The sequence below is a fragment of the Protopterus annectens genome, chromosome 10.part0, assembly GCF_019279795.1.
Source record: "Protopterus annectens isolate FY-2018-M chromosome 10.part0, PAN1.0, whole genome shotgun sequence".
NCBI classification, from domain to species: Eukaryota; Metazoa; Chordata; order Ceratodontiformes; family Protopteridae; genus Protopterus; species Protopterus annectens.
Window position 1 is genome coordinate 836,140,405 of NC_056744.1, and position 72,089 is coordinate 836,212,493.

A 72,089-nucleotide genomic window follows, 5' to 3' on the forward strand; every position below is an offset into this window, starting at 1 on the left:
ATATCACATGTAAACAAATATCATGATGGAGGATAATATAACAGTAGTGTGGAATCTTGGGATGCTGAAGTCAGAATTCTGCTGTAATAGACTTTGATGAGGTTATACTTGAAATGCCATGTTGACTCTTGGAGACTGTTTAGGGAAAAAAAGAAATTAGGCTTGGGAGAAAGTTCAGATAATAGTTATCCAAATGGTAAGGGAAATGGATCTGCTGCCATATAAAGGGAGGTTAAAATCTCTTGGATACAGAAAAGGTGACATTATACAGATAATGATGGAAAAGGTGAGAATGGACTTCAACATAAGAGGAAGGATGAGAGAACGATGGTATGACTGGATAGGACTAGATTTCGAACGGATATGAGCAAGCATTTTTTCAAAGAGGTGGTGTTGGGATAAAAGAATAAATACATACATGAGACTGAGATATGTGAGACAACAGAAAGCATTAAATTAGCATGGAATAGATAGAATAAAAGTGAATATGAAATGGGGGCATCTACAAAGGAATAGATGCAGCATTTGAGCACAATAGATAAATCTGTTTGTATTCTTCTGTTGCCATAATCATGCACTCATAATGTATTTCTGAGAGCCTCCATGTGCCTGAGAATATATGATTTACTCATCCTAAACAACTGGGTATTAAAAAGATAATCTGTCCAGATGCAGCCATCACAAATACCACCTTATTAAGGGGTACATCTGTATTGCATAAAATGAGCACAGACCATTTTATCTGAAGAAAATGTAATGATCTGCCCTCACTCTGATCTGTATTTGCTTTATAATTTTCTTCCACAGCCACCATTATCTAATAGTGAAGCATTTACCAGCAATAAGACTGCCTTTGAAGCAAACCATTTCTTTCTGCAGTGACTCAAATAACTGGCAGGGGACAATGAGGACTGCTGCTACAGAGCCAATGCACCCAAATATGACTTTAATGAATTTCAGCTCTTACTATCTTAAATCAAAACATCATCCCCTTTAACTAAATGTGCCTGCTAAATTAAGCACCCCACCAGGTACCCAGTTTGCAATACTCATTCTTACTGTGCTTATGTGTTTGTGCATATGTGTGTATGTATGTGTGTGTGTGTGTGTGTGTGTGTGTGTGTGTGTGTGTGTGTGTGTGTGTGTGTGTGTGCGTGCGCGCATGGGTGTGTGCGTGCATGTGCGTGTGGGTACAATAGCAAATTGCTAAAGAAATGTGTGTTTATAGGGAAAGAATGGGCAGTTTTGATTCTAGAAGACTTGTTCAATTTAAGTGAGTTACTCCTACATAATACCCGTTTACAAAACACATTTCACTGGAGTGAATCCCTACCACTTAAAATAAGTCTTTTAGGATCTGGCATTTGTACTAGATGTATTTCAATATGTTTAAAATGTACAGTTTTAAATATGTTATAATGTTGCTGTGGTGTTAATTTATATATCTATATATCTATATATATAAATATATATGTGTGTGTGTGTGTGTGTGTGTGTGTGTGTGTGTGTGTGTGTGTGTGTGTGTGTGTGTGTGTGTGTGCATGCATGCGTGTGTGTGTGTGTGTGTGTGTGTGTGTGTGTGTGTGTGTGTGTGTGTGTGTGTGTGTGTGTGTGTGTGTGTGTGTTTGTGTGTGTTGGTGCATGGTTAAACATCTAAAATCAACAAAAACAGCATTTTTGCAAGGCGTGCAAGAACCTCATCCTTCATCTCTAAATATATTAATTATGTTGCCACACATAGCCTTGGGATTATGGAGATACTTCCTTACTTTAGACCACAAAAACTGCAAACACAGAATAGGCAAATACAACAGTCCAGTCCAGGAATAAACAAATTGAATATGTTCTAGCTCCTCAGCATATACTGCCTTCAATGGAATAAAAACACATATAAATCACTTCTTTTATACATTTTATGTTACAATTAAACAATTAATTAATCAATCTAATTAAAACTTTCCAATTACAGGAAATATTCATACCATCAGGATTTAAAGTGCCAAACTTTAAAGTAAGTAAAGCTTCCTTATATAGAACCTTACTTTTAACATCATAGTAACTACTTTTGTCTATATGCTCTAAAACAGTGCCCTGTAAACCTTCTGGATTCCCATTATGATATTTTAAAAAATGTTGTGCAACTGGGCTTTCATATTTACAATTTGTATATCTCTAACGTTCTTGTAAATGAGACTTGAAAGCCCTCTTGCTTTCCCCTATATAAAACTTGTTGCATGGGCACTTCAATGCATATATAACACATTCAGAAGTACAGCCAAAGTTTGATAAAAACTTTAAATTTTCGTCCATTAATATATTGAAAACTCAATGTAACATACTGACAAGAAATGCATTTTCCACAGGGAGTGGTACCTAAAACATATAAACTATTTGGTTTGCTAACACTTGGGATTTGAAATTTATTATGTACTAATTTGTCTTTTATACTACATCCCTTTTTAAAAGAAAATGTTGGTTTAGTGCATAAATCAGCAAATTCCTTGAATTTCAAAAGATACCCCCAATATTGCTTAATAATTGGGACTACCCTATCACTCAACAAATCATATGCCATAACCACATACATTTGCTTTTGTTCCTTAGGGGATTGTATATTTTTTGTATTGGCACTTCTATTATTATCTGTCTTATTTGTCACCTTAACCCTATCAAGTGCTTTCCTTACAAGATGTTCCTTATAACCCCTATTTATAAACATTGTTAGGATTCTGTTCTAACCTATTTTCAGATCTTTATCAGTATTGCACAAACGTTTTATTCTCATAAATTCCCCATAAGGTAATGACTTTAGTAGATGTGGAGGATGGAAACTGGAACCATGGAGAAACCATGCATACTTCCTTACTTTAACTGTTCCACAAGCTTGCCTATTTCATTTGACAGGTTTTGACAAAACACATAAATAATTGGAAAAGACTTGAAGAGTCAAACTGCAGCAGGCCACCTGTTTCTGTACATTTTTAGGACAGGGTGTTTTCTATAGATATTTGTTTTTTGTACCTCTTTATTTATTTATTATTTATTTATTTATTTCCAGTTTGATTACCAGAGAAGTCCACTTGGCCTAAATGACCCATTTTCAGTGGAGGCCTGGGAAGAAAAGCTCCAAGATACATTATACAGTTTAGAATACAACGATACAAAAGTTTAAAACATACAATATATAGTACAGTTACAAATAAATACATTCAATGACATGCATAGTCAACAAAATTCATTGTGGGTGGTCTTATGGGTTATGAAGTTTCAGTTGAGCAAACACTCATGTATTAGGTGTGAAAATATTTTACTTACATACATTTAAGTAAATGTGGATGAACTTTACATGCACACTTTTAAAGTATGACGTTATTTACAATATTTACAAAGCTGAGTCGTGTGATAAGTAGCTATGAGAGATGAAGAGAGCTTTGATACACTCATAGGAAAATAGCTGTGGGAGATTATAGAGAGCTTAGGAACCTGAGAGAGAACCCCTTGGGGTCATATACTTGGAATGATTAAGTGGGGTGAAGGCAGGTACATTTCCATTTCATGGACAGGTGTTTGAAAGCCGGGTTTTGAAGTTTTCTGAGTTTGGTATGGTTCTTAAGAGAGGAATGAAGAGAATTCCATTTTTTGCCTAGTGAGATAGAGAGGAGAAGTTGGCCAGCTGGACATTTGGGTTTGTGAATAGCAATTAGGTTTTGATGTTCAGATTTGAGAGTTCTGTTGGGGGTGTAAGAGGAAAGGATTTTTGTTAGAGCCGGACATTTTGTGGGGGGAAATACAAATTTGTGTGCAGTGGTGAGTTGGAGGAAGTCTAGTTTGGGAGTTCAAGCCAATTTAGGGATCGTAGGGTAAGGCAATGATGGGTAGAAGTTTTGGATTTGGTGGCAAATTTAGAGATTTTATTGTAGCAGATTTCTAGTTTGGAGGTGATAGAGGAGGACAGGTTAGTTAGGAGAGGGGCTCCATATAATAAGGAAGTAAGTAGATAAGTAGTGGCCAGAGTATGTCTAGTAGAGTAGGAGAGAAAGCGATTGTTCCTGTACAGCATACCTAGCTTTTGGTAGGTTTTCTTAATATTTTGTTGAATATGGATATCAAACTTGAGTTGTTCATCAATAGTAATGCCAAGTAGTTTAGCAGAAGGAACCACTTCTATAGGTGAGTTGGTTTGACTAAGGACTTTGAAAGCATTTTTGTTGTGGGAGGGAACAGTAGAAGTTTTGATTTATTTGCATTGAGAGAGAGGTGGTTTTGGCGCATCCAGTTTTCGGTTGTTGAGAAAGCAGTTTGGCTTTTAGTCAACAATTCAGAGAGGTTTGAGGCAGAGCAGACTAAGGTTGAATCATCTGCGTATTGAATGATTTTGGTATCAGGAATAGCAGTGTGAAAGTTATTGATGAATATGTTAAAAAGCACAGGCCCAAGGATGGATCCCTGTGGTACGCCAGTTGGGGTAGGTAAGAAGGAGGAGATGGAGTTCTTCCATTTGACTGCCTGAGATCTGTCTGATAGGTAACTGGAGAACCAGGATAAAGTGTTTGGTGAGAGATGGAGGCTTGAGAGATGATAGAGGAGGTGTTTATGGGAAACAGTATTGAATGCTTTAGACAGAGTGAGCAAAACAGTAGAAACAAAGTGTCCTGAATCTCGGGCTTGACTGACAGTTTCAAGGAAAGAGAGTAGAGTGGTTATAGTGCTATAGCCTGGGCGGAAGCCATGTTGGGTAGGTGTAAGAAGATTGTTTTGGGTCAAGAAAGACATAACTTGAAGATGGATGCACTTTTCTAGGATTTTGGAGATTGGTGAGAGCAGAGCAATAGGGCGGACGTTTGAGATGCTGGTGTTTAGCGCCTATATTATAACATCAAATTTTATAAAGTTCGAATGTTATAATATCGAACCAGTTTTGTCTAATGCTGAAAACAGCGAAGGTGCAGGACACCGAATTCGGTGGGCCTTTGATATGGCTTTGCTGTTTTCAGCGTTCGATATGTTGGAACATTACGGTTCGGGTTCAGGTAAGTGTGCTATTGTGTGTAGGTTAGGGGCGGGTTAGGTGAGTTAGGGTTAGGGAGCGGGTCAGGTAAGTGTGCGGTTGTGTGGACGTTAGGGTTAGGGCATGGGTCAGGTAAGTGTGCGATTGTGTGTAGGTTAGGGGGCGGGTTAGGTGAGTTAGGGTTAGGGCATGGGTCACGTAAGTGTGCTGCTGTTGTGTGCAGGTTAGGGTTAGGGGGCAGGTTAGGTGAGTTAGGGTTAGGGCGCAGGTGAGGTGAGTGTGCGATAGTGAAGGATCTTAGAGTTAGGGTTGGGTTAAGGTAAGTGGATAGCTAGTAGTGTATGTAAAGTTTAGTTTAGGTTTAGGTGTAGAATTTTAAGTGTATGTGTGTGGATTGCTGTTTTTTGTGTGTGTTTGTGTTGTATGTATGTTTCTCGGAATAGCGTTTTTTTTCCCTAGGAAAAAAATTGCTATTCTGACTGTTTGATGTTTGCAGATTTTGGTGTTTAGGGTTCAATATTATAACATTCGATGTTTACGAACTTCAATGTTATAATATAGACCCGGTGTTTATGCCTCCTTTATGAAGAGGAAGAATATAAGCTGAGGGTCAGAGTTTGGGGACATATGATTCCTTTATATATCTGTTAATTATGATGCTGATTGGGAGAGCTATACCAATCAGCAGCACATTTTAGGAAGGAGGAGGGAATATTGTCAGGAGCATTAAAGCAAGGTTTAAGTTTGGACAGAAGTCTTTTTATAAAGTTAGTAGAGACAATTTTGAGCTCGAACATAAGGGGAGGGTTATTAGGGGAGTTAGACGAGGAAGAGTGAGGGGCAGGTGGGTTATTGTTGGGAAAAGTTTTGATCAGGTCAGAAATAGTTTCTATGAAAAATAAGTTAAATTCAAAGCCTAGTTCAAGGTCAGATTTGCTTGGGTCAGGACATGGGTTATTCTTGGATCCTGGATTGAGGAATAAGTTTATTGATTTCCAGAATTGCTTGGGGTTTTTATTGTTATTGGACTGGACCTAATATTGTAGGATTTTTTGTCCTTGGTAATTAGCTGTTTTGCAAGGTTACGGAGCTGTTTATACTGGAGCAAGGCATTGGGCAGTTTATTGTTTTGGTAAAGCTTCCATAGTGTGTCCCTTTGGTGCATAATTTGTTCTGTATCTTTAGATAGCCAAGGAACTGTATTAGTTTTTATCCTTTTGTATCTTTGAGGGGCTAGGGAGTTTAGAGTGTCTAGGAAGACAAAGTTGAAGTAGTCTACAGCATTGTCAAGAGGCAGGGTGTTTAGAATTTGCAAGTTCATTTGTTTGAGAATGTTTGAGAAAGTTATGGGGTTAAAGCTACTGAGGTTGCGAGTGAGAATGTTGATGTTAGTGTGGGGAAGAGCTAGTTGAGCGATGATTGAAAGCTGGGAGGTGGTCGCTAATGGTGTCAGGAATTGTGCCAGAGTTGGTTATTTTATTTGGATCAGAGACTAGGATCCAATCTGTAGTGGATCCAGGGGGATTTACTTTGTTAGGTCGGGTGATGGAGAGGATTATCTGAGTAAATTTATAGAGGTTGATGGATAGGGAGGGAAAGGGGCTATTGACTTTATTCCAGTCAATATTTACATCTCCTATAATGTATGTTTCATAGTTAATTTCAGTAGATGCCCATAGGAGAATATTTCCGAGGGTAGAGATATTGTTACCAGGTGAGATATATAGGGCTATGATGCAGATATTCTTGTGTTTTCTCCCTCTGTTTCTTTTTTAGGGAGTTCCAGTTCTTTCTTGGCTTGGGAAATTTATTTCAGTATTCTATGTTTCTTCCTTGTTTTCAGCAGACATTTTGTGTGATTGTTTGAAAACTAGGTTAGTGTAATTTACATTTCGTATGGGCTTGTATTTTATAGTTAGGTTTGAATATTTGGTTTCTGTTTTAATAGGGATTTGTTGTTGTAGTGGTTTACATGAGATATGCACATTTCTAAAATTTCTTAGTTATTAATTAGGAAGATTTGTATATTTTTATTATAGGTACATGACTTTTCTGTGTGCAGAGCTTAGGTGAACTGATACCATTTAGTGGCATGGCCTTTTTTTTGTAGGTTCAACTAATTCATTTTATAGACGGTATATGTTGATGAACAAAACCAGAAATTCCTTTAACTGGCATGTCAGGCCTGTAAGTCCATTGGAAATATGTATAGCAAAGTACGATAACAAACATAAAACACACATAGTGGTGTTGTCCTCTTATATCAGTTATCCAGACAAGATGATTTAGAGTGGTGTTGTTGTGTTATATTAATTGCCCAATCAAAATGATTTTCAAACAGACCAGACCTCTTTTAGGATAAGTAAGTACAACTGATGTAAACATAGAAGAAGCTTGTGGACCTGTTTGACTGCAGACGATAAGTAGAGTAACAACTTTTCCCAGTTTGGTAGAGTAACAGATTTTCCCAGTTTGGTAGAGTAACAGCTTTTCCCAGTTTGGTAGAGTAACAGCTCTTCCCAGTTTTTAATATCTCCATCAACAGTTTTCCTCAGCATGGATTTCAATATTCTATTAAAACTTTGTACTACTATATCAGTCTGAAGATCATGGTCTGATGTCTTCATCTGTTTGTCTATAACTCACTGACATAACTGATGCAGTTCTAGTGACATGAAGGGACTTCCTTGATCAGTGAGTAAGCCACTCTAGAGAATAACAGTATCACCTGCCTGGCAAATGCCTTAACATTAACGTTGTGTAATGTCTCTGCTTCTGGAAATTTGGCAGAGTAGTCCATTACAACTAGAATGTACTGATGACTATTGCTTGATTATTGACTTATTATTATTATTATTATTATTATTATTATTATTATTATTATTATTATTATTATTATTGACTAATGGCCTCACAGTGTCCATAACAATGCATTTCAATGGTATTTTTATGATAGGCATTGGGATCAAGGGACTTATATGTCCAGGATGGGATGCAATTTTTTCCACTCTGGACAAGAAGTACAGAAGTTTTTCATGTCTTTCATTACTTCTAGTGAATAAAATCTGCCTAATACCGTTGCCTTAAATTTGTCCATCCCCAGGTGACCTCCTAAATGAGAGTATGTGCTAGCTTTATTACTACTGTACTGTAAAGTTTTGGCACTAACAACTGATGCAGAAATGTATTCCATTTCTTTAAATAAAAGGTAACCTTTTAGTTCAAAATATGGTAAGAAGTAGTAAGAACATTTTTTCACTATCTTTCCCTACAACATTGCTTATGTTTTTTTCCTCTGTCTTGCCCTTCTTATAGCATCATCACTCAACTGCACCTTTTTAAAGTAAGGTGGCTTAGTAAGTCCACAAACCCAGGGTTACTTTCATCAGTGACTTGCCTCAAGGTGGAAGGTGTAGCAACTTCCTCCAAAACAGTGGTACTGCAGCTTCTTCTATATCTTCCCATGCAAATGGTAGTGCTAAACAAAAACCACCTTCTGATTTACTTTCTCTGTTATCAGCACGGGTCTCTTGAGTGCACTGTTTTCTTGAAGGTTGCTTTCCTTCTTCCTAGGTGTAAGTGGAAACCATCCTTACATTTTCTTTTCCCTCCCTGAATTGTTCCTCCATTACAAAGAGTATGTAAGAACAAAATTTGTTGTCAGTTTTACTTTTTCTTGGTTTGCTGGTTTCTGTTGCTTGCTGTCTGCCTTCATTTGCATTCCCTGCTTTATACTAACATAAGTAGGTGCAGAACTCTACATTTTCCTGCATATCTCACTTTCTGTACTCAGTATATTCTAAAGGTTTTCACAAAAGTGCTCTCATTTTTCTCTTTCTGTATTCTTTTATTTATGCACCAATATTTCTTGTAAGTTTCTCTGCATACTTCTGTCTTGAACGGATTTCCACGTCAGAGTTTATTATTAGTTCATCTTCAGTTCCTGTACTGACATCTATTACAGTTTTGGACATCTGCTGCTCTGTCATTGGAACATGCTTCTAATTATGGACAGGATCCTTTTTACTGTCTAACCACAACCAAATTCCATCTCCTTTTGCAGTTATTATGCCAATTCCCACGGTGGTGGTGCTGCGGTAGCATTGTCGCCTCATGGTAAGACGCTGTCTGGTTCGATTCTCAGCTAGAGCATTTTCTGCGTGGAGACATGCATGAATGGGTGTACCTTCGTTGAAGATTGTGCATCAGGGCTGGTAACTCGGCACGTAAACATCAACTACCAATCATTAGCATACTGAAGTTCCACTGTGGCGACCCCTAACCGGGAAAAGCTGAAAGGCACAACATGCCAATTCCCCTACCTAGTCCTGATTCTGAATCTCTGTATGCAGTGACTACCTTGCTCTCCCCTAGTCTTATACCAAATGGGTGTATCATGCTGCTGTTCTGCCTCTTTCGTACTATGTGTATTGGCAACACACATTGTGTGACTGGGTGTTTCCTCCTCCCACATTTCTTGTAGTGGTTTAAAATAGGGAAATCTTTTTCCAGTTATTGTACCATGAGTTAAATTGTAGCTTGCATCCCCAGAATGAAAAGTTTCCCAAAATGTGTAGGGGGATCCTATTTCTGTCACTATGAATGCATATTATTTCCATGATTTGGTTGTTAATAACATTAAACTTACACTCCAGAGTTTGCTCGACAAGGGAATTCATGCTTTAGGAGCCTAAGAGAACTCAGACTTTCCATTATTCTACAAATACATTATATTTTGCGAGCTTGGCCATAACACAGGAACATAAAGCTGACTCAGTCATCATAGCTGTAGTTTTATCGAATTCCATAGGAACTACTTCATGCAAAGTAAGTTTTGGACTTTTTACATTTCTATCAAAAGTATAATAAGGCTAAGAAAAAGATAAAAATACACATTCTAAATGAAAATTTTACAGCTGTGTTCACCAAGGAAAGAGAGGGTGGACTGCTTTTCTGGAATGTAGGTTAAGAGTAGTGTAGAATGGAGAGATAGGTAATGACTGACAAAACTGTAATAGTAGCTGAAGGGAGATAAAGCACAGAGATCAGCTAGGATACATCTTAGTATAGTAAATATGGCTGATGTGATTTAAGCTAAACCTCTGATAAAACTATTAATAGGTCTCTTAGGGAGGGGGTTAGTCCTGGAAGATTGTGGAGAAGCACTGGTGTGTCCATCCATAAAGGCAGAATAAGGAGTGATGAAAGCAATTCACAGAGAACTATAAGCCAATAAGCCTAACTTCACTGATCAGAGAAACAAAGGAACGGTCCTGATTGTAAGTCTTATGGAGAATATGGAACAACATGGGCTACTCAGCAAATTCTAGTATGGATTCAGAATAAAATAAAGCTTGTCAGACTAACTTGATCCAGTCATAGTACTAATCCTACATCCAAGTAGGCAGAAAGAGACAACCTGTCAATATGATCTGTATGGACATCAGTAAAGTCTTTGACTCATCCCAGATTGCAGACTCATTGAAAAGGTAAAGCAGAAGCAGTGGTAGAAAGCTCTGTGACTGAATACACAAGTGGTTAGATAAAAGATGGTTAGATGGCTGAGTATGACTGTCTGAGATGCACTCACAGAAGGAAAGAATGTGAGAAGTGATGTCCCACAGCCACCTATTTAACATCCAAGTCTGTTATTATGGTCACTTTTAACCTCATGCATAGCAAGACAATTGGAAAAAACTTTCTGCTGATGACATTAAGCCTGGGAGGATACTATCAAATTAGAGGAACAGGCCTGGAAGGGGACATAAATAAGCCACAACCGTGGTGTATAGGAGATGGTAGCCTCACTTTGTTCCTTCCAAGTGCATGGTGTTGGACCTTTTTAATGTTAACCGAGAAGCAGAATATGTACTCAGGGAAATCAGACTGAAAAGTTTAAAGCAGTTGAAGAACTTGAGGTAATTGTTTTATAAACTGTATACTATCAGAAAAAGGGTGAAAGGATGATGCAAAATGCAAACTAAATGCTGAAGGGTATAACTTGGGAATGTGATCCAATGGTGAGACCCCTGCAGGAGCAGAATGTCTGTTCTGGAGACTTCTAATGAAAAGAAAGGTCAGTGCTAACATAGAGTACATAGAAAGGCAAATGCAATGGTAACAGGAATGGAGTATATGAAATTTGAGTAGAGGTATAGGAAACTAGCCAACTTTTCTCTGGAAAAAGAGACATAGAGACATGACATGAAATGAGTATATACAAGGCACTAAAAAGCAAAAATAAGGGACTCACAATGGAAAAGAAAGACAGACAGGAAAGAAGAAACATAACATGTAGATCAAAGGAAAATGTTCAGTTTAGATTTGAGAATATTTTATTCACAGCGAGGGTGTTGTTCAGGTGGAATCAGTTGGTGGACTGGATGGTACAATCCAAGACATTTAAGGCCTTTAAAAGATCCTGGTACTTGTGGAAAAAATGGATTGTATAAGTCTTAAACATGGACTATAAGTTGTACATGCTCCTTTGGTTTGCCAGACTGAATCATTACCTTCATCATCCATCTCTTATAACAAAAGTAGTACCAATTTCTCCCTTGTATGCAATCCAGAGACAGTATCAGCAGATTTGTGCTGACATGAAATCGGATTTCAGTATATACCAAGTCACCACTTGTAGCCATAGGACTACATGTTGAAAAGGTGTTCAGTGAACCAAATGGGTTGTGTCTTTTTACTATTCTCTCGGCATCCATTTTTTGGTCAGCATTATTTTCTTGACTGTAGTCTGTTTAAATGGACACATCCACACATTTTAACTTGCTGATTTCCTTTTACAAGCTTTTAAACTCATGCACACACACACATACACTAAACAGGAGTACTCCATGTCTCCTCTTATGTTTGCTTCCATCATAGAATCTTTGGATATTATTTTTTAGAGAATAGATTCAAGCTACACTTCTACCCAACAGTTCCTATATACTCATTGTATCTTATAATTGGAAATATTTATTTTTAACTGAGAAGAGTGCAACACGTATTCTGCTGCATGGTATTTTGAAGTGTGGCATATGTAAATATTGTAAATACATCAAACTGGGTCCATTTGTCAACCTTACCCACATTGACAAGATAATTGTTTTTTAAGGTCATTATAACTGCAATATAAGGAATGTAGTGTATTTAGAGAGAAGCATCAGCTGTGATGGCTTTATGAAAGTTACAGACACAAGGAAGCTGTCACAGTGTCACAGTACCTTTTGGAAAATTTACATGCCATTGAAACTAAAATATAAATAATGTATTATATAACACACCATAAGTTGTGCTAATTGTAAAAGATTTGTAGTTTCAATTGTAAGCGTTTTTGGGTTTGATTAAAAGGGAGGAGATCTGAACAGTTGGAAAACATAGGTAGGCATTAAGCTAGCTGCCCTTATGGGCCATTTTAAGCTTAGCCACTATTCCTTTCAAAGGTGTGAATCAAACCTTGTGCTTGGAAGGTAAAATCAAAAACTTAACCATTATACCAACTAACAGGTTGGTGTGATAGATTAACTTATTAGCCAATTACAACTCTGGTTCAAATGAGATTATTATTTTATAAAGTGTATTAAACATGAAATAATTGAAAATATCTCATTTCATTGATTTAAAGTTGGATTATGTCAAATTGTAAGCTTTAATTTTAACTGCAACTATGGTAACATTTCTATTTTGATACAGTCTTTATCCACATAAATATGAAAGCTCAATTTTATTAAAAGTGTCATCTTGATTTTCTGTGTGGCAATTATTTTTGTTTTAGTTATTTGATGTTTTATTCCCCATCCAAAGATTTGCTGTCGTTTTTGTGACCTTGTCTTTTACAGAAATTAAAATAGAATGGAAAATTACAAGAACACAGACTGGTGGCACTTATTCCCAAATCCTTCTCTCAATGAAGTCAGCAATGTGTTGATAGTTTTTAGTTGCGCTGTTCATAATGTGAAGCAACTTTACAATTCACAATGGCCATCTACTAACTTGTACAGCTCCTATTCAAGTTGATGCCGCGGACGCTATTGCTTCTGGTTCATCAGAGAAGTAAACCGATATTTCTAATTTAAGAAACAGTATGTGCATAGGACATGACCTGACAGAAGATGCCCGTAGCAAGGACAACAATAACAGCATGTTTAAAGACAGAGCTTCTGACTACACTTTCTTCTGTCCACATTCAGTTGACTTGATTGGCTTACAATCGGCTTGCAAGATCAGTTCTGTTCTTAGATGTCTAAGGCTCTTTAAATTAATTAGACTTCCTCACCTTACAAGTATCTCAGATAACACTTTTCCCATGAGTCATCATTTGTTAACCTAACCTATAGGGATTATGTTGCCACCTGACTCTAACTAGCTGGATAATCAATATCTTAATTAAATAAGAAATATGTGCCCTTTCTGGCAACTTCTAGTGACCCCAGGGGTAAAACAGTTAAATAGACTTGTTTTGGGTCCCTTTGAAACATCAAGTTGTTGTGTCCTTTCTGTGTCACCAGTATAATGCCAGAAAAAAATATAATTCAATGATATTTCAAATATTTCTATGCTACCCTTTTGGCTACCAACAAATTTCCTTTTCACCATGAAAGAGCATTAGGTTTCACTCCTATTTTCTGGTTTAGACAAAGAAAACCTTGAAGATAAGGTTAGACTTACCTTATTCTAGCTTGTTGTTTCACACCCATAACCCCAGATTTTCCTGCTAAATTCATGTCACAAGCATACTTTAAGCTACAGTCTGCACTCATCTTGTTTACCAGAGATAAACCTCTAAGGTTCTGGAAGAGTTTTCTTGCCCCTTTCTACGGTCATTCAGAAAATGTAATAACCACAAAAAATGAGGAACCAGTCCAGAATAAAACAGTTAATCCAAACCACTGGACAGAATCAAGGACAAACAGTCTCCACTCTTTATTGGCACAAAGGAAAGAACTTCAGAAAATGTCTAAATTTACCAAATAGTCCCGTTTCTATGGCTGAAACGAAGGAAGATTATTTAACAGTACAAAGTTTCTCAGTGCTATAACACTCCTACCCACCTTTTGCTTCTCTTAGCTCTATATATAAAGTTGATCGCTTCTCTTAGCTCTATATATAAAGTTGATCGCTTCTCTTAGCTCTATATATAAAGTTGATCGCTTCTCTTAGCTCTATATATAAAGTTGATCAAAATTAAAGCTTTAGTTACTACCAGATCTCTCATTTTATAAATGCCAGACTAGCAATGCACCCCATAGCCTGGCCTGAATTCCTCCCTACATCTTGTATACCTGCACAAACACACACACACACACACACACACACACACACACACACACACACACACACACACACACACACACACACACACACACACAAAACACACTTAGATTAGATATACAGATATAGATATAGATATAGAAATAAATATAGATATACAGAGAGAGATAGGCATAACTAGATATATTTAGCCTAATGGTTGAACCCACTCAGATACAGGGTGTGATAGTGCAACAAAAAAGCTCGTAAAATTTCTGTAAGCCAGCCAGATCTATGCTACTTGAAAAAATAAAGTATATGTTCATATACTGCATTCACAAAACAACATAGTCCACATAAGAACACTTTCTAAACCCAAATCTGTCCTTACTTTAAAAAAGGAAAACCTAAGTAAAATAGATGGCAGTTTGCATTTATATCAGTGTAAAAAAGTAACTTCACACACTGCTCACCCAAAACAAACCCACATGCCCCCATCAAAAATAGCACTTTCCACCTAAATCAGTCCCAAAAATGAATTTAATTTACATTTGAATTAAAAACTATTAAAACAGGACAACAAAAATTGAAATTACTACCAGAAGTGCTCATTCAGAAAATGACATTACCAGCATAATTATCCACATTTTAAGTATCTATCTATAAATAAATAAACTGTAAATCTTGTAAGTCCAAATAGAATCCTGACAACACTGAAAAAAATACATAAAATGAATAAACATTTATAAAACATATACAAGGTAACTAAAGACCTATTCACTGGGGATTTAAGCAATTAACATAGCCCAATAAAGTCAAACTGAAATACTAGATTATCATAAAAATACATGAAATAACATATAAATGTAATACACAGTAGTGCAGTTTATATGATGCATGAGCCATCTTGTTCTATAGTATTAAATAGGTTCATAGGTTGGTACTAGGCTATCAGCCCTAGGGCCTATACAAGTCTAGCCATAACAATTCCCTGGCTATTTCTTCCCACATTATTTACTTTTCTGGACCCCTGTCTAGCAGGGCGACTGACGCGATCCCTGGGGTGAATTTCCTTTCTCCCATCCAATTGTCAAAGTTCCTCTTGAAGAGGTCCAAAAGGCACTCTCTAACTTGGTCCCTAAACATACGCTACACAATATAACAGACCATAATTCTACAGATTGTAGAGTGTTGTGTTTGGTATTGTGTGTGTGTGTGTGTGTGTGTGTGTGTGTGTGTGTGTGTGTGTGTGTGTGTGTGTGTGTGTGTGTGACACACACACACACACACACACACACACACACACTCACATATATATATATATATATATATATATATATATATATATATATATATGTTGGAAAGATTAGTGGCGTAGCCCCCCACATTATGCAACCAGTTTTTACTGATGTTATAAGTTTTAATGTATTGTTAATGGATACACAGGTATATAATAGTGCATAAACTGCAGGTATGTGGAAGGGCTACACCCCCCACACCCCCCAATGGGGGGGGCTGTGCCCCTCACCCCCCAAGAATATATTCTCACTCCAGGTTAGCACTACAGTGGGGAACAGGGCATATACCTGCCAGTGCTGTTTTTTGGTCAAATGAGTTTTCAGTCATATGGGTTTTCGGTCAAATGAACTTTCGGTCATTTAGTCTCAGTCAAATGGGCTTTGGTCATATGAACTTTCAGTCATATGTAGTGAACCCATATATATATATATATATATATATATATATATATATATATATTCATGCATACAGAAACAGCGTATCTGAGACAATACCATGTTCAAGGAATTTAACATAAATATGTAACTGGAGCTGCAGCTTATATAGGAACATTTCTATATTATAACGCCTTCATTTTGAAAACTAGTATTATAACAAGCACACATCACTATAGATATATTTACTTTCTTTGCTGATTCATGTGAACTTTGTTTGCTGAATTTATGTTTGAAGACTGAGACTTATTTCCTATTGGTTGGTAAGAATGGTGGCTCCTTCGAAGTCATTTTGAACTCTATGGCTTCTAAGGTCTTACTACAGCACTACTGTTGACTAGACAGTCTTTTCAGATTTTTCTTCCAGTTTCATAAAATATTTTTATTTTTATGATTATAACAAGTATTTCCAAGCATTAATAAAATATAAAATGTGAGACCACCATACCTCTCAACTTCTTAGAGCAAAAAATCTGGACAAAGTCTAAAATGATGGGGGGATAAATAGGGACAAATTTTAAATATTGCTCTTAAAAACTTAAAAAGTTGATAGAATAATAGGTTTTCCATTAGCATGAATTTTCTGAAGGATGTGGAGTCTTAAACTCAAATGTTTGTCATTATTTAATGACTTCAATCCTCAGCTATTTGCCATAAAGGTACAGATTTTAGGAGGAACTCACCAAAAATCCGAGGCAAAAATCTGGACATTCTGTGAAAATCTGTACAGTCGAGACATATGGGGACCACATTAAGAATATCTTTTTTCATTTTCTTGTTTTTTTCTGTTATTGTAAGATTAAAACAGTGTGAGAAGATCAGAAACAGATGTGATGTCTGATGGTATCAATATCTGAATTAGTATGAGGAAAATATACAAAAAATGTGAAGAGAACTCTATAGCAATCCTGTTAAAATATTTTCAAAAATAACATGTCTCTACTACTCAGGACAGCCACTGTTTGACTAATGCAACATCTCATTTACAACATGCAGTTCTTGACTCATCAGATGTTTTCTTCACAATACTGATATACTCTTACAGCTTACCCGTGTAATTGAACCTTCATCAAAAAACATTAGTGCATATTCTAATTCATTGCAAGCCCTCCAAAAAGTACACTATTCATCATATTCTTTAGAATATATTCAATCCCATGATGGTAATAGTGACCATGTCAAATTTCTGAGTTAACTTCAATACGATCATGGTTCCACAAAAAGGGAAGAATTATATCTGCCGCAACCTCCTTGAACAAATGTCACTTCCCATCCCCAACCAAAAGAACTTCATGCCTGTATGTTTTTCACCACATGTGTATTCTTGGGATAGTCCTAGAAAGTGTATTTGCTCCAAAGCATAGACCATTTTTAATAATAAAAAATGTTTGTTAGGCCATACTATTTATCTGTATTATTTTTGCTTATGCTGTCCCTGCTGTCTCTATTTGCTACTTGACTACTTTTTGTTTATTTGCAGTCATTTACATTAGTTCTCTAGAGCGTAGCATAAAACAGATGATAAAAAATACAGAGTATTTTCTCTTAACTTACTGTTAAGACAGCATAATTTTTGTCACCATTTGTAAAGACAATATTCTTCACTTAGGCACTATTTCCTCTCTATAACTATGTTTGGCATATCAATTTGCCACTAACTTCAGCAATCGTTACAACTTGTTTTTGATAAGAAGACGAGATGGGCTATAATTCACCAAATCTGCTGATGGCTGCAAACTGATTGCCATCACATTCTCCCCTAGAGACATATACATTCTGCAACAAGGGCTATCACATTCTCCCCTAGAGACATATACATTCTGCAACAAGGGCTATCACATTCTCCCCAAGAGACATATACCTTCTTCAACAAGGGCTCAGTTTGAGAAGCAGTTAGTGCAATGAACTTGGGCTTAAGCTTAGTGTAAAAATTGTAGTGTGTTTTTTTTGGCAAGCAAGAATCCCCCACTTCATATCATATCGAAGATGCTCCCACCCTTAAAAATTATTCAGTGACCAAGGATCTTTTGACTTCCATATGTCATATATCAGTTATTGATAGAAAATCCTTATACCTAGCACAATTAATTTACAAAGTCATATCTTCCAAGAGTAAGGAAGTCATAATCTCTCTCCGTACATCCCTCATCTGACCTACAATGTTCCCTTTGGTGTGCACTTTCTCAGCATCTCATCCAACATGAAAGACATCAATGATTTCTGACTAACAATATTACCAGTTTAAATTCACTAAGCTATAATAATAAGCTGAATGCTTTCTCACTATATTCTGTTTTATGCAGTCTCCTTTGTCGTGATCTGTGTTTGGCCTTCTGAGTCATAAAATGCCCCCACTTGATAATTCACATCTTTGCAAAGCAAATAATACTACAAATGCCCACACCAAAAACCTTAACGTTCACTGACATATCAATAGAACATCTAGATTCCTAACCCAATGATTTTCTACTTATGGAATAAACTTCTTCTACATGCCAAGCTATGCAACACAGTAAGCACATTCAAAACTACTCTGAATGATTAGATGGACAATGTCAGGGAGCCTAACTCATCCAATCAGTATCGGCCTTAGCTGCCTAGGCTTCTAAATAGTTTTCTGGGATCATGCCTAATGCATAGCTCTATGGATCTGTAGTGCATTTGCTGAAATGCACATAAGGTCAAAAGGTTTTGGAGCACTCACTTGCGAGTGGGGGTGCTTAAGGTCAAAGACTTGTTAGTATGAATGGCAATAATACTGAATTGCCATTTATACAACATACTGGTATTTTGCGGGGTTTAATGGTTATGTTGAGGTTGTCAGTGGGTTCTGTATACCTTTTAAATGGGTTGTTGTTTGTGGTATTTGTGCTGGGGAGTCATTGCTGGTGTGGTTGATAGTGTGTGAGTAGCAGCGATTCCCATTTTCAGGAAGAATTCTTCCATCTCTGGAAGTGGTGTGACTGTGGAGTTGGTCTGGGGATAGGTGCTTGTCCTCCAAGTGAAGGGTGCAGGGGGGGCTTGTCCCCTGCAAAAAAAAAGAGTTTTGTTTGATTTTATTTTGTGTAGGGTATTTTTGTTTGTTTTGATGTTTTATGCTTCATTGTTGTAAGGTTTCATCATTATTTATATTAAAATTGCTTTGCTCACTCTTTTGATGTTCCCTGTTTGTGGTGTTCACACTTTACTGATCCAATACAATCATACATTCATACATACATAATACACATATACATTTAATAGACAGACAGACAGATAATCAAAATATTACACTATCACTGGAGAATGACACATTTGTCAAGTACAATTTCACTCAGTTGATAAGATAAATTGATATGCTCTCAAAACATGTCTATCCCAATGCAGCTAAAGACTCATGCAAAACCAGTTTAACATTCTAACGCTGAATCACTATCATTTGAAGAAAACAACAATTTCCTCTGATGCAACAGATTCGGTTTCTGGCAATCTAGCATGACAAATTCAACTTCATTAAGCTCAGTTAACACTAACTGCATGGATACAACAAAATATCTTAAAATACTTGGATGTTCACATATCTTTTAACTTTCTGAAAACTTTAAACATCCTTTAGAAATTAATTTCTCATCACATTAGAAATCAAATAAGATGAAATGTTGTCAGTACAAGTATTTTCTAGAGTATATAAGAAGTCCAAATGGCCATACTGCCATAAAGTCATATGTAGCTTATGCTGTTCCTTCACCTCTATCAATAGCTAACCTTAAGCAAGCCTTTGCTGGCCTAAAAAATATGTAGCATGAGAAGTTTCCAAAGGTATGCAAAATAAAATAGTATAAGACTTGAAGGACTTTTTCACCTTGATCCATGTGGGTATTTCATAAAAGCTCAAATTTCACAGTGAAGTTTGTAAAGTGCCTTTTGTAAACAGCATTATTATCCCAAACTCACATGAATGGGGCTTTATTTCTGTAGCCTGTTTGCTAATATAATCAGCTTCTAGTTTGCTGTATTTTAGTGAACAGAGAATTTCTTCTGGAGTAACCTCTGCCAGAGTATGTTGCTGCAAAAATGACTATTACAAGTATATATTACTGTTGTTTGAATGTAAAAACAAATGAACAAAATGTTTAACATCAGAATCTAGCTGCTCAGTCTTAGGGCAATATATTTTGATAAAAACAAGGCAATTAAGATGAGATATTCAAATATATGAAATGGAAATAAAGTTGAAATATAACTTTGAAAACGGAAATAATCTGGATGGATAAATTAAACAATGTGTGAGTTAAGATCAAGAACATTTTGAAGGAAATTTATACAAAGGTACTGAGCATAATACATTTCCTTTTTATGGATATAAAAAATAGTGGGTGTAAAGCCATTCCAGTAGATAAATTGTATGTAGCTCTAAGACCTCTTCTTATGCACAACAGATTGTAGATATATTTACAAAATTTTATTTGTAAAATGGTTAGTTTGCACAAGGGGGGGGGGGGGGCAATTTGTGATGCAACATCCAGGTAACTTCAAATACTAAATTAAATTAGATCATATTAAGAAAATACTAAGCAAGCGAGACTCCAGTAAAGCACATTAAGGAGACAAAAATTAATGAAAATGACTTACGAACATTTCAGTGTGGATACTACCATTGCACCTGTTACTCACAAGATCATTTAAGTATGGAGGGATTTCTTAAGATTGTAGACATACATTTGTTAATCTCATCTTTAAGGGAAAGGAAAGTAAGACTATCCCAGAGTCATGCAGCTCCATAAGTCTACTTTCCTGTTGTGAAAAAAAATGGATAAGAGTATGTTGGAATAATTATTGACTGAATTGGTTGGGATTTGAAAATATAATAATTGTACACATATATATATATATATATATATATACACACACACACACACACACACACACACACACACACACACACACACACACACACACACACACACACACACACACACACACACACACACACACACACACACACACACACACACACACACACACACACACACACATATATATATATATATATATATATATATATATATATATATATATGGAAACACTTTATAATCTTGAAATACTGAAATGGCGAATTTCAGTATCTCGACGCTATAAAGTCAAAATTTGAAAATAGCAAAAGTGCATAATCGTGAATTCGAATATCTCGAATTTGTGGTTATGGCTTTACGCTACGTTCATAGGTTGGTACTAGGCTATCAGCCCTATGGCCTATACAAGCCTAGCCATAACAATTCCCTGGCTATTTCTTCCCACATTATTTACTTTCCTGGACCCCTGTCTAGCAGGGTGACTGATGTGATCCCTGGGGTGAATTTCCTTTCTCCCATCCAATCGTCAAGGTTCCTCTTGAAGAGGTCCAAAGAGGCACTCTGCTTGACATGTATGGGCAATCTATTCCAGAGTCTGGGGAGTCTCTGGGTCAGGAACCTATCCCTCCAACATGTTTTGTTTATTGTGATGACAAGGTTTAGATCCCTGGAGCGTGTAGCTCTGAGGGATTGGGATTTCTTTAAGTGTAGCATGTCCAACAGCTCTGGGTTTGACATGGCCTTGTATGTTAAGCAGAGATCGCCTCTGAGTAGACGATATGCGACAGAGTATAGCTGGAGTTTTTAAGGCGGTCAGCGTAGGGCATCTGCTTTAGGCCTGTGATTCTTTTAGTGAGGTATTTCTGAGGCCTTTCCAGTTGTTGCAGATGTCTTGAGAGGTACATACCAAATGGGGCGTTGTATTCTATAATGGGTCTAATGAGGGATGAGTACAGTGGGACAATGACCTCCTTTTTCTGGATGAAAAGCCCTTCGTGATGAGGTGTGCCACATAGAAGGATTTCCTGACTGTTGTGGCGATGTGGTTATCGAAGGTGAGACCACTGTCCACCTGTGTCCCTAAGTCTCTTATCACACTTTCTGTGTTTAGTGTACTACCACCTATATGGTAATTCATGGATACATGTTTTTCCCAAAGGGATAACAATACATTTCTTGGCATTGAGCTTGAGCCCATGGCTCTGGCACCAAGCATCTGTTTCTGCAAGGCCCTTTTGTAGAGTATCCACATCATTTAGGGATTCAATAATGGCTCCCAGTTTGCAGTCATCTGCAAACTTTGTTAGCCAGAGTCCCTTAGTGTTGACCTGTACTTCAGAGAAGTAGATGCCAAACAAGAGCGGCCCCAGGACTGAACCCTGAGGTACTCCACTTTCACTTGTCTGGAGCTGGATTTGGAGTCGGCTACTTTTATAGTGTGGGTTCTATCAGTAAGCCATTTAGCAACCCATTGGGTGATATAGGGATTAATGCCCAACTTAGTAAGTGTATCTATGATTCCAGAGTGGGGGATGGTGTCAAAGGCCTTGGCAAGGTCTAGATAGGCTGTGTGGACCACCTTACCCTTGTCCATGGCTCTGGAGACTGATTCAAAGAAGTCAATCAGGTTCAGGAGACAAGATCGGCCCTTCACAAACCCAAACTGGGTGGGGTCCACTGTTTGAAGGTTGCCAATGTCTTTGTTTATAAGTTCCATGATAATATGCTCCATGGCCTTGCAGATAAGGCTTGTCAGACTGATGGGACGGTAGTTTCCGGGATCCAAGGTGGATCCCCCCTTGTGGATTGGGATAACTGTAGCTCTGCGCCACTCAGTGGGCACGAAACCTGAGGTGAGGCTATGATTAAACATGACACTTAGGTGAGGTGCCAGTTCATATTGTAGTTCATGTAGTACACAGCCCGGGATGTCATCTGGTCCTATGGATGCTGTATTCTTGGCTTTAGAGAGTGCGTTTTGTACCTGTGTGGCCGTTATTACTGGAATTTGGCAATCTTCCGGTATTGAGATGGGCCATTTAGGGGGTGAGAGTGGGGTGAAGTTGGCACTGAATCAATCTGCCAGGATATTGGCAATATCCTTCGGATCAGTATATTTAATGCCATTCTGTTTTAGCTCAGAGCAGATCTGAGCATTGCCATTTAGATTCTTGACATAATTATAGAATGCTTTGTGGTTGTCTTTGGAATCTTTGGCAATTTTATTTTCGTAACTAGCTTTGGAGGATTTTATGAGGCATCTCAGTTTCTTACTGAGGCTAGTAAGGGAGTTTTTTGCATCCTGGGATTTTCCTCTTTTCTGCAAAAGTTTCTTCCTTTTGTTGTAAAGTTTGTTTATGGCAGGGGACCACCAGACCACCTGTTTTTGGATGAGAGCATTTTGGTTCTATTTGGGATGGCACGATTCATGCATGAGTGGATGTGCTTGTACAGTGCCATAGTGTAGGATTCAGCAGTTGAACTTTCAGTTCCCGTCTGCATGGGTGTCATGAAGTTTGTCACTTCTGACTTGAGTAGCATGAAGTTGGCTTTGGAGAAGTTTTTTATGGTGGTTTCTTTACTGGGTCTGGGATTGTATGTGGATGGTGTGCGGTGCCGTGTGTGGATTTAGGTGTTATGTCAAGTAAGTGAGTGATTTGTAAGGGTTTTGGGTGGGAGTTTGAGTGTATGTAAGTGTGCTGATATGTGTGATGTATGTGTGATGGACTGTAGAATGTGTGTGTGTTTGCTTTTGTTTACTGTTTGTGTGATCTCGGAGTTAGTATATATAAGTAGGGTGTGTGGGGGGGTGCTGCTTATTTGTGTTGTAGGTTTCTGGATGTATGTTGTTTTGTTTGTTTATGTTGTGGTGTGGGTGTTGTGGTATATATGTGGCCTGGTGTGTGCTGTGTTTTAGGTGTTTTGAATTTCGCGGTTTTAGGCTTTGCGGTTTTGCTATCTCGGTGTTGTGTGGATTCGATTTCATGATCTCGAAAAACTGAAATTCGAGATTATATATATATATATATATATATATATATATATATATATATAATCATTACAGACCGGAGTTCCGCTGTGGCGACCCCTAACTGGGAAAAGCTGAAAGAAGCAAAATGTATCTATCTATCTATCTATCTATATATATATATATATATATATATATATATATACATATATAGTATATACATATATAGTATACACACACACACACACACACACACACACACACACACACACACACACACACACACACACACACACACACATATAATTTGTCAACCTGTTTTTAATTAAGTGTCAGTTTAGTTGAATGGTGTGTAAGGCAGATTGCACGTCAGTGGATTTTAGGGTATGTTTCCCTTATTCACTGTTGATTGATCTTGCTGTTAGTATATTTAAATGGCAGAGAATGTGAGGAATTTAGCAAGATCACACGACCATGGTGGTGCAGCGGTTAGCATTGCTGCCTCACAGCAAGAGGTTCTCCAGATCGATTCTCGGCTGTGGTGCTTTCTGTGTGGAGTCTGCATGTCCTCCCTGTGGTTGCATGGGTTTCCTCTGGGTGCTCCGGTTTCCTCCCACATCCCAAAGACATGTTCTAGGTGGATTGGACACTCCAAATTGGCCTTAGGTGTGAGTGTGTGCATGGATGTGCCTTCTGTGGAAGGCTGGGCATCGGGCTGGCACCTTGCCACTGTAAAACTCCACTGCCAATCATGAGAGGACAGGTGATCTGCTGTGGCGACCCCTAACCGGGAAAAAGCTGAAAGAAGAAGAAGAAGACACTTAGGTGGATAGAAGAATATACTTACCTTTTCCACTGCTATGGAATCTCAGTGTGGGTATATTTAATTAGCAGGTTGCATGTGTAGGACATAGTCCCCATGAGGGTTGTGGGTGGCTGGGCATTACCTCCTGCATAAAGGAAAAGGTGTTTTTTGTTGTACTTTACATTAGGGAGTGAATTCACTGTGCTTTTTTGTCATATTTTGCCTATTGTAGCACATTGTGTGAGCATCATATCTATTGCAGCACACTGTGCGAGCATCATATCTTACTTACTGTGTGCATCATATCTTGCTATTGTAGGACATTGTGCGAGCACCATATCTTACTTATTGTATGCATCATATCTTGCTTATTGTGGCACATTGTATGAGCAACATATCTTACTGTATGCATCATATCTTGCCTATTGTAGCATATTGTGTGAGTATCATATCTTACTAGGCATATGCATCATATCTTGCCTATTGTTGCACAACCCCACAATCCAGAGCATGCTATTTTTGAGAAGTTATGTGAAAAGAACATCAGGTACTTCTACAGTCATAACACATACTTCAGTTTTAACTTGAAATGTGATGAACAGCCATTACTAGATTCCATATATTCTAATAGGTCCATTCCATTCATGAAACAGAACAAAGGTGGGGGTTTGCTATTACAGTATATGGTGTGTTATTCAGTGGGGTCTATATCACATTATCGAAATTCCAAAATGTCGAACACCATAAGCTCGACCTTGGAATCTTGAAATGTGATATACCCGAACGCTCAGAACAGCAAATTTTTTCCAAGGGAAAAAAAAATTGCTGTTCTGATAATACACACACACAGCACAAACACACCAAAATACAAAATCCACACATACACACTTCACAGAACCCTACACTAAACTGTGTATACACTAATAGCTATCCACTTACCTTAACCCAACCCTAACCCTGAGGTCCCTAACTAACGCACACTCACCTTACCCTCTCCCTAACCCTAAGGTCCCTAACTAATGCACACTCACCTTACCCGCTCCCTAACACTAAGGTCCCTAAATAATGCACACTTACCTTACCCACTCCCTAACCCTAAGGTCCCTAACTATCGCACACTCACCTTACCCGTTCCCTAGCCATAAGGTCCATAACTATCGCACACTCACCTTACCTGATCCCTAACCCTAAGGACCCTAACTATCACACACTCACCTTACCTGCTCCCTATCCCTAAGGTCCCTAACTATCACACACTCACCTTACCTCAGTCTGTTTGCACACTTACCTTAACCCGGTCCGTCACCTTCGCACCACAGTCGAGGAAATAGCGAAGCCGCAGAAACAGCCCACCGAATACCTTCCCTAGGAAAATATTCGGTGTTCTGCAGCTTCGTTATTTCAAATGTTTGCTGAATTGGGGTCGATATTATAACATTCTAAGTTTTAAGACTTCGATTTTATAATATAGACCCATTCAGTGATGCATCATATGATCCCACATCTAAAAACTTTATTGGCATTGCATATCAAAGGATATAGATAAATAAACAGAGATCTCTCAGGGTAAGGTACCTGCTATGTCCCCAAACGAAAAATGTCAATATCAAGGTGCAGGTACTCCATGACTATCGAAGCCAACCATCAACCAAAAAAGCAAAAATCAATAAAAAATTATATATACTTGAACAACAAAAAAAAATTTATTCCATGGGTTGTTAGCGCTTTCACGTCTACTCAGGACGCTTCTTCAGACTTTAATAAAACACTTCATCACTTCTGTATTTAAACACTTATCAATTAAACAGTTAACCAATGAAAGCCTTTGTATGAATACATAACTATAAAAAGTCAGAAACTTCTAAATAGATAAAAAGTCAGAAACTTATATTGTGAAAATTCAAAATTCAAAATTCAACATTGACACTAAAAAGGATTAAAATAGATCAATACTGTTATTAACATTTCAGATGGTTGGCTTCGATAGTCGTGGAGTACCTGCACCTTGATATTGACATTGCATATCAAAGGATTGATATATGGATTGAAAACTTACTGTCTGAAGGTTTTATGAACAAAATTTTATATGAGTTTCTGATGGATACATTTCCTTTTAACCCTGGCAGTTTTTGGTATTCTGAAAACTTGCAAGGAATTGGATGGCACAGTGGTGCAGCGGTAGCATTGTCACCTCACAGCAAGAGGTTCTCTAGTTCGATTCTTGGCTGGAGAGCCTTCTGTGTGGAGTCTGCATGTCCTCCATGTGTTTGTGTGGGTTTCCTCTGGGTGCTCCGGTTTCCTCCCATGTTAGAAAGACATGTGTCTGGAGCATTTCTCCCAGGACCTCAGGTGAAAATCGGCTTTGTTCCAAGTTGGACTTTCCTGGTAAACAAATGTTAAATAAATAAATAAAGAATCGTCTAATTCACCATATAGGCTAATCATTTCTTCACGTGATTCCAAAACTGAACGACTTGGCTGCATAGATTGTTGTAAAGTTAAAAACATTTGTTTTACAATGCCAAACATGTTTTAAGAGAATCATGGCATTTTTTAGAATGTTTGACATATAGAAACATAAATGAATATACCTTAATGGTGAGAGCTGATGTGAAAAATCTCTTTTCCAGTATCCTCCATGACACTGGTCTTACTTGGTTTCATGAAGCCATTGTGATGAGCACATCTTTTGAAAGTGCAGAGATTTGTTTGCTTCATGGTGTGATGGAAATTGTTATAAATAACAATGTTATGTTTTTGAGGGAGAATACTTCCATGAGAAAAGAGGCGTAGCCAGGGATGCATAGTGTGCACCAGTTCATGCTACCATAGTTATGTGGCAATGGGAGAAATGTTTTGCCTTTGATTGTTCATTCAAGACCAAAATATTAATATTATACTTATATTTGGATGATATTATTTTATTATGGGATGGTAATCAGGATGAACTATTGTTTTTTTAGTTATTTGAATGCTACAACTGAATTTTTAGAATTTACCTTTCAATATGTTAAATTAACTATATTTTTTTAGATGTCATTTCCAAATATCTAACTAGGGGGCACATTGAATATAATGTCTATAGGAAGCCGACCTATTCTAACAGTTTTTTACATTTTTACATTTTAGCAGCCAACACCCTGTTTGGTAAAAGAAAGAGTTTGTCAAAGGTCAATTTGTTAAGCTTTCTAGGCTAGAGTCAGATGATGAGAAGTTCATTAAAGAAGTAGATATTCTGTCTTTGGTGCTTTTAGTGAAAGGATGCTCCAAGAAACTAATCCACAATTTGGCAGTTAAAATTTACAGTAGGAGGGAGTAGTGACTTTCCACCATTTTGAAGCAACCTGATTCAGTTGGAAAAATAAATGTCCGGCATGAGAGTGTCAGTTTTAAAATTGCTATGCTATTACCTTTTTTTTTTTTTTTTTAAATAATTTGTATTGATTTTATAAACTTAAAAGTATACAATTCAAGTGCAGAAAATAAAACAACAAAAACTATTTACATATGTCCACAACAATAGGATAATAAACAAAGCCATTATTTTTTCTGATGAGTGATATTTGATGTCCTTATTTTTAAGGTTAAGAGTTTTTTCTTACATACACTTTTAGCTAAGATAATGAAACCATTAAAAGATAAAGCAGTTTTAAACTTCCAATTTTTAGTGACTATTTTTTTAGCTATCAATAAAACTGACCAAAGGAAAGGCAGTAGTGATCTAGGGACAACATCTGGCACTGGAGCATTAAACAAAATAAGTGAATAAGATATATAACATTTATCTGTCCATAATGCCGGGAAGAAAATTTTAAATTTATTCCAAAAGGATACAACCAATTTACATCTGCGTCTGAATCACAGTTACATCTACAGCATTTAATTTACTTATTTTTATAAATCAGTTCAATTTTGTTAGGGGTTAAAAAGATTCTATGAATAAATTTCCAACTATAAATTATCTAATAAAGAGAAGATGTTGTTTTCCAACTTGACTTTAAAACCATTTTCTTATCATTCATCGAGAATTTGGTTCCATTTATCTTTCTAGAGCAATTTCAAAAATAAGAATTTAAATTTGCAAAATGAGCTCTTATAATCCTATAAATTACTGATATATAGGATTTATTGTGAAATGGAGTGTGATTAATATCAAGAAATCCAAGCGTTTAGGGATATTTTTTCTTGATAATTCATTATGATTTTAATTTTATCATTTGCATAAGCTATGCAACTATGAATATTTATCCAGTTATCTTTTGATAGGGAGTGTTTTTGAGAGAAGAAATTCAGTAGTATGCAATTTATTTCCATTTAAGAATTGATACCAAAATAATAAATTAATTTCTTGAAATTCTAGCATTTTATTTATATTAAATGTTTCTAAGCAGCCTTTAATATTAGGTATAGGAAATAATAGGAAGAGTAAGTCCTTAAGTATATAACTGATATCTATAAATTTCTTAAATATACAAATGACATAATCTACTAACGGAATAGGTTATACTATTTTTTTATCATTTGTGAAGTCATGTTTTAAAATACAATAAAATTTATTAACACCAAATAAATTTTGAGGAATTAGGTTGTACCTATTATTTTGAATTAACCACCCATGTATACATTTCCAAGCAGAATGGTAAGAAGAATGTAAGCATAATGATATATTTATAATAGTGGATTTTGCATATATTTCAATATTTGGGAAAGCTACCCCACCATTTTCCCAACTTTTAGAATGCCAATCAAAAGATATTCTCGATTTATTAGGATACCATAAAATTTAAGAAGGATTCTATTTAACTTATTAAGAATTTCCTTTGCGGGAAGAAATATTAATGATTGTATGTAGCATACAATTTTTGGTAGTATAATCATAGGTTCATAGGTTCATAGGTGTGTACTAGGCTAATGGCCCTGGGGCCTTTACAAGCCTAGCCATAGGATTACCCTGGCATCGTGCCACCCGACCTTAGTTCCCAGTGCCTCTGTCAAGTAGTGCCACTGGAGTTATCTCTGGGGTGAATTTTCTATTTCCCATCCATTCATCAAGATTTCTCTTGAAGAGGGTCAGTGAGGTGCTCTTGTTGACATGTATGGGAAGTCTATTCCATAGCACGGGCAGTCTATGGGTTATGAACCTGTCCCTCCAGTACATTCTGCTGAATGTGGTAATAAGGTTGAGGTCTCTGGAGTGTGTGGTTTGGAGGGATTGGGATTTCTTTAGATGTAGCATTTCTAATAGAGCTGGGTCAGACATGGCTTTGTAAGTCAAACAGAGAGCGCCTCTAAGTAGGTGATATGAGACAGAGAATAGTTGGATTTTTTGAGTCTGCCCATATAGGGCAAGTGTTTAAGGCCTCGGATCCTCTTTGTAAGGTACTTTTGCAGCCTCTCCAGTTGTTGCAGGTGTCTAGTGAGGCACATGCCAAATGGGACACTGTACTCAATGATTGGCTTAATGAGGGAAGAGTAGAGGGATACAATGACCTCTTTCCTCCTGGATGCATAACCCTTAGTAATGAGATGTGCCACATAGAAAGACTTTCTGACCACAGTAGCAATGTGGTGATCAAAAGAGAGGTTGCTGTCAACCTGTGTTCCCAGATCTCTTATAATACCTTATGCGTTCAGTGGACTACCATCAATGTGGTAATTCATGGGAACCAGGTTTTTCCCAAAGGGGATAATGACACATTTTTTTGGCATTGAGCTTAAAGCTATGGTTCTGACACCAGTCATTGGTCTCAGTGAGGCCATTCTGTAGGATGTCAACATCACTTGGGGAGTTAATAATAGCTCCCAACTTGCAATCATCTGTGAACTTTGTCAGCCAGAATCCCTTTGTGTTGGCCTGGACTTCAGAGAAGTACATAGCAAACAGAAGAGGACCCAGGACCAAACCCTTTGGGACTCCACTCATGACTAGTTGGTAGTCTGACTTGGAGTCAGCTACTTTCACACTGTTGGTTCTATCTGTGAGCCAGTTTGCAGCCCACCTAGTGATATGGGGTTGATGCCTAGCTTAGTGAGTTTTTCTATGATTCCTGAGTAGGGAATGGTATCAAAGGCCTTGGCCAGATCAAGGTAGGCTGTATGAACCACATTGCTTTCATCCACAGCTCTGGTGACTGACTCAAAGAAGTCGACCAAGTTGACCAAGCATGATCTACCCTTCACAGAATCAAACTGCGTGGGATCCAGAGTTTGGAGATTCCCTATATCCTTGTTTATTAGGTCCATGATGATGTGTTCCATAACTTTGCATATCAGACTCATTAGGCTAATGGAGCAATAGTTCCCAGGGTCTGCAGTCACTACTCCTTTGTGCAGAGGGATGACTGTAGCAGTGCACCATTTGGTAGGGACAAAGCCTGAGGTGAGGCTGTGATTGAACATGGCACACAGGTGAGGTGCCAGTTCACTCTGGAGTTCATGTAGAACACAGCCAGGGATACTGTCAGGTCCCATAGAAGCTGTATTCTTGGCCTTGGACAGTGTTGTTTTAACCTGTGCAGCAGTAATACTGGGTGCCTGGCAATCTACTGGTATTGTGATTTGTCCATTGGGGGGGGGGGTAAAGTTGGCACTGAATCTATCAGGCAGTATACTGGCAATAGCTGTTGGCTTGGTATAGGAGGTACCATTGTGCAGCAGCACAAAGCAAATCTGGGTATTGCCATGGAGATTCTTTACATAACTATAGAAGGCCTTGTGATTGTCTTTACTGTCTGCTGCAATTCTGTTTTCATAGCTAGCTTTAGAGGATTTGATGAGGAACCTCAACATTTTGTTGAGGCTGATAAGGGAGTTTTTCCAGTCTTAGGACTTCACCTTATTCTGCATTAGTTTCCTCCTTCTGTTGTAGAGTTTGTTTATGGCAGGGGACCACCAGATTGGCTTCCATTTTTTGGAGAAGAGCATCTTGGTTCTATTGGGTATGGCGAGATCCATGCATTTGTGTACGTGTTCGTACAGTGCACTGGTGTATGATTCTACAGTCATGCAACTATTCCCCATTTGCATGGGTGCCATGAAGTTAGCCACCTCTGTTTTTAAGAGCCCAAAGTTAGCTTTGGAGAAGTTTTTCATAGTGGTTACCTTTGTGGGAGGGGGTGGGAGGGATGTAGATTTCCAAGGTGATTAGTTTGTGGTCGGATCTAACTAGGGATGAGCTGACTATTTATGTAGAGGAGTGGTCGATCATGTTAGTAATGACCAGGTCAAGGGTGTTGCTACCTCTAGTAGGGATAAGAATGAGCTGGTCCAGGGCATTGGAATTAATGAACTCCAGGAAACTTTGGCCAAGTGTATTGGTACATAAGTAGTTTTCCCAGTTAATGGACGGGTAGTTGAAATCACCTAGTATGATAGTGTTAGGTTGCACCCTAATATTCTCCAGGGTACTTAGGAACGTGGAGTGTGAGTCTTGCGACATGGCTGGGGACCTATAGTAGGCTACAACCTGAATCGCTGTCTTACCCAGTGTTAGCTGCACCTGAAGTATCTCTGATGCATTATGTTGGACTACCAGTCTGGAGGTGTGCACATCCTTTATGAATATGGAAACACCACCTCCTGTGGAGCTTCGGTCCAAGTTCTGGGGTCAGAAGGTGTGAAAGAGTTATGGCCTGGTAGTGTAGGGGTGCTTTTTGCTGCCTTGAACCAGGTGTCTGTTACAGCACAAATGTTGATGTTCTCCATTTTAAGGAGTGCTTCGAGCAAGTGTATTTTGAGATTTAGATTTCTAGTGTTGAGCAGCATGACCCTCAGATTGCATTTGTTTGCAGCTGTTATGGTGGTAATTTGGTCTTTGGAACACAGACTAAAAAAAAGCACTATAGGGGTGGCAAGAGCCTTGGCCACTATCCGGAAGCCCAGGGGTGACAGATGCAGGCCATCTCTGGCAAAGCTTCCAGTTCTGTCAATCATGTCATTTCAAGGCAGACAGATACTGGATTCCCTTACAGTGACACCAGAAACTTAGCCAATAGATGAAACCAGTCATTTTCTGCTTGTACTGTGGTATCATTCTGGGTGATGGTAGGATGCTGCTCAGGGCTAGGGTCATACCCACCTGGGCTACATAGACTGAGAGCTCCTCCATGTCTCTTTTCATGTAGTCCAGGGAGGTACGTCTCAGGTCATTCACACCCACATCCGCAATGACTGAGTCATATTTGTACCTGTTGTTGAGGGACCTGAGTGCATGGGTTATGTGGTGGATCCTGGCACCTGACAGGCTGCTGACTGTTACTTTCTCCTTATTCAACCTAGTGAGTGGGACATCTGTGTGCCTCACTATCGAGTCACCTATGACTAGTTTGTTGGGTATGCTGTTTTGCCTTAGGGGCTTTGGTTGAGTGGCAAACTGTTTAGGAGAGTTATGTGTCTTGTGATTAGTGCTGTGTTGTGGTGGTCCAGTACATTTCTGCCTTGGAGGTCTCCGCTGTTTGGGTAATTTTTATTGAGAACCTCCACAAAAGTGGGTGTGTGTTTTTTGTTTTTATGTGAAGGCAGTGCTGGTGTGTGCTCTGGAGGGTTATGTGTTCCATGTGGTGTGGTGCAAGTGTTGACCTATTCCTCTTGATCAGCTGTTCCAGTCTTGGCTGGAAAGTGTGCAGCTTCCAATCTGGATATATAAATTCATCTCTCACAAGTCTGAATGTTGGGAGGTAAGAGGAGAGGGTTGTCGGTCTACTTGAGGCAGTTGCTACTTTGCCTCAGGATGCCCACGTTCACCAGGTTAATAGGAGAAAGCACAGGGAACTGACCTTTAGACATGCCTGGAGGGGTGGGCATTAATAATAAGTACTAGAGCTGTTTTCTTGTAGAACATTTAGTGCTGATAGAACTTTTGTGTGCTACAATAACTGCTACAAGAAGTCTGGTAAAGTACTAGATTAATAAGCTAGTAAAAGTGCAGGAGAGGAGAGAACTAGCAGATCTAAGGAAAAAATTGAAGAGCAGACTTTGGCACCACTCAGAAGCTTACAAACTGTCCTGGATACAGCAAATCTGTATCTGGACTAGACTAGTTACAGCAAAGGTGGGAAATGAGCGCAAATGCAGGCTTTTAAACCAGAAAGTTGAAAGAGATGGAAAGACTGCCCAAATGGCCAATAAACTACAATTTCTGGGCCAGAATCCACTCCTCTTGTGGTAGATAGGCTACCTAGTGCTTGCCACTCCCACTGATAAGCTAGAAGGCTTCCCTCCAACACAGAAAGGCTTGGGTGGCTCAGAAGCTTACATACACTCCTGGATACAGCAAATCTGTATCTGGACGAGACTAGTTACAGGAAAGGTAGGAAACAGGTGCAAACACAGGTGTTTAAACCAGAAAGTTGAAAGAGATGGAAAAATTGCCCAAACGGCCAATAAATTATAATTTCTGGTCCAGAAACCACTCTTGTGGTAGATAGGCTACCTAGTGCTTACCACTATCACTGATAAGCTAGGAGGCTTCCCTCCAACACAGAAAGGCTTGGGGCTCAGAAGCTTACAAACAGTCCTGGATACAGCAAATCTGTATCTGAACTAGACTAGTTGCAGGAAAGGCAGGAAACAAGTTTAGATTTTTTTTGCAATTAAATTAACAAATGACTAAAAACAAGTGCAGAAGGCAATAAATTAGGAGGCTACTAACAAGCAGTAATAAGTACACAGTAAGAAAAACTGAACAGATAAGAGCACACAGAACAGCAAACTAAGACAGTTACAGTAAAAACAGCTGAATAAATATTTTTTTTTTTGGGGAGAGAGACAGAGCAGAATTAAGAGGTTACAGGGGTTGTCCTTCCCAAATGCTCTCTCTGTACACAGTAGATAAAGCTGAAGAGATGGGACTAGTAGGAGTGTCTAAAATCAAAATATGATCTCACTGTACTCAGTTGAGTGAGCAAATGAGATGGGCCTAAAAGGAGTGTCCAAACACAAATTTACAAGAGGGGCGTGCAATTTCAAAGCCACCAAGATTGACACCACAACAAGAACAGGGACGGTGGGTGATGAACTAACTGTAGAGACACAGAGAGACCACAATATTCAATTCAATTAATATTCATTGAAAAAAATCAATAAAATGCAGTTCTATATGAAAAAAGTGCAGATAAAAGTGTACTTAATTTAGCTTATACGTCCAGTTGACTGCAAAGTAAACCTGTCTTCCATTGTTAAAAAGGATTCATTCCAGTCCTCTATTAAACTCTTGACTATATTTATTAGACTTGTATAATTAACCTGAATTGTGTCTTTTATTGAAGGCAGAGCAGTAATTCCAAGATAATTAATCTGAGTATTATTTCAATTGAATAAGGTGAAGCAATTTAGAAAAGTAGCGATTGTTTTATTTATTAATAATGTTTTTGTTTTACTGTTATTAAAGTTTAAGTCTGAAATCTTCTCAAAATAATTAAGGACATAATAATTTGTGATAAGGAAGATTCTATATCTCCTGTAGTTATTAAAATATCATCTGCAAATAATTGAATTTTACAACTGAACTCATCAATTAGAAATCCTTTGATTTTTATCATTTGATCTAATAACATTTTCAAAGGGTTCAATAGCTATAGCAAATAATAAGGGGGATAAAGGATAACCTTGTTTTGTACCCATTAAGACTTTAAAGGATTTAGACAAAAATGAACACATTTTTTCAAATGAATAAGAATTATTATATAGATTTGTGAGAATATTTATAAATAATCCAGAACAGTTATGCTATGATATTACCTTTTGACCAGATGACAGGCACTTGAAAAATATAATATGTCATAATTGGGAATGAACCATTAAGATTGGTCTCCCCAAACAAGTTTTGGGTGATGAGCCTTTATTTGTGTAGAAAAAGAACTGTAACCTTAAGGACAGGTTTGAAAGTAATTACAATAAATCTGCCTCCTACTCAGGTATTGTTCAAAAAATGACTAAGTGTACCTGCTGTAGCCGATGCAGATTTATCACAACTATTAATGATACAACTACAAAATTAATATATCTGTATCAGGATATAAAAGGTCCATTGGTTGTGTGAGACATTATAATTGTGGAACAAAAGGGGTGGTTTATATCTCCTCTTGTATATCCTGTGAAAGTTTTTATGAGGGGAAGACAGAACGCTCACTCAGATAAAGGATTTAAGAGCACAATTATAGTATAGAAAAACAAAGTTTTAACTAATGCCATTAGTAAACATACACAATAATGCAACAGTTTCAAAAAGTTCATTTTTTTCATACTGGAATAAGTTCTTTATCCAGTACAAGGTAGAAACTGGGAAAATTATTGAATACAGGGAGTTGTTGTGGTAATTGAGATTAAATACTGGGTTATTTCTAGGTTTAAATGAAGACATATCTAATAATTGTGTCTTAAAAATGATTGTTGCCAAACTATAAGAACACTTTTTGTTTGGTACCTATTTTTTAAGCTTTTTTGTATATTTTATTTGTTATGTGCCTTTAGGTGTTTAGTTACATGATTTCTTGGTCATGTGACTTAGGTCACTTTTTATGATTGTTTAAAGGTTTGTACAGCACTGTGTGTTTGCATTCTGAAGAAATCTCTAATAAAAGTTAGACAAAAGTGTTTAGTCAGTTTCACTGGAAGGCATTTGGTTAGCATTCTTTTAATTTATGGTTATTGGTTTTTGATTGTTTTGACCATTTATCTGAGCTTGGACATCACAAAATGATACTATTCATAAGTCATTCAAATCTGAAAAGATTATTTTTGAACTCACTGTCTTGGTTACAGCTTTTGCATAAATAGCTCACTCACTAGAATACTAAATTAACTATAGATTCTTCAGTGATGTCATTGTCAGGCTTTAGTAACTTCATTTTATAGGGCCAAAGAACAAGATACTTATTACTGGATAAAGAGTCAGATGGCATTAAAGATCAAAATTTAAGCCATATGTACCGCACTCCATTTGCATAATACATGTTGAAGTGTACTACTTGAAACGAATAATAGGGAGGTAAGAGGGTATGTGTAAGACTGTTCAACCTGTGGTTATGAGGTTCTTGCACATGTCAATTCTTTTCAGATACCCTCTAGATCCTAATCTTGGACAGGAGCCATATTATGTAGCAAAGTCTGGGCCTACTTTGTTTCTTGCATTTGCAAATAGTCTGCAAATATGGAGCGAGTTTGATTTTACAATTAAAACAGTAAACAGCAGCTCATTGGACAATATTGGGATGATTCTGGGCATACATAAATATTTCAAGACTATTTGAATTTTAGATTGTTTTAATTTAGTGTTGTAGATAAAAATGCCAGTTTACCTACTTTATATAAACTGAAAACAGAGGTTATCCAGAGGGCTCAATGAAGTCTGGTATCCCACCTGTGACAGGACTAACAAGAAACAGAGTATAAAGGATTAGTCCAGATAAAATCACTTTACCTATCAGATTTAGGAGACTCTCTCTCTCTCTCTCTCTCTCTCTCTCTCTGATACCCTTCTTGTGGGAGGAATAAAGTTACCTTGTGGAAGTTGCCAGTAGTTTATTCAGTTAAGCAGGTAGATGGATGAGTGTTCTTGTTCTAATACATAACATTCAACAGGTCAGTTATTTAAAGGCAGTTATAAACAATAGTGGGCGAGTCCATGGGAGCTGATTGGAGGAAAATCTGGGAAATGGCAAAAACAAGAAGCCAGTCCCAAAGCTTAGAGTTTAGACCCTTATTTGAATATTCCCGAAAGACCTGTGAGGATTTACCAGCTCAGCAGCCTATGAAATCTCATTGTTAGTTAAAAGGTTTTATTTTTATTGTTACTTTTAACTTCTGAGAATTGAAACATGAGAAGACACTATGAGCTACAACTATAGAACTATTTTTAAGAAAACACTTTTGCCTGAGCTTCACTAGCTCCATCTAATAGAGTGGTTTATACTTTGATCATTGAAAATGCCTGCTTTTATGAGGCTATCATAAGACTTTATTAGTCTGTTTTGTAACACATGTAAAATGAGAGGACAGCCACGCTTCTCCTTTGTAGGAGTGGGCAAGACCCCCTACACCCCCCCATGTAAGGGGCAAGCTCCCCACACCATCAAAGTTATATATACCAACTCTGAGATCATCAGACCTTGGTGAAAAGGGAACATTCTGTGGTTTACTCTCCATATTTTGGGACTCACAGTAGTGGGTCTCAACATTTCAAATGGTTATCATTTTGTTCATGTATAGAAACTATTGTAAAGAAAGAAAATGTACACCATATGTGTGCCTTTATTTGGTTATCAAGATACTTTTCTATGTTTGTAAGCCTGGGTTGCACATATCTGTATATTTATGAAATCTTGTCGATGGAATAAAATGATTTCAAAAATAAACATTATCTGCAGAAGGAAACCCTACAATGCTTATATCTTCCGGCCTTTTTTTATCTTGCTGGATCCTTCATTAGCAAGGTGTACTATCTCTAGGAGCATAGGAGTAGGTGACTATGTTTTATCAGGTGCTGCATTAGGAAAGGTAAAAACTAATTATAGTTTCAGAGTATATTACAGAAAAAAAATGAACATTTCCTTATATGATCTTGCATGAGCTGTTTCGGTTTCTAAAGCTGTTTTCTTTACAGTTTTGGAGAAAAATAAATTGAAAGTATTAGCATAGTCATATACACCTGCCACACGTCTACTACAGACATTATGTGGCTCAGCATTACAAAGATAGTTTTCAAAACTGACTTTTTTATATCCTTCCATAATTTGTAGCATGTTAGATGATGTGGCTTCCATTGTCTGAGCAAGTAGGCTGATGGGTACGCTAACAACAATAAGCAGAAAAAAGTCATAAATAAATAAAATTATAGGCACCAGCATGCATTCCTGGATAATTAATAAAAATGCATTATACTCAGAAAATCAAAGTACTTTTACCTGACAAATATGCAAATTCCAGCCTTTTTAATATGTAGGCAAAGCCTGATAATTAATAAAAAGGAATCAGTTAAAGTCCGCTTGATACCAAGTTAAGCAGAGGTAGAAAATGGGCAGCAGAGTAAAAACCAAATTTTATCTGGCCTTCATCAGCACCTATAAAAACTTAAATAATATGGCCATGCAGTTTCTCTTGGCATAGCATAAGCCACACAAAGTAAACATACTCTATAGTTCAATAAATGACAGAAATTTTGAACAAATTATTCTGCAAAATACATTTATTTATTTGACATTTGTTTACTGGGAAAGTCTGACTGGGGTCCTAGTATCCCATTTTCAACAGAGGCCTGGGGAGAAAAGCTCCAAGGCACATGATAATTAATAATATATTACAATAGAACTCTTATATAACTAAAAATATTCGTGTCAAAAATTGCAGTGGAAGAGATATGTCAGACATTTGCAAGGTAACAGGGAGGAATTTTATTACAATCTTGATTAATTATTTGAATAGGAAAAAGGGAGGACAGACAGCACTAGGGGAAGCATAGAAGTAGATGAGAGCGTGAAGAAGGGAAATAGTGTGTGCAATAGGAGTAGCTGATGTGGAAAGAGAGGAGAGTTGTGAAAGGGTAACAGAGATGTAGTCAATATGCATGTATAAATGAAAATGGAAGTAGGAGGGACAGAATATAGTGAAAGTGAAGGACAGAGGTTGTTGAAGAGGTAGTTAATGGCACAAAGGTTGTTGTAAAAGGTAGTTAAGACAGAAGGGAAATAGTATTAAGTGGGCTTAGAGCAGAAACGGATCCATGCTTTGCTTAAGAACTTTTTCAGTGTATATTTAAATGAGAGAAAGTTGGATTTTTTTCTAATATTTGTTGGAATATTGTTCCAAGCTTTGGCGACAAAGTGAGAATAGAGGCATTTTCCAGCATTTTTATTGGGCTTACGAACTGATAATAGTTGTTTGTCGTTGTTGTAACCATTTGTTATATTTAAGGTAAATATGAAGGTGCTCAATAATGAACTGACTTTATAAACACAACCGGTCAGGATATCAACCTGTCAAAAGGGATTAACTGTAAGTGGGTGGTGGAACCCCTTCTTTTCATTTGCATGTGAAAGACAAAATCCCCATACCCTCCGCAGAACTTCTATATACCAATTCCACAGCTGCACAAGGAAGGGAGAAATATTCCTAAAGAAAGGAGTCATGGTGCAATGCACTTTCAAACCCACTGGTGGTAACTTCCTGTGGAAAACAGTAATCTGGGAGTTCAGTTTCAGGAAGCCATAATTGGTAACCTGTTTCTTTGTGTAGTTTGCACTTAGTGGGCAGTGCAGTATCCTGAATCCTCACACATAAAATGAGATTTTTTTCTGTGAGCATTTAATGACTATAGTGGAGAATAGTACATTTTAATTGTTCTTTCAGATCTGGGTGGGAATTCAATATTTGACAGTACTGTCATCTTTGATTAACAGCGGTGATGATGTGCACTGTCAGTTGCTTCTGATATATAGCACATACAATGTTGCCTGTCTGACATGGCATTAGCAAAAATAAAATAAAATAAAATCAGTGAATATAAATTTTTTCACTGTTATTGAAACGCTGACTTTTTTATTGTCATGTTACGGGAACTGTTCATTTCTTATCTGGAACCAGGATCCGCAAAATCATGCATGCACTCAAGTTATGCCACAGTTACTAGTATGATTCCATAATAGTCCATGTAGGTGTAAATGACCCAAGATGTACCTTCCTGGACTATATGAAGAGAACTTTATGGAGCTTTTAGTCTATGTGACTCAAGCTGGTATGTGCGTAGCACTGAGCAGCATGTTACCATCACCAAGGATGATGCCACAATATGAGCAAAAAAAATGATTGATTTCAAAAACTGTCTGTCTTTCTGGTGTCATTCTAAGGAGATACAATATTTATCTGCTAGGGAGGACATTAACAGACCGTGGTGTTTTTGCAAGAATGGCCTGCACCCTTCCCCTCTAGGCTTTTGAATAGTGACTAGAATTTTATCAACACCATTCATTGTACCTTTTTAGGTAATGCCAAACTGGCAAACCTGGTGACAACAAAATCAACTCAAATGACCTCAAAGTTTAATCCTTAATGCCAGGAACCTAATAAAAAACTACACTCTCTCCAAGCCCTCCTCACACTTGAGAATATAGACATTTGTACTGAGACATGGTTTAAAGTAGCAGAGAGTATCCCAGCAGTGCAAGGTTTCAGTGCTTTCCACACTTTTAGAGCAGTAGTTGCACAGACAAGGGATAAAGGTGGAGGTGTCTCGATGGGATCTATATCACTTCAGTGAACTGTCACTTCAACAAATGGCATTTTATTGGAAATACCGTTCATCCAATTCACCTTATATGGGGGGCTGCATCCCCCACCCCCCTAATTATATATACCAAGTCCGAGATTGCACTACAGTGGGGAAAGGGCAAATTTCCAGATTTTCACTGTACCGCGATCTCAGTATGAACAGTTTGACGAACAGCATGTTCGATGTAATTGCACTGAAAATGTTGTTCGATGAACTGATAGCAACCCATCTTGATGTGCACCAATAACAAGCATAACTGTGGGGTGGTCAAACATTATGACATGCTGGAGTTCCTCCATGTGTATATCACCATAGACAAAATTCTTTACCATATCCTAGCCTGCTATAGGTCACCCTTCCTGCACTAAGAAGCTCACAATGTATACTTGTATTTGCTGTAGACACTCACCATCCAACATAACACCCTATTCATGGGAGACTTTAATTACCCCTCTATAGACTGGGAATCCTACATGGCCACAAATCTACAGGCACAGAGATTCCTGTTTTCATAAATATAAACACCCTTGACCAAACTGTGAATATGCATACTACAGGCTCCAACATAATGGACCTCATGCTCACAAATATGGAGAATGATGCACCCATCCAAGGTCTTGTCCTGTCTGGTAAGGTCTGACCATAAAGCTATCTCCTTCAAATCAAAATCAACTCCATAATCCCATTAAAACCAGTAACAGTTAAGAACTATTCCAAGGCAAATAATTTGTCAGAATTCAATACCCCTGCAAACCCCAGGAACACAGCAACATATGCTGAATTGATCTCAGAAACTCTGTACAACAATGTCAATGGCTGAATACAGACCTCTGTACCTACCAGAAGTATGCACAGAACTAGCCCCAGAAACAATCCACCCTGGTGGCATCCCAAATTAAACAGTATATACAACAAAAGGAAAAAAAAATTATGACAAAAATCAGGAAGAGTAATTCCCATAAAGATAAAAACTCTCTCAAAAACACTAAATAGGCAACTAAGAAGGCTAATTAGGTCACACAAATGGCCTCACATGTGAAAGATAACCCTAAGGCTTTCTTCAGCTATGTCAGAAACCTCAAGGGCAACACACACCAATGTGCGAACCTGGTGGTTGATGGTGCCACATTCAACAAGCTTGGTGATAGAGCGGAACTATTAGCGGACAAATTGATTTCCAACTTTACTGACCTCTCACCCCCAACCATCCACCCAAAAATACCCTCAAACTTAACCTTTCCAACTATAACAAGGGAGTATGTACTGGCTAAAGCCACATGAATGGAGGACTGAGACAGTCATCCTCCTAAGGGAGGACCTTCAACAGATCCTGGAAACTACAGACTCATATGAGTCTGACTAGTCTTATTTGCAAAATCATGGAGAGAATTATAATGGAAATTATCAACAAGGACATAGGAGACCTCTAGACACTGGATCCATCCCAATTTGGCATTGCCAAATAAAAAGTTTTTTGGAAAGGTCACTAAAGCAATAGATGAGGGCAAAATGGTGTAAACTGCCTACCTAGATTTACCAAAAGCATTTGATACAATACCTAATTCTGGCATTGTCAACAAACTTATGGAACTAGGTATAAACCTGTTTATAACACAGTAGATAACTAGCTGGCTCACTGATAGGACCCAGGGAGTTAGAAGCAGGGAAGCCACCTCCACAAAGAGGCTGGTCACCAGTGGAGTCCTGCAAGGCTCTGTAATGGGAACACTCCTCTTTTGCATCTACTTCTTAGATATCAAAGCCAATGTCAAAGGACTCTGGCTAGCCAGATTCACAGATGATTGCAAACTGGGAGCAGTCATTGAATCCCCCGAATATGAGAACACCCTTCAGGAGGATCTATTACAGATAAATGCTTGGTGCCAAAGCCATGGCTTAAAACTCAGTACCAATCATTGACTTATAGTATGCTTTAGGAAGATGGCCACCCCAGGTAACTATGTCATCAATAAAACACCCCTAAAAGTTGATTCACTAGTCAGGGATCTGGGAGCTCATGTACACAGTAACCTAGCCTTCGATCAACATGTGTCCAAGGTAGTAAACAAATCCTTCTATTTTGATCAACTTATAAGCAAGGGCATGGCATCTAGGTGCAGAAAGGTCATTATACCACTGTATGTGGCCCTCATCAGACCCATCATACAGTATAATGCTCATTTCAGTATGTACTTGACTAGATACATACAGCAACTGAAATGTCTACAAAGGCTCCTTACAAAATGAATACAGGGAACAAACACAATTCCCTACCTCAAAGCCCTGTCTCTTTACTTGGTATTATATAAAGTTGTTAGAGGTGATCTTTGCCAGACATACAAAGCATCTCTGGACCCTGTTTTGATGAATCTTTTGCACATCCACAAAACAAAAAGCATCAGAACTACTAAATTAACAGACGTAAATCTTGCTTGTGACATAAATAGGACATGTTAAAGAGATGGATATGTTTCTCAGAGAAGTCTCATGCTCTGGAACAGGCCCCTCATTTATATGAAGTTCAGTTTCTCCCTATCCATATTTAAGTGGTGTAGTGCAAACCGGTCGCTGGGTAATCACAACTTCACCTCTGGTCTAGAACCTATGTCTCTGATGGACAGAGGCAGTTAGTGCATCACCCCCTATATAAATCAAAGATGTGTGTCACATTTGGGTTGCATAGCTAGGCTTATAAGGGCCCTAGTGGTTATTAGACTAGTATACACCTATGAACTGATAAAGCAGGATTTTTGAATGCATATGCATATGTGAGTGGCTGCTGCTATCCCAAAACAGTTATTATTTTATTTTATTTATTTATTTTACTGTTACTGTAATTGCCACTCTGATTGCTGTTTTGACATATGTTTTTTGTAACTGTGGAACTCTTATTGTCTAACATCAGTAAGTGGAGAAGATTATGTTATTTTAAAGACGTATGAAATAAAAATGTTGCAGTGTCACTGGCTAACCGACTGGTTTACTGAGTTCTGTTTATGATAGCTATAATCATTTATTTTACCGTACATTCTTTTCACAGGTTATGTTTAAATTTAAAGTTGGTTTTCACATTTCATATTAGTTGCAGTTGGTTATGTTGACATGGTATGAAATAAAATGTACTGCAGTGTCACTGGCATACCGACTGGTTTACTGAGTCTTGTTTATCACAGTTGTCACAGCTTGCTTTATTGTGAATACTTTTCATACATTATATGCAAATGTAACATACAAAAAATGGAGGGAATTTTCAAGTGATTTTTGTTTGTATACTGTAGGTATGTACACACCGGTGGTGTGCTTACATTAGCATAAGACATGGTAGTTGTGGTGTGTTCATCTTGGTGTAGGGCATGGTAGTCGTGGTGTGCTCACATTAGTGTAAGGCATTGTAGTCATGGTGTGTTCACCTTATTGTAGGGCATGGTAGTCATGGTGTGTTCACTTCAGTGTAAGACATGGTAGTTGTGGTGTATTCACCTTGGTGTAGGGCATGGTAGTCGTGGTGTGCTCACATTAGTGTAAGGCATTGTAGTCGTGGTGTGTTCACCTTATTGTAGGGCATGGTAGTCATGGTGTGCTCACTTTAATGTAAGACATGGTAGTCGTGGTGTGTTCACCTTGATGTAGGGCATGGTAGTCATGGTGTGCTCACTTTAGTGTAAGACATGGTAGTCGTGGTGTATTCTCCTTATTGTAGGGCATGGTAGTCATGGTGTGTTCCCATTGGTGTAAGGCATGGTTGTCATGGTGTGTTCACCTTTGTGAAGAGCATGGTAGTCGTGATATGCTCACATTAGTGTAAGGCATGGTAATCGTGGTGTGTCCATGTTGGTGTGGGACATTGTAGTCGTGGTGTGTTCACCTTAGTGTAGCGCATGTTAGTCATGGGGTGCTCACATTAGTGTAAGGCATGGTGGTTGTGGTGTGTTCACCTTGGTGTATGGCATGGAAGTCTTGGTGTTCTCACATTAGTGCAAGTTATTGTAGTGGTGTGCTCACCTTGGTATATGGCATGGTAGTCGTGGTGCGCTCACATTAGTGTAAGGCATTGTAGTCATGGTGTGTTCACCTTGGTGTAGGGCATAGTACTCTTGGTGTGCTCACATTAGTGTAAGGCATTGTAGTCGTGGTGTGCTCGCCTTGGTGTAGGGCATGGTAGTTGTAGTGTGCTCACATTAGTGTAAGGCACAGTAATTGTGGTGTGTTCACCTTGGTGTAGTGCATGGTAGTCGAGGGGTGCTCACATTAGTGTAAGGCATGGTAGTTGTGGTGTCTTCATCTTGGTGTAAGGCATGGAAGTCTTGGTGTTCCCACATTAGTGCAAGGTATTCTAGTGGTGTGCTTGCCTTGGTGTACATCATGGTAGTTGCTGTGTGCTCACATTAGTGTAGGCACTGTAGTTGTGTGTTCACCTTGGTGTAGGGCATGGTAGTCTTGGTGTGCTCACATTAGTGTAAGGAGTATAAGGCATTGTAGTCATGGTGTGTTCACTTTGTTATAGGGCATGCTAGTCATGGTGTGTTCACCTTGGTGTAAGGCATGGTAAGGACAGCTTTGCATGCAGTTTGCTACTACACATCCTAGGTGTTACTGTTCTCCATAACTGTCCAAGTAACCATGTAGTTAATGTTTTGCTTTCTAGATTAAAATTGAATTATCTCAATGCTACAAAACTATTTGATATCATACAGCATCAAAGTAAATTTTCACATTCAGTCACTATACCCACAGACCAAGAAATTTAAATGAAGTAGCAATCTGGAATGGCAAAATCTGATTAGTATTACCTATAGACAACAAAAGCATTTTAATATGATACTCAGAGAAAGGACTGTTTAAAATTAGTATTTCAGCACAGTATAATTCCAGAAAATGCTTCTTTGTAAGGATCAAAATACTATGACTGGCCTACTAGCATGGAAGCAAGGCATATCTAAGTGCTACCAGCAAACAGTTTTCTGGCCTATACCTCAGCTGCCAGAAAAATCTGCCAGGAAATAGTATTCAATAGCTTGTACTTATCACACAGGGGAAGTTGTGAAGAGTAGCACTGTTGGACAACTCCTGGTATGCGCTGGGGTCCCTGTGGCTACAGCATTATAGGTTAGATGATGGGGCATGGACGAACATTGGGATATGAGGATATGGGCCTGTGAATATGCCCTTTGTGTTCATTTCATGCTGTAACTCCAGAGTTACTGGAATGGATTATGAAACACGAGTCCATGTATGTGAGTACCTAACAACCTCCAGCTTCACTGACCCTCTAGTTCTATCTTTCACTCTCTCTCATCTATAAACTGTACCCTCCAATTATCTCAGGATAAGGCTGGACATATGAAGATAGGTGGTCACGGTAGCCAGACAACCAGGGGAATCTGTAACTGCTTCAGATGCTTGTGGGGGAAAATGTAGCATTAAAAATAAGATCAAAATATTTATTTTTTATTTATTTAACATTTGTTGACCGGGAAAGTCCGACTAAGTTCCACAGATCCTGTTTTCAGTGGAGGCCTGGGGAGAAACACTCCAGAAGCATGTCTTTAGAATGTGGGAGGAAACTGGAGTACCTGGAGGAAACCCACGTGAACACAGGGAGAACATGCAAACTCCACACAGAAGGCACCCCAGTCGAGAATCGAACAGGAGAACCTCTTGCTGTGAGGCAACAGCATTAACCGCTGCACCACTGCGCTGCCCTAGATATTAGATGTGCAAAATCCCATGACAACATGAAAAAGAAGAGACCTGTAATGCTGTAGTAAGCTGCACTAACAATGATTTTCAAGCCACATATGTTATACAATTAAGCATGTACAAAAAAAAAAAAAAAAAACTTCTGTAAAAATAAAGCAAAACAAATTTTGCCACTTTCTAAATTTAGACGTCATGAATATTGAGAAACAGTCCAAAGCCTACAATGAGGTGCTTTTGTGCCACAACAGCGCCCTTCCCTGCACAATTCACTGCATTCTCTGCATCTGTGTGACAGCCAGTTATGACATCATCATTGGCAGCTTTAAACTTGATAGTCTATCTGGAAGTCTCCAGAAATAGGGCAGAATACCTAGAATTAGGAGGAATAAATCACAGGTGTCTTCTAAAAACTGCTGAGCACTTATTATTCATTATAAGCATCCTTGTCATTACAGCATTACGATTCCATCATTCTGAGATACATGTAAAATGCACGACAGATAGTCTTACATCACTTACAACTAGTTCTGTACAGCAGTGGTTTTGTTTCAGTAAATGAGCTGTGTCTTTCTTTGTTATCATGGCCTTCTAATGAGATGGTTTGTCAGATTTCATTGGAAAGCAACCTATTTTAGTTGGTGTTCCAAATTTAACATTTAGATAATGTTAACAAACATTGTTTTATGGTCAAAAGCACTCACATTTTAATAAACTCCCTGTCTTGCGCTTTAGTGTATTTCATTTTATGTATGTATGTATGTACTTATTTTTTCTTATGTTTGAAAGTTTACAAAGTGCATAATGTGCTGCTGTGGGCTATTTTTTCTTAATTTAGGTTGTCTCCTTCACTCAAGTTGCAATAAGTGAGAAATTGTGAAGATACTGTTGTTACTTATACATGTTTGTCAAAACTAATTGCCTTACTGCAATTACAGACTAACAGTGAAGTTAAGAGGTTAATAAAAGATGCAAATGACTAAAGCTATGCTTGATTTCCACTAAAACCGTATGCATACCTGTAAGTCTTTGAGTTAAGCCCTTTATTATCAAGAATGCTCATATTTCTCCTGATAAGTGGCACTGACTTTGTTCAATTAAGTACTACCTTGATGTTAAACAATAATAAAATCAATAATAGATCAGTCAGTTTATTGTAAACAATCAGTGAGACCACAGCTGCAATAAAAGTTCTGGTGATCTCAGTGTGTGCCCTTGCCCTACGTAATTTGTGTAAATCAAAGTTGTTACAGGAATCACTGCAGAGACAACTTATATTTTCAAAACTGCAACAGAGTTTTTCAAGTTTTATTTTGTGAGTGAGGATAAAGTGGTAAAAGAAAGCAGGTCACTCTAAACTGTAATGCTGTTAAGCAACTGTCAGACATGATACCAGTCTCTGCTCATAATGAATATCAGCAGTAAGTCATAAGAGGACATAGGGAGCAAATGCTTTTAGAATCCTCTATACATACTCACATCCACATAGACAAACACCTATACATGCTCAGTCTCTCTCTGCCACACACACACACACACACACACACACACACACACACACACACACACACACACACACACACACACACACACACACACACACTCACACACATGCCCACACACACACACACACACACACACACACACACACACACACACACTGTTTTCGGTGAGACTATTTTTGAATGGGGTTTGCAGCCTTTATAAAATTAAAACAGAGAAATAGGGGCTGTCTCTTTCTCTGTGCTTATCTGCCTGTCTCTCACTTTCTATATTATGTGTTTTGGGCTTTCATTTTTTGATTATAGGTTAAGTTATTCTGCAATAAATAAATTGTGCCAAATAAAGTACATTACTAAGTACAAACCGACTGTGCCTTTTGCAGAAGTCTGGGAAAGTACTAAGAACAGCTGTTTCAAGACAGGAATACTATTTCCCTATGAAGACATTTTCTTTGAAATGTGTGGCCAGTCCAACTATAAGCTATAAAATAGCTGAAACTGAGAAGCAATAAATAAAATCCATCTGATACTCAAGCAAAGCACAGCACACAAGAACATTGTGCCTGTTTTTGTAGTGATCCCACATGTTCTTGACCCCCTTGCTCTTCCATGATCAACAACCTATTTAAGTTTTAGTTTTCCCAGATCCTATAGTGTACCCATGAAATAGTTTCTCACCCTTGTATTAAGTTTATTCTCTTAACATCTTGCATACCATGCACTCATCTTACTCCACATTTTCTCTTCAGGCTGTCAATAATCCATCCCACTCTACCCATCAATATTCCATGAGTCATTCACACGTCACAAGCCTCTATGCCCCAGGCTATACTGATTTAGAACTCCAAGCCTGACCTCAGACTTCAGGTTACCAATAGCTTTAATTATTTATTTTTATTTATTTATTTTACATTTGTTGACCGGGCTAGTCTAGCTGGATACATGTCCATTTTCAGTAGAGGCCCGGGGAGAAAAGCTCCAAGAAATAAATAATAATAATAGTAATTAATATGACAGATCAATATATGAAAGACTATACTTTCATGTATATAAGTAAAAGATTTTTTTTTTACAAATTAGAATACTTGTAGTGATTAATACATACATACATACACACAAATTGCCAGCCTATTTAACACTCGCTTCATCAAAAGTATATCAAACCTCACTTGAAGTCTATTTTATTCCCCTCCCCCTTCCTTTCCACTAATCTCAAATTCTGCCACATCAAACTTAACCTCTGTAACAGTCTACCCCCCAGCACTGTCTGCCTTCTCTCTCCATCCTCAACTCGCCTCAAGCACCTTCTGTTACTTCTACTATTGACATACTTAAGCATGTTTCTACTAATATTACAAAAAGACTATTTTGCAGACTTAAACCCTGTTCCATCTCGGTTGACAACCTACCCGAAGAATATTTAAAATTATCAGCTGAAGCCACTGCACACCCAATCAGCATACTTATTAAAAGATCAATTCTAGAAGAAAAGCCACACAGCAGCAAGGACTCGTTCCCTAAAAATTATTTGCAGCACCTTTGTCTCAGACAATGATGAGACTTCATCAAAAGTATAAACTTAAATGAACTTTAAATACTCATGAAGCCAGATAACATCAGCATCTCATTGCACATTTAAAGAGAAACATACACAATTACTCTAAAATACATATAGTAACATACGTAAAAAAAAAACCTTATTATAAACAATTCAAATAGAAAAAAAGTAAATAACTAACAACAACAATTGTTGAATTTATCTAAGTTATGCTTTCTATTTTAAAATACATCCAATGGATACCATCTCATTCAACCCAGGCCAACCTACTGCTCTCAAATGTAAAATCCAGTACAACTCCCTTTGCTCAAGAAAAAGTTGCCATGGTGCACCCCCTAGGGTTGGGTTTAACTTGTTCAATTACCACAAACTTAAGTTGATGCTCAGGGAAATCCAGTAAGTGCCAGAATAAGGCATTGTTTTTTTTCTTATTTATTTCATAAATGTGTTCATAAATACAACTTTTAATTTGCGCTCAGTCTTTCCAACATAAAATACCAGGCAGCATTGAAACAATGCCCCATATACTACTACTACTAAGCTGTTACAATTGTGCTTCCTTTAATATTCAACTGGTAGCCATTAATATCGAAAAGTTTTCCAGTATTGCTATAAGGACAAAAATGACAACACCCAAATTTGGACATCTGCCAAAGCTTCTTGTCTTTAAAATTGTGTGGGCAAAGTGGCCATCCCATAAGATTCTTCAGGTTATTACCCCTCTTATATACAACCACCGACTTGGAACCTATTTTGTTCCTTACCACATGGTAGTCCATAAGCACAGACCAATTTTAAGAATAACATCCCTCACATGTTTGAAGTCCACAGTAAATCTCGTAATAAAGGCCAACCTAAAATTAACGTCAGCATTTGGTTGTACAGTCAAATTACTTTCATGGAGCACATTAATATACTCTGTAAAATTGTGAAAATCATCAGATTACAAGGTCATTAAAATAGGAACACAGACCCACCCTCTCCTACTTATTTATCACTTCCATTTTAATCTCCCTGAGGTAGGTAGCTGGTTGTATAGAAGACTCAAGTTGCCTCTCCTCTAGGACATGCCTCCCCAGAGGAGGAATCTAATGCCGGTTTCTCCTGGGGAGGATATTTCCTCTGGGGAGACCACCATAAAGATGAACTTTTTTTAAGTGGAATTGCTCCAGGGTCTCAGAAATCCAGAAGAGGTACTATGACCTCCTTCAGATGGAACTCCTAATCCATTAGCCATCCCTCCTGTCCTTCCAGCCTTCTTAGATGCCTTCACTGCAGCTTCCAAGTCCCAGATTCCCAGCCCCAGCTCCCAAATGCCCAGACAAAGCACAAGGTGCTTGAGGATGCCAAATTCCTTTTTAAGGCACCCTATGCTGATCCAGCTATTTCAGTGGCAGCAGATAAAGCTTCTAAGCTTTTGCCTTCCACCTTTCTGCTCCCTCTGATAGGAACAGCTAGGCCATGGAGAATGGGGAAAAGTGTATATGTTTGCAACCCTTGCATTCAGGGCAATGAATTATTAGGCGAACATGGCCAAATATTCCCGGGCTCTTCTAGCAGATGCAGTGAAACTCCTATCAGAGCTCCCAGATTCACCCACTAAAGCCAAGCTGTCAACCATTCTTAATTCCTCCTCCCAGGTTACCAGGTACTCCATCAAATGCATTTTTAATATGATACTCAGAGAAAGGACTGTTTAAAATTAGTATTTCAGCACAGTATAATTCCAGAAAATGCTTCTTTGTAAGGATCAAAATACTATGACTGGCCTACTAGCATGGAAGCAAGGCATATCTAAGTGCTACCAGCAAACAGTTTTCTGGCCTATACCTCAGCTGCCAGAAAAATCTGCCAGGAAATAGTATTCAATAGCTTGTACTTATCACACAGGGGAAGTTGTGAAGAGTAGCACTGTTGGACAACTCCTGGTATGCGCTGGGGTCCCTGTGGCTACAGCATTATAGGTTAGATGATGGGGCATGGACGAACATTGGGATATGAGGATATGGGCCTGTGAATATGCCCTTTGTGTTCATTTCATGCTGTAACTCCAGAGTTACTGGAATGGATTATGAAACACGAGTCCATGTATGTGAGTACCTAACAACCTCCAGCTTCACTGACCCTCTAGTTCTATCTTTCACTCTCTCTCATCTATAAACTGTACCCTCCAATTATCTCAGGATAAGGCTGGACATATGAAGATAGGTGGTCACGGTAGCCAGACAACCAGGGGAATCTGTAACTGCTTCAGATGCTTGTGGGGGAAAATGTAGCATTAAAAATAAGATCAAAATATTTATTTTTATTTATTTAACATTTGTTGACCGGGAAAGTCCGACTAAGTTCCACAGATCCTGTTTTCAGTGGAGGCCTGGGGAGAAACACTCCAGAAGCATGTCTTTAGAATGTGGGAGGAAACTGGAGTACCTGGAGGAAACCCACGTGAACACAGGGAGAACATGCAAACTCCACACAGAAGGCACCCCAGTCGAGAATCGAACAGGAGAACCTCTTGCTGTGAGGCAACAGCATTAACCGCTGCACCACTGCGCTGCCCTAGATATTAGATGTGCAAAATCCCATGACAACATGAAAAAGAAGAGACCTGTAATGCTGTAGTAAGCTGCACTAACAATGATTTTCAAGCCACATATGTTATACAATTAAGCATGTACAAAAAAAAAAAAAAAAAAACTTCTGTAAAAGTAAAGCAAAACAAATTTTGCCACTTTCTAAATTTAGACGTCATGAATATTGAGAAACAGTCCAAAGCCTACAATGAGTTGCTTTTGTGCCACAACAGCGCCCTTCCGTGCACAATTCACTGCATTCTCTGCATCTGTGTGACAGCCAGTTATGACATCATCATTGGCAGCTTTAAACTTGATAGTCTATCTGGAAGTCTCCAGAAATAGGGCAGAATACCTAGAATTAGGAGGAATAAATCACAGGTGTCTTCTAAAAACTGCTGAGCACTTATTATTCATTATAAGCATCCTTGTCATTACAGCATTACGATTCCATCATTCTGAGATACATGTAAAATGCACGACAGATAGTCTTACATCACTTACAACTAGTTCTGTACAGCAGTGGTTTTGTTTCAGTAAATGAGCTGTGTCTTTCTTTGTTATCATGGCCTTCTAATGAGATGGTTTGTCAGATTTCATTGGAAAGCAACCTATTTTAGTTGGTGTTCCAAATTTAACATTTAGATAATGTTAACAAACATTGTTTTATGGTCAAAAGCACTCACATTTTAATAAACTCCCTGTCTTGCGCTTTAGTGTATTTCATTTTATGTATGTATGTATGTACTTATTTTTTCTTATGTTTGAAAGTTTACAAAGTGCATAATGTGCTGCTGTGGGCTATTTTTTCTTAATTTAGGTTGTCTCCTTCACTCAAGTTGCAATAAGTGAGAAATTGTGAAGATACTGTTGTTACTTATACATGTTTGTCAAAACTAATTGTCTTACTGCAATTACAGACTAACAGTGAAGTTAAGAGGTTAATAAAAGATGCAAATGACTAAAGCTATGCTTGATTTCCACTAAAACCGTATGCATACCTGTAAGTCTTTGAGTTAAGCCCTTTATTATCAAGAATGCTCATATTTCTCCTGACAAGTGGCACTGACTTTGTTCAATTAAGTACTACCTTGATGTTAAACAATAATAAAATCAATAATAGATCAGTCAGTTTATTGTAAACAATCAGTGAGACCACAGCTGCAATAAAAGTTCTGGTGATCTCAGTGTGTGCCCTTGCCCTACGTAATTTGTGTAAATCAAAGTTGTTACAGGAATCACTGCAGAGACAACTTATATTTTCAAAACTGCAACAGAGTTTTTCAAGTTTTATTTTGTGAGTGAGGATAAAGTGGTAAAAGAAAGCAGGTCACTCTAAACTGTAATGCTGTTAAGCAACTGTCAGACATGATACCAGTCTCTGCTCATAATGAATATTAGCAGTAAGTCATAAGCAAATGCTTTTAGAATCCTCTATACATACTCACATCCACATAGACAAACACCTATACACGCTCAGTCTCTCTCTGCCACACACACACACACACACACACACACACACACACACACACACACACACACACACACACACACTCACACACTCACACACACGCCCACGTGCACACACACACACACACACACACACACACACACACACACACACACACACACACACACACACACACACACACACTGTTTTCGGTGAGACTATTTTTGAATGGGGTTTGCAGCCTTTATAAAATTAAAACAGAGAAATAGGGGCTGTCTCTTTCTCTGTGCTTATCTGCCTGTCTCTCACTTTCTATATTATGTGTTTTGGGCTTTGATTTTTTGATTATAGGTTAAGTTATTCTGCAAGAAATAAATTGTGCCAAATAAAGTACATTACTAAGTACAAACCAACTGTGCCTTTTGCAGAAGTCTGGGAAAGTACTAAGAACAGCTGTTTCAAGACAGGAATACTATTTCCCAATGAAGACATTTTCTTTGAAATGTGTGGCCAGTCCAACTATAAGCTATAAAATAGCTGAAACTGGGAAGCAATAAATAAAATCCATCTGATACTCAAGCAAAGCACAGCACACAAGAACATTGTGCCTGTTTTTGTAGTGATCCCACATGTTCTTGACCCCCTTGCTCTTCCATGATCAACAACCTATATAAGTTTTAGTTTTCCCAGATCCTATAGTGTACCCATGAAATAGTTTCTCACCCTTGTATTAAGTTTATTCTCTTAACATCTTGCATACCATGCACTCATCTTACTCCACATTTTCTCTTCAGGCTGTCAATAATCCATCCCACTCTACCCATCAATATTCCATGAGTCATTCACACGTCACAAGCCTCTATGCCCCAGGCTATACTGATTTAGAACTCCAAGCCTGACCTCAGACTTCAGGTTACCAATAGCTTTAATTATTTTGTTTGTCTTCCTCTGTAGTTTATTTGTCACGTGTACGTGGTGAGTAAAGATCTGAAGACCTGCATACCATACTCCAGTAGTCTACAAATAGGCTAAATTATTTTTGGGTCACAGGAATCTATCATATCTAGTCTGTCCACCACCTACCACATAGGTTAAAGTAGTTCTTTCAATGTATGATTATTAATGCTAGCTTTTTCTACTGCAGTGTTAATCCCAAGACAGTCATTCTAGCAGTTAGGTCCTCTCATGACTTTCTTGTTTTTGAAGGATGCAGCACTATAATTCTTAGCAAAGAAATACAACATCCATCTTTCATTGAACCCATAATATCTAAGGCTCATTAACCATTCATGCATGTGAACCCTACATATCTATCTTCTAAGTACTTCTGTCACCAGTATATCTGGAATTGCTATTCAGACTACCCACTGTAACTCCTTGAATCCTCTACAATCCCACTTGATCAGGGAACCTAGTCTACCATTCTCCAGTCTTTTGGAATCATACTAGTCTTGTGACACAGCCTCAGCAGTCTGGCAAGCAGTATTACCAGTTCTGCTCTAACATCTGCCCACCCTCAATTTAGAAATCATGGTGGTAACCCACCTGCTCCTGTGCATCATCTTTCATCATTTTCTACAGCTATTTCCTTTGTACTGCCTGGGTATAAACACAATGTCGAAGCACTAAGGTCCTCTGGAGTACTGTAGTTGGGAATATCCAAACAACTATAACTGCAGCACAAATGTACAGCCTATTAAATGTGTTCTGCCCACTGTTGACAGCTAGAATAACAAAGGTACTAGTAACCTTGCATATATACAAGAAATCATTTAGTATCATGGCAAAGGATCTGTAAAATTAAGTTTGATACACTATTGTCTTCTGGCTGAGAAAGACATGATCAAAAGTGGGTAAAGCGTGCCTTTGTCAGCTCTGCTTGTCACAAAAGAACATTGTGAATTATTTTTAAAGATTTATGGTGGAGGTTTTCTGTTATTCATTTTATTACTTAGTCTCTGTAGATGCAAACACATATCAAACAGTGTAATGCACTATCAGAACACAGACGTGACTTTCATGTCAAGTGTTATAACATTAACATATGATGTGACTCCAGAGTGGGATTGGCCTTATCATGTTATTACAGTGACAATAAAGTGCAGTATGTTAGCTATATTATTTACAGCTACAGTTCTATAAATTGCCTTGTCATGAGCTATAAAATGCAGCAAAAACATCAATTTCCTGGAAATGTGCAGCCATCTATTATCATGAATTTAGTCTGCTTGAGCCAGTTTTGCATTTATCTTATATGCCAAGATTACAGTTTGTCAGCACTGCAATGGCCATTTGATATCCACAGTAATATGGCAAGCCTATTGAGGACAGAGCACTAGCTGTATTCTTTAACTCCAGCATACTTTTTATTCATTACTTTAATACTGCCTGCTTCATTCCTAGCCAGGCTTTATTGCCAAATTAAATGTAGTGTTATATGTATAAATGCAGATGCAGGCTCATTTATATATAAAACAGTACTGTATTGTGGTCGAGTAAACCAATTTAGAAAAAAAAATCTTCATGATCTTTTCTTTTTTCTGGGCTACAATCCAGCAGTGCAGTAAACTATAAAGAATGTGAGAGTAAATGCCTACAGCACTTTAGCTAGCCACAGCAGCTGTAATTTAGTAAGCCTCAAATAAACCTCCTTCAGATCACTGCTGAGCTGGTACCAGAAATGTCTGTGTGCTACAATTATACTGAAAATGGGCATTAAAAGCATCTCATTTCTATGCTTTTTACAGGAAAATAATTCACCTATTTTGCTGAAAGATACATTGCACAGTGGCATTAAAGCTAAATATTTGCAGGTACAGATTTGTTCAGGAGACTTGGAGAAAATATGCTTCCTCTCTTTTCATGCTGAATGAAGATACTCAAGTATGAATAGCTCTGTTATCTTTTTTGTACTTTTACTTCTGAGGGTGTGGTCTTTGCTGTCTGCTTGTAGGTATAAAGGAAAAGAAGGGCTCACACTACAAATGTGTCTCTTATTGCAGCTCCACTCTATTTGCCTCATATTAAGATATATTGACAAACTGATGAAGTATTACTTCAAAGGATTTACATTTACAAGGAAATAGCACAAGGAGATTATTTAGTCTGGGGTTCAATTCACTACAGTAAAACTGCAGAGTGATGTATGCATGAAGTGAGACATAATCAGAATGGGACAGGTGATGTATGCCTAAAGTGAGATATAATCAGAACTGGGCAGGTAATGTATGCCTGAAGTGAGATATAATCAGAATGGGGCAGGTGATGTATGCCTGAAGTGAGACATAATCAGAATGGACAGGTGATGTATGCCTGAAGTGAGACATAATCAGAATGGAACAGGTGATGTATGCCTGAAGTGAGACATAACCAGAATGGAACAGGTGATGTATGTCTGAAGTGAGATATAATCAGAATGGGGCAGGTGATGTATGCCTGAGGTGAGATATAATCAGAACGGGGCAGGTGATGCATGCCTAAGTGAGACATAATCAGAATGGGACAGGTGATGTATGCCTAAAGTGAGATATAATCAGAACGGGGCTGGTGATGTATGCCTGAATTGAAACATAACCAGAATGGAACAGGTGATGTATGCCTGAAGTGAGATATAATCAGAATGGGGCAGGTGATGTATGCCTGAAGTGAGACATAATCAGAATGGAACAGGTGATGTATGTCTGAAGTGAGATATAATCAGAATGGGACAGGTGATGTATGCCTGAAGTGAGACATAATCGGAATGGACAGGCAGTGGTTCTCGTGTATCTTCTGAGAGATTAGGAAGAATGTAGTTGCTTCACTGTGTGCAGGTACCTGTGTGGACTAAGGAAGGAAGTAGTCCATCTCAGGGCAGAGCTTCTTGTTATGCTCATGAATCTGCAAGGTTGGAATCATTGCCCTCTAGGATGTCAACTCAATGTGTCTCAAAAAGGAGAGATTAGTGAAGCAGAGGTGCAACCCATTTAAAGCACCTCTACAGAAATCTTTTTGTTTTTCTGGCAGACATGATTCCTTCTTAAATATATTACTACCACAGCATAAGAGGACTGGTGAAAAAAGATCCTAGCAGACAAATGTACATTTTATAAGTTCATAGATTCATAGATGTATACTAGACTAATGACCACTAGGGCCCTTAGAAGCCTAGCAATGTAACCCAACTGTGACCCACAAATTTGATTTATATAGGTGGTGATTTACTGACTGCCTCTGTCCAGCAGAGACATAGGAACCAGACCAGGGATGAAATTCTGATTATCCACCCATTGGTCTAAGTTGTGCTTAAAAGGATAGGGAGGAGCTCTGCTTCACATGGATGGGGAGCCTGTTCCAGAGACTGTGAATTCTCTGAGAAACATATTTGTCCTCCAACATGTCCTATCTACGTTGCAAGCAAAATTTAGTTCTTTTAATCTAGTAGTTATGATGCTGTTTTATTTTGCAGATGTGCAAAACATTCATCAAAACAGGGTCCGGTCCATAGATGCCCTGTATGACAGGTGAAGATCATCTCTCAGAAGTCTGCATGATACTGAGTAAAGAGACAGGTTTTTGAGGCAATCAGCATAGAACATTGTATTTACTCCCTATATTCTTTTTCTAAGGAACCTTTGTGGGCATTCCAGTTGCTGTATGTGTCTGGTAAAGTACATAAAAAAGGGGACGTTATACTCTATGATGAGTCTGATGAGGGCCGAGTACAGTGGTATTGTCGCTTGTCCCTCTCTAGTATAGATGACGAACAGGTGGGGTAGTTCATTTATATGCTTTATTACACAGAAGCAGCTTTACAAAATATAAACAAACTGATTAACCGACAGACTACACAGTCATACATGCTTACATCTCACCAGCTTACTACAAATAGCAGTCAGGCTCGCACATGCTCAGTATTTATACACTTGTGCAAGCCCCTAGAAAGCTTCTTAAAGTTGTACACTCACACTGATCTACATCCTCCCTCTTAAATAGATTGTCTTCAATGAAATGACATTAGAACAAGACGTAATAATATATAGACATTAGAAACAAACGCAATGTTCATATCCAAGTTGTCGTGCATCTGTAACATGGTCTGAAAATACAACCTGATCTAGTAGCATAATATTCAGAACTGGATTTAGCAACAGAGATGGTCTTCGGGGAACAATTCATATCAGGAACTTTGGGATTCATCTCAGGAATAGGGATATTTACTGTAACATTCTCAGGAATCGGAACGCTGGACAACTCACTCTGAGATAAAGAGTCTTTCTCACAGGTTAGGTGCTGTGGTACGGGCTCAGACAGCGACATCAATTGTCTCCAATTCTGCCTAAACTCTGCTCCATGTAATTCCACAATGTACGATCTTGGCTCTGGGCAAATACTCTTCACAACTCCAATCCAATTATAACCTTTGCATGTTTGCATTCTCACTGTCTCTCCTTCACGTAATAGATTGAGTGGTTTGCTGGATTTATCATAATAAGACTTCTGGGAGAGGTGTTTCTTTAACAGATGGGCTTTCACAAATCTGTTGTTCTTTTTTATTTATTTAATTTATTTATTTTATATTTGTTTACTGGGAAAGTCCGACAGGAACAAGGTCCATTTACAGTGGAGGCCCTGGGAGAAAAGCTCCATAACATAACAGCTAAATAAAACAAATTACAAAAAAATTTCTGTACAGTTGCATATATACAATCAGAGCTCCATATCATAGCATAACAACACAAATACACAAATGACAGCACTCGGAACCAACAAACTACTTCTTAGCACTTGGAACCAACAAACTACTGCTGACTGGTAAGGTAGTTCTGGTTTGTCTCGACAGAAGTCTCTGGGCAGGTGGACCAAGATGTTTATCATGAGGAACATTTCTGAGATTCAAGAAAACATCACTACTGTCTTGTTTTGACTTCTCAAGTAACTGTTTCACATTTTGAACTGCACGTTCTACAAAACCATTTGACTGTGGATACTCAGGGCTACTTGTGACCTGAGTAAAGTCCCACTTCAGCGAATATTTTGAATTGCTGGCTAGTACCCTGTGTGCCATTGTCAGAAATAACTTTGTGTGGACTACCATGGACTGCAAAATGAAGCTTCATCTTAGTAATGACAGTACTGGATGCTAGATTAGGAAGTAGGTCAATCTTGAACCAATTTGTGTAAGAGTCTACTAATACCAAGTAATGCTGACCATTCCACTCAAAAATATCAGTGGTTACTGTCAACCAAGGTAGTTCAGGAATCTGGTTTAGCTGAAGTGGTTCTTTCTGTTGATGTGTGTTTGTATTATTACATACAGAACAAAATGAAAGTACTCTCTCAATGTCTTGTGACATAGAAAGCCAAAACACTAGTCCTCTCACCCTCCTTTTTGTAGAATCAGTTCCTGGTTGGCCACGATGTAAGATAGTAATACACTCTTGTTGCAAAGACTTTGGAACAATCACTTTTGGACCTTTCATGACAATACCATTATCAGACAAAATCTCATCTCTGTATGAAAAATAAGGTTGCACTTTTTGAGGTAAACTACAGTGGATATAAAAAGTGTACACACCCCTGTTAAAATGCCAGGTTTTTGTGATATAAAAAAAAATTAGACCACAATAAATCATTTCAAAAGTTTTTCCACTTTTAATGTGACCTATAACCTGTACAATTCAATTGAAAAACAAACAAATCTGTTAGTGGAAAAAATATAAAAAATAAAAAAACATACAATAAGCTGGTTGAATAAGTGTGCACACCCTTAAACTAATACTTTGTTGAAGCACCTTTTGATTTAATTACAGCATTCAGTCTTCTTGGGTAGGAGTCTATCAGCATGGCACATCTTGACTTGGCAATATTAGCCCACTCTTCCTTGCAAAAGTGCTCCAAATCTGTCAGATTGCGAGGGCATCTTTTGTGCACAGCCCTTTTCAGGTCACCCCACAAATGTCCATTTGGATTTAGGTATGGACTCTGGCTGGGCCATTCCAAAACTTTAATTTTCTTCTGGTGAAGCCATTCTTTTGTGGATTTGGATGTATGCTTGGGGTCATTGTTGTGTTGAAAGGTGAAATTCCTCTTCATCTTCAGCTTTCTATCAGACGGCTGAAGGTTTTGGTCCAAAAGTGACTGGTATTTGGAACTGTTCATAATTCCCTCCACCTTGACTAAAGCCCCAGTTCCAGCTGAAGAAAAGCAACCCCAAAGCACGATACTGCGACCACCATGCTTCACCATGGGGATGGTGTTCTTTTGATGATGTGAAGTGTTATTTTTGTGCCAAACGTACCTTTTGGAATTGTAGCCAGAAAGTTCAACCTTGGTCTCATCAGACCATAATGTATTTTCCAACATGCTTTTGGGAGACGATGTATTGTTTTGCAAATTTTAGCTGGGTCTGAGTGTTTTTCTGTGCTAGAAAAGGCTTCTGTCTTGCAACCCTATCCCATAGTCCAGACATATGGAGAATGCAGGAGATTGTTGTCACATGTAGTACACAACTAGTACTTGCCAGAAATTCCTGCAGCTCCTTCAGTGTTGCTGTAGGTCACTTGGCAGCCTCCCTGATCAGTTTTCGTCTTGTAATTTCATCAATTTTGGAGGGATGTCTGGTTCTTTGCAATGTCACTGTAGTCCCATATTTTCTCCACTTTTTGATGACTGTCTTCACTGTGTTCCATGGTATGTCCAGTGCTGTGAATTTTTTTTTTTGTATCCTTCTCCTGACTGATACCTTTCAATAATGAACTCCCTTTGATGCTGTATAAGCTCTCTGCGAACCATGGGTTTTGCTGTAGCAGGCAACTGAGTAAATGTCAGTAAAATCCAACTAGGACAGCTGAACTTTATTTGAGGTTAATCAGTGTCTCTTTAATCGATGGCAGGTGTGTACCCAAGAAGACTGAATGCTATAATTAAATCAAAAGGTGGTTCAACAAAGTATTAGTTTAAGGGTGTGCATAGTTATGCAACCAGCATATTGTACGTTTTACATATTTTTATATTTTTTCCCCTAACAGATTTGTTTGTTTTTCAATTGAATTGTACAGGTTATAGGTCACATTAAAGGTAGGAAAAGTTTTGAAATTATTTATTGTGGTCTCATTTTTTTTTATATCACAAACACCTGTCATTTTAACAGGGGTGTGTACACTTTTTACATCCACTGTAGATTGCTTTGATGGTGTTCCTCAGTTGATAAAGTGGTTGAGCTTCTGTAAATCAGGATCTGAGGCTGTAAGATTTCTAAACTCATCTAGACATGTGGAAGAAAATTTTCTCACTTCCATGACTTCAAAATCAAGTTTCTCATTGTCATGCTCTTCAGTGGTATGTCTGCATGACTTGGATAATGTATCAGCAAGACAGAGAAGTTTGCCTTTCATGTAGACAAGACTGAAATTTTACTTCTGCAATCTCAGCATTGTATGTTGCAATCTGGCTGGAGCTGAATGCATAGGCTTCTCAAAATAGTGACTAGAGGTTGGTGGTCTGTTTCGATTTGGATAGGTCTACCATAAATATAATCATGGAACATTGAACATGCAAACACAATTGCCAAAAGTTCTTTCTTTATCTGAGCATACCGCATCTCAGCTTGGGTTAAAGATCTGGATGTAGAGGTAACAGGTTGACACTCTTGAAGAATGACTGCATCAAGACCAAATTTCAAACCATCATAAGAAAGAGTAACTGGTTTGTGAACATCATCGCATCTGAGAGTAGGTGGACTGGCAATTCTCTTTTTTCAGGACTTCAAATACTCTCTGGTGTTTTTCCAACCCATGACCAAGATACATCTTTACATGTCAGCTGTCTAAGTGGTGCTGTTAGTTGTCTTAAATCTGGAATGAACTTGCCTATGTAGTTAACCATGCCAAGAAAACATTGAAGGGCTTGAACATTGTCTGGAGCTGGCATCTCAAGAATAGCTGTTGCTTGGAAAGATCTGGTTGTAAGTATGAACTGGGAAACAAATGACCAACATAAGTGACCTCTCGTAACCTGAACTTGCACTTCTTAGGATTCAGCTTAAGATTCACTTGACAAGCTTTTTAAAGAACTTTCTCGAGGTTTCTGTCATGCTCAGCTTCACCATTACCTCCTACTAGAATATCATCTACTATAATAGCAAAAAAAAACCCAGAAAAAATTTGCTCCATTGCACATTCAAAGACTTCACTGGCAGAATTTATCCTAAATGACATTCTCAAAAATCTGTACCTGCCAAATGGAGTACTGAACGTAGTAATTAATGAGGACTTCTTGTCAAGCAAAATTTGCCAAAATGAACTCTTTGCATCTAAGACCGAAAAAGCAGCGGCATTTGGCATAAGTGCTGCAAGTGTACACATTGGATGATGAGATCTTTTTACTGCCTTGTTCAAATCTCATGGATCAATACATATTCTGAAATCATCTGAGCTTTTCTTATGAGCTACCACCATGGAAGATAGCCATTCAGTCAGTTCATCTACTGGACAAATTACAACTTGTTGCACCATTTTATCTAACTCAGCTTTGACTCTGTTCTGCATAGCTACTGGAACCTTCTGGGCTGATCTGACAACTGGGCTGACATCTGCAGGGCCGGTTCATAGGTATGTACTATGCTTTTGGCCCTAGGGTCTATATACGCCTAGCCAAAAAGGTACCCTGGCTTTTGCCACCCAAGAAAATTATTTTCCTGTGCTCCTGTCGAGCAGAGCCACAGAAGTGATCCCCGGGGTGAATTTCCTATCTCCCATCCAATCATCAAGATTTTTCTTGAAGAGTGCTAATGATGAGCTTTGTTTGATATAGATAGGTAGTTTGTTCCAGAATATGGGAAGCTCTGGGACAGGACTCTATCCCTTCAGTATGATCTGTTTATTGTGGTGACAAGGTTTAGGTCTCTAGAGCATGTAGCTTGGAGGGATTAGGATTTCTTTAAGTGGAACATGTCCAAAAGCTCTGGGTTTGACATAGCTTTGTATGTTAGGCAGAGATTGCCTCTGAGTGTGTGATATGTGACGGAATAAAGCTGGAGTTTTTTTGAGATGATCTGCATAGGGCATCTGTTTGAGGCTGGTAATCCTCTTTGTGAGGTTTTTCTGCGGCCTTTCTAGTTGTTGTAGATGTCTTGTGAGGTACATACCAATAGGGGCATTGTACACTATAACGGGTCTAATGAGTGATGCGTATAGGGGAACAATGACCTCTTTTTTCCTGGATGAGAAACCTTTTGTGATAAGGTGTGCCACATTGAAGTATTTCTTGACTACGGTGGTGATGTGATTATCAAAGGAGAGACTAGTGTCCACCTGTGTCCCAAGATCTCTTCTCATTCTTTCGGTGTTAAGTAGACTACTGCCTATGTGGTAGTTCATGGGTGTAGAGTTTTTACCGAAAGGGATGACAATGCACTTTTTGGCATTGAGCTTGAGGCCATGGCTTTGACACCAGGCATCTGTCTCAGTGAGGCCCTTTTGCTGGATGTCCACATCATTAGGAGTTTTGATTAGGGTTCCTAGTTTGCAGTCATCTGTGAACTTCATTAGCCAAAGCCCTTCTGTGTTAGCCTATACTTCAGAGAAGTAGATACCAAACAGGAGAGGACCCAGGACTGAACCCTGTGGTACTCCACTTGTCACTGGTCTGAAGTTGGATTTAGAGTCTGCTACTTTCACAGTGTGGGCTCTGTTGGTGAGCCAGTTGGCAACCCGTCTTGTGACATAGGGATTTATACCTAGTTTTGTGAGTTTATCTACAATTCTAGAGTAGGGGATGGTGTCAAAAGCCTTGGCGAGATCTAGATAGGCTGTGTGAACTACCTTACCCTCATCTACGGCTTTGGTGACTGCTTCAAAGAAGTCTATCAGGTTTAGGAGACATGATCTGCCTTTTATAAACCCGAACTGTGTGGAGTCCAGAGTTTGGAGATTACCAATGTCATTGTTTATAACTTCCATAATGACACATTCCATAGCCTTGCAGACCAGGCTCGTCAGGCTAATGGGGCAGTAGTTCCCAGGGTCTGTGGGGGTCCCCCTTTGTGGAGTGGGATAACCGTCGCTTTGCACCATTCAGTGGTCACAAAGCTTAAGGTAAGGCTATGACTGAACATGGTACTTAAATGGGGTTCCAGTTAGTTCTGTAGTTCATGTAGAACGCAGCCTAGGATGTTGTCAGGTCCCATGGATGCTGTGCTCTTGGCTTTGGAGAGTGTGGTTTTTACTTGTGCAGCCGTGATTACATGAACTTTGCAGTCTTCCGGTAGAGAGATGGGCCCTTTAGGGGGCGAGAGGGAGGTAAAGTTAGCACTGAACCTATCTGCCAGGATGTTGGCAATATCAGTTGGTTCTGTATATTTAGTGCCATTGTGCTGTAACTCAGAGCAGATCTGAGTGTTGCCATTGAGATTCTTGACATAGCTTTAGAATGCTTTGTGGTTGTCTTTAGAATCAGTGGTGATTTTGTTTTCGTAACTAGCTTTGGAGGATTTTATGAGGGATCTCAGTTTTTTACTGAGGCTGACCAAGGAGTTCCTCCAATCATGGGATTTTACTCTTTTTTCCAACAGTTTCTTTCTTCTGTTGTAGAGTTTGTTTATGGCAGGGGACCACCAGATTGGCTTCCTTTTCTTGGAGGATAGCATCTTGATTCTGTTAGGGATTGCATGATCCATGCACTTGTGTAAGTGCTTATAAAGTACATTTGTGTAGGTTTTAGCAGTGGTACCTCTATTGTCCATCTGAATGGGTGTCGTGAAGTTTGCCCCTTCCATTTTAAGAAGCGGGAAGTTGGCTTTGGAGAATTTTTTTTACGGTGATTTCCTTAATGGGGGGCTGGGGCGGGATGTGGATCTAGGGTGATTAGCTTGTGGTTGGATCTGACCAACGAGGAACTGACCTCTGGTGTGGAACACCGCTTGCCCATGTTGGTAATGACCAGGTCTAGGATATTGCTGCCCCTGGTGGGGGTGTGGATAAGTTGATCCAAGGCACTGGAATTTATGAATTCCAGAAAACGCTGAGCAAAAGAGTTGGTACATGAGTAGTTTTCCCAGTTAATGGTGGGGTAGTTGAAATCACCCATTATTAGGGTGTTAGGTTGTACCCTAATATTTTTCAGTGTATCAAGAAATGATGAGTGGGAATCCTGGGGCATGGTGGGGGATCTGTAGCAAGCTACAATTTGGATTGTGGTCTTGCCCAGAGTTAGTTGCACTTGGATAATCTTGGATGTATTATGCTGAGCAACTAGCCTGGAGGTGTGGATATCCTTAATGAATATGGACACACCTCTGCCTTTAGCATTTCGGTCCAGGTTAGGTGGCCGAAAGGTGTGGTATGAATTATAGCCTGGTAATGCAGGGGTGCTCTTTGGAACCTTGAACCAGGTCTCTGTCACTGCACAGATGTCGATGTTCTCCATTTAAATCCAGAAATAATTTAAGACATTTTTAAAATGTACAATTAACTTCCAGCATCGCAGAATATGAGGATGTATTAATATACATTTTCTGAAGTAATTAAGTGTGATTCGTCAACTTTCACCCTAAAGTCACCAGTTTTGGGTGGGATTAATAGGGACAGACTTAATATTAAGTTTGAATTAAATCAGGGACAGTTGAGAGGCACGATTACTGCCACCAAAACAGATCTTGCTACGTATAATAGTCATATGACTAAAAATGCATATAAAGCCTACACACGGTATAGTTCTCTGTTGTAGAAATAACATAACGGTTCTTTTCCGTTAACGGGGCAGCAGCTTTCTGGGCCTGGATTTGTGTTAACAGAAAATAACGGATATGTAATATACGTTACATTATTAACTTTAATGGTGATGTCAGAAACAGGTCAGTTATTTGCAGAGTTACTAGAGCAACAGGTATCACATCAACATGCATTTTCTGAAGGATTGTATCATCGGTGATTAGAAGGTTAAACATTTTGCAAGCGTTGGTAAAATATGAGGCAAAATCAGGGGCAGCTGACAGGTATGACCAAGTTAACAGCCCTCCACCTTTACAACTAATGCTGGAGGCTACTAATGCCACAGTCTGGTTGTCTCAAAGGAAACAAGGCATCATTGTCGTGTACAGTCGTTGAGATACTATCAACAATTTTATAGTACTGAATCTAATACTGTGTACCTCATATAGTTATGTCTGTGTCCCTGTTTTACTCAAGTCAGGTGTTCCTAACAGTATTTTTCTTCTAGCATACGCTGCTTGTGTAGGCCACCTTGGCATGAATATCATGTTCCGTTTTATTTAATTAATGAAAATATACAAAATAGTTAATATTTTTCAAAACCTCTTACATACTTCATTAACTCAATTCCTGTACATCTCATAGTGGTGTTTTCACCGCTGGTACTTTCCTTATCCTATCAGAATGCAGATGCTTGCTTCCTAACCCACAATCGTTTTTTCATCACATATTAGTATCCATATTACAACAGTGCTAATATTAATAAAGCTTACCTCATAATTATTTATTTTTGCTGTGTTTCTCTTGCTAAGTTCCCTGTTTTATAACAACTACTGCTTGCATAGTATCACACATCTTTTTGAAGTTATTTTCTTGTGTGGCCAGAGGTAGTTTCTTTACTCACCAGTGGGAGTGGGGAGTACTGAGCTGCTTGTTTGTCCTCAGAGGAGTGGTTAGAAGCAGCAACTTGTAATTTGTTGGCCATTTTGGGTCATTTTCTGTTTTTTCCAGCCCCCTGCTATAAAGCACGCAAAGTTAGCGCCTAAGGAGCTGCTACTGTTACACACTAGGGCAGCCGTTAAGCAGATTTAAACTATTAGGGCTACCTAAAGTTCACTCTTCAAATTTTCCCTTAAAACTACCTTCCTCAAAGTATACTACTGTTCTATTTAGTGTATCCTACAACTATAAATTATCTCTACTTGACTCCCAAGTAGTCTATTCTCTATCCGTATAGCTAAGCACTTGCTCCTACAGTACTTATCACCTCGATACAGCACTCTTGTTATAGAAAGTACCCCAAAAAAAGCAAACCCCATTTCTTGGTCACCCACATCCCCAAAACCTTTTTTTAAGTTTTTCTGTCTATTCCTTCTAGCATGTCGAGGGATCAGTTGCTAATATCCTCTCCTGCTCAGCTGGTGAACCTGGGATTATTGAGGCAATGTTACAATTGCCTCATGTACACAGACAACCCTCTCCTCCTCCCACAAAACACAAATACATGCGAGAGATGCAACTATACGGCCAAACTGGAGGCTGAGCTCTCTCAATATAGGACTGGCAAGTCCAGACAGGAGGAGAAGGTAACCACACACACAATAGACCCAGTCTCACATAATACCATCACAACCTCAAATCATTCACATAAACACACAAAGACATACTCGGAGGCTCTGATCAAAAATCTACCAAAACAGCAGAGGCCACCAAAGCAGACACCCAAACAACTACCACCTCAGAACACAACACCTGCATCACATAGACCACACAGTCAGAGTGTCAAGCAGTCACAGCCCTTAAGGCAAAACACTATGCCAGACACACTAGTCATTGGTGACTCCATAGTCAGACACACTGACGTCCCGCTCACCAGACTGAGTAAGGAGAAGGTCACAGTAAGCTGCCTGTCGGGTGCTAGAATCCGCCACATAACGCATGCACTCAGGTCTCTCAACAGCAGGTACAAGTACGACTCAATCATTGTCCACGCTGGTGTAAACGACCTGAGTCGCACCTCCTGGACTACATGAAAAGAGACATAGAGGAGCTCTCTGATTATGTAGCCCAGGCAGGTATGACCCTGACCTTGAGCAGTATCCTACCTTCACCAAGAATGATGCCACAATACAGAGATAAGATGATCAGCTTTAACAATTGGCTTAAACTCTGGTGTCATTCAAAGGGGATCCAATGTCTGTCTGCCTGGGATGACATGCTGGACAAGCCACGCTGCTTCAAGGGACGGCTTGCACTTGTCACCCCTGGGATTCTGGATTTTGGCAAAGGCTCTTGCCACCCCATAGTGCCTTTTTAGGCAAGGCTCAAATTCTAAACCTACCACCCTAGAACAAAACAAAGAAAAAAAACTAAGGGTAATGCTGCTCAATGCCAGAAGTCTCAACCTCAAGATGCACGACTCGAGGCCCTTCTCAGTATGGAGAACATCGATGTCTGTGCTGTGACAGAAACCTGGTTCAAGGCTCCTGAGAGAACCCCAGCACTATCAGGTTTTACCTCATATCATGCGTTCCGGCCACAAAACCCGGACAATACCAAGAAAGGAGGAGGGGTATCCATATTCATCAAGGACACCCACACCTCAAGATTGGTGGCATCGCACGATGCATCGGAAACCATCCAGGTGCAATTAACCATAGGCAAGGCTGCTCTGCAAATTGTAGCATGTTACAGGCCACCCTCGCAAACTCAGGAACCTCACATGGCCTTCCTGAAAACACTGGAGGGGATAAATGTATCTCGAACACCATCATACTAGGTGACTTCAACTACCCTAATATAGACTGGGAACACTACTCAAGCCCAAACACTCTAGCCCAAAAGTTCCTGGAATTCATAAACTCAAATGCCATGGAACAACTAGTCACCATCCCCACAAGAGGAGAGAACATACTTGATCTCATCATCACGAACATGGGAGCACAATGTTCAACGCCAGAAGTATACCCCTCACTGGTGAGATCTGATCACAAACTAATCTCGCTGGAGGTCCTCATCCCGCCCACCGAAATGAAAAAGACCACAGTAAAGAACTTCTTGAAAGCCGACTTCACACTTCTAAAGACTAGTGTGGTCTCCTTTAAGGCCCCTGAGCCGGCGGTTAACATTACTCAAACCGCTGAATCACTTAAAAATGCCTTCTACCAGCACCTGCAGGGCTGCATGGATCAGGTAATCCCAAGCAAAACAAAGACTCTTTGTACCAAAGGCAAGCGTCCAGTCTGGTGGACCCCAGCCATAAACAAACTCTACAATAAAAGGAGAAAGCTACTACAAGATAGAGCAAAATCCTTAAAAGGTAAGACACCGCTGATCACTATAAGTAAAAAGCTAAGAGCTCTCATAAAATCATCCAAAGCTAATTTTGAGAAAAAAATAGCTAAGGACTCTAAAGACAACCATAAAGCATTCTTTAGCTATGTCAGAAACCTAGGAGGAAACTCCCAGATATGCTCAGAATTAGTTCAAAATGATGTGAAGATTACTGATCCTACAGACATTGCCAACATACTGGCTGACAGGTTCAGTGCAAACTTCTCCCAGCCTCCCGGCCTAATGAAGAGATATCTATATCAAATGATTGTAGCCCCCAAACATCTCCAACGCTCAGGTGAGAACTGCTCTCTCCAAGGCAAAGAACACAGCATCCATGGGACCTGATGGTGTCCCCGGCTGTGTGCTCCATGAACTCAACGAGGAATTAAACCCACAGTTAGGACAGCTGTTTAATCTTAGTCTCACCTCCGGATACGTGCCAGGAGTGGCGCAGCGACTGTGGTCCCACTCCACAAAGGCGGTGCCTCCACCGACCCTGGAAATTACCGTCCCATTAGCTTGACAAGCCTGATCTGCAAAGCCATGGAAAGGATCATAATGGATCTCATAAATAAAGACATAGGGAATTTGCAGACTTTGGATCCAACCCAGTTTGGCTTTGTCAAAGGCAGATCATGCCTTTTAAACTTGGTTGACTTTTTGAAACAGTCACCAAGGCCATTGACGAGGAAAGGCAGTCCATACAGCCTACCTAGACCTGGCGAAGGCTTTTGATACAATACCCCACTCGGGTATCATTGAAAAACTCATCAACTTAAATGTAAACCCATACATTACAAGATGGGTTGCAAACTGGCTGAGTGACAGAACCCACAGGGTCAGAGTTGCTGGCGCCATGTCAGACTCTAAGCCTGTCACAAGTGGTGTCCCACAGGGCTCAGTCCTGGGCCCACTCTTGTTTGGCATCTACTTTTCTGAAGTACAAGCAAACACAGGAGGGTTATGGCTGACAAAGTTCGCAGATGACTGCAAACTGGGCGCCGTAGTTGAGAACACATCTGACACAGATATCCTTCAGAAGGGTCTCACAGAAACGGATAACTGGTGCCGGAGCCATGGCCTCAAGTTAAATGCCAAGAAATGCATAGTCATACCCTTCGGGAAAAATAAAGTTACCCCTAGCTACCATATAGGTGGCAATCCCCTGAACACAGAAGAAGTTATTAGGGACCTGGGAACCCAGGTTGACAGTAGTCTTTCATTCGACACTCATATTGCTAAAGTAGTTAGAAAGACCTTCTACATTGCCCACCTTATCATGAAGGGATTCACATCTAGATCAAGGGAAGTCATAGTCTCCATATACTCATCACTCATCAGACCAATGATCGAGTACATTGCCCCATTCGGAATGTATCTGACCCGACACTTGCAGCAGCTGGAGAGGCCACAAAAGTTCCTCACCAAAAGGATAAAGGGTCTCAAAAATCTGTCTTATGCTGCACGATTGAAAGAACTCCAGTTATATTCAGTTGCGTACCGCTTGCTCAGAGGTGACCTATGCCTGACATACAAGGCCATGTCAAACCCAGATTTGATGAATATGCTTCATCTCAAAAAATCTAGATCCCTCAGAGCCACAAGGGCGGGTGACTTAAACCTCGACACGGTTATTAATAGGACGTGCTGGAGGGATAGATTCATCACCCAAAGACTCCCTATGCTGTGGAACAAAATCCTGGTTTATGTGAGGCAGAGCACCTCGCTGGCCTTGTTCAAGAGGAATCTTGACCAATGGATGGGAGATCGCAGATACACCCCAGGGGTTACCTCAGTGTCACTGCTCGACAGAGGCACAGCTAAATAATGGGCATAGTTTCTCCAAACTAAGGGGTGGCGTAAGCCACAAAACTATGGGCTAGGCTTATAAATGCCCTCAGGCAGATAGCCTAGTATGAACCTATGAACCTATTTAATGAGTGCCTCGAGTGAGTTTTAGACTTCTAGCATTGAGTAGCATTACCCTCAGATTTTACTTGCTTGTACCTGTTACAGTGGTGAGTTTGTCATTTGAACCTTGCCTAAAATAGGCACTATAGCGGTGGCAAGAGCCTTAGCCAGTATTTGGAATCCCAAGGGTGACAGGTGCAGGCTATCTCTGGCAAAGCATCATGGTCTGTCGATCATGTCATCCCAGGCAGACAGATACTGGATCCCCTTAGAATGACACCAGTAGCTTAGCTAATTGTTGAAGTCTGGGGTCCCCTTTGTGGAGTGGGATAACCGTCGCTTTGCACCATTCAGTGGTCACAAAGCTTGAGGTAAGGCTATGACTGAACATGGTACTTAAATGGGGTTCCAGTTCGTTCTGTAGTTCATGTAGAATGCAGCCTAGGATGTTGTCAGGTCCCATGGATGCTGTGCTCTTGGCTTTGGAGAGTGTGGTTTTTACTTGTGCAGCCGTGATTAC